The 62,500-nt window shown below is 38.4% G+C and overlaps 5 protein-coding genes across 9 annotated transcripts in view; 4 read left to right on the top strand and 1 right to left on the bottom strand.

The window, feature by feature from the left end:
• Positions 1–20,486: 20,486 nt before the first annotated feature.
• Positions 20,487–34,356, top strand: exoc3l1 (exocyst complex component 3-like 1). 2 transcript variants are annotated; one of them, XM_027136039.2, is made up of 13 exons: positions 20,487–20,720; positions 21,803–21,981; positions 22,543–22,762; positions 26,135–26,553; positions 28,152–28,441; positions 28,800–28,917; positions 29,013–29,138; positions 30,066–30,166; positions 31,231–31,347; positions 31,467–31,674; positions 32,571–32,726; positions 33,056–33,189; positions 33,696–34,356. In XM_027136039.2, exons 1-13 carry the CDS (start codon positions 20,681–20,683, stop codon positions 33,880–33,882), a joined length of 2,295 nt encoding a protein of 764 aa, XP_026991840.1. In that variant the 5' UTR covers positions 20,487–20,680; the 3' UTR covers positions 33,883–34,356. The 2 variants fall into 2 exon arrangements, with proteins under 2 accessions (XP_026991840.1, XP_026991839.1); XM_027136038.2 differs by having other exon boundaries at positions 20,489–20,720; positions 31,467–31,737.
• Positions 34,357–35,174: 818 nt separating this feature from the next.
• On the top strand, positions 35,175–46,011 carry prmt7 (protein arginine methyltransferase 7). 2 transcript variants are annotated; one of them, XM_027136040.2, is made up of 17 exons: positions 35,175–35,399; positions 36,099–36,135; positions 36,331–36,480; positions 36,584–36,692; positions 37,957–38,069; positions 38,645–38,874; positions 39,608–39,788; positions 39,914–40,038; positions 41,055–41,178; positions 41,292–41,375; positions 41,468–41,515; positions 41,692–41,781; positions 42,445–42,606; positions 43,493–43,567; positions 43,765–43,925; positions 45,369–45,465; positions 45,552–46,011. In XM_027136040.2, the coding sequence occupies exons 1-17, from the start codon at positions 35,284–35,286 to the stop codon at positions 45,726–45,728; spliced, it is 2,079 nt and encodes a 692-aa protein (XP_026991841.2). In that variant the 5' UTR covers positions 35,175–35,283; the 3' UTR covers positions 45,729–46,011. The 2 variants fall into 2 exon arrangements, with proteins under 2 accessions (XP_026991841.2, XP_026991843.2); XM_027136042.2 differs by lacking the exon at positions 35,175–35,399 and adding an exon at positions 35,433–35,529.
• A 1,599-nt stretch (positions 46,012–47,610) lies between these two features.
• Positions 47,611–54,793, bottom strand: ciapin1 (cytokine induced apoptosis inhibitor 1). 3 transcript variants are annotated; one of them, XM_027135943.2, is made up of 9 exons: positions 54,649–54,793; positions 52,222–52,387; positions 51,792–51,935; positions 51,525–51,607; positions 49,669–49,819; positions 48,890–48,963; positions 48,475–48,593; positions 48,079–48,166; positions 47,611–47,966 (listed from the first exon to the last, which is right to left on the bottom strand). In XM_027135943.2, exons 2-9 carry the CDS (start codon positions 52,376–52,378, stop codon positions 47,856–47,858), a joined length of 927 nt encoding a protein of 308 aa, XP_026991744.1. In that variant the 5' UTR covers positions 52,379–52,387; positions 54,649–54,793; the 3' UTR covers positions 47,611–47,855. The 3 variants fall into 3 exon arrangements, with proteins under 3 accessions (XP_026991744.1, XP_026991745.1, XP_026991746.1); XM_027135944.2 differs by having other exon boundaries at positions 52,222–52,384; positions 54,649–54,785; XM_027135945.2 differs by having other exon boundaries at positions 52,222–52,397; positions 54,649–54,760.
• A 128-nt stretch (positions 54,794–54,921) lies between these two features.
• coq9 (coenzyme Q9 homolog (S. cerevisiae)) lies at positions 54,922–59,728 on the top strand. Its single transcript, XM_047802550.1, has 9 exons — positions 54,922–55,079; positions 55,724–55,952; positions 56,698–56,833; positions 56,917–57,059; positions 57,909–57,993; positions 58,090–58,194; positions 58,655–58,810; positions 58,896–58,949; positions 59,284–59,728. Exons 1-9 carry the CDS (start codon positions 55,022–55,024, stop codon positions 59,317–59,319), a joined length of 1,002 nt encoding a protein of 333 aa, XP_047658506.1. The 5' UTR covers positions 54,922–55,021; the 3' UTR covers positions 59,320–59,728.
• A 645-nt stretch (positions 59,729–60,373) lies between these two features.
• Positions 60,374–62,500, top strand: part of polr2c (RNA polymerase II subunit C) — a 4,211-nt gene continuing 2,084 nt past the window's right edge. The window contains exons 1-5 of the mRNA XM_027135617.2: positions 60,374–60,590; positions 61,722–61,771; positions 61,855–61,923; positions 62,053–62,105; positions 62,315–62,443. Of these exons, the coding sequence (XP_026991418.1) occupies positions 60,505–60,590; positions 61,722–61,771; positions 61,855–61,923; positions 62,053–62,105; positions 62,315–62,443 (387 nt within the window). The 5' untranslated portion in view covers positions 60,374–60,504. The remainder of the gene's footprint in view (positions 60,591–61,721; positions 61,772–61,854; positions 61,924–62,052; positions 62,106–62,314; positions 62,444–62,500) is intronic.

Here is a 62,500-nt window from a genome sequence, read left to right as displayed (position 1 = left end):
TAGCCAGTGATTTATCATCAGGCAAAAGCCCAGGTTAACCTCTGACCAGCGCGGGCCTCCTTTCACCCTCTCAAAGACTCTATTGTCAGCTCCCCAGGGCTCCTGGCTCCCTGAAAGGAGGAGAAAGATGATCCAGTTAAAGTCACGTTATTCCACTAGCCGTAGCAGAGATAAATGAGGGACGGGCTTTGATGGATCGGCTGGCGGACTTTACTTCACAGAGAACCCCTGCTTTGCTAACTTTTGGGTATATGCATACTGTGCTGTTATTACTCATGACATTAACAAAGCTAAAACATGCCACAGTACATGTCGATGTACAATATGGATTGGGAACACGTTTGAAGCTTAATTTTACTTGCAAATGTTTGTAATGTTTAATCACCATATTCACTATAATGAATGTTTAAACTTTCACTATAATGAATGTTTAAAATTTGAAGAAAAAAAAATGATTCGTGAAATTCTTGTTTGTTATGAAGATCAATAAAACACAAAGGCCTCTTCCACATTACCCACATTTTGCAAACATCCATAGAAACATGAATAAGAGCTTGTGTATACCATCTTGTTAGCTAGCTTCTTCTTAGCTAGCTTTCTCTTGCTAGCATTTTGGCAACTTTAGACAAATCAATTTTTATTAAATTAAGTACTAATTCAAGTTACAGTAAACTTACATAATGTATTGATTATATACAATATAATTATATATTATAGTTAACATGCTAATCTTTGCTAATAATGTAACGAAAGATAGAAAGAGATTGTTGTCCTGTGAGGATTGTACACTGTTTTCTCAACAAAATATCTCTTATAATGTGCCGTAAATGTTAGGAGATGATCCGCAATGCAGCAGAACTACACATGACGAGTTAACAAACACAACATACAGTACGATGGAGATGTGCTACAAGATGGTGCTAAACTAGCTGTCATTGATTTCCACTTAACCAGGCTTGGTTATGACCTTTAGGAAGGTGGATACTGTTGCTTATTAAAAATGAGTATAAAAACAGCTGCGAATGCTTTTTATTTTTTTGGTAGTATTTAGGCTTTAAACCATAAGATTTGACACAGAGTTAGCAGGATAATATATACATATTATATAGATTTATACCTCTGTAGACTTATTGAAACTGATTGGGCAGAGAGGGAGTTGATTAATTCAAGGCAAATCAGTGGTTCAGATTAAGGCACTTGTTCTAATACATTATCGTTCCTATAGTAACAACTCCTTCAACGGTACTTGATTAAATGAAGGTCCACAAAATGAGAAGTCATTAAAAATCTATAAAAAAAATGCTTAAATAAATAAGTTACAAATAGTAATCCTTAGCTAATTACTGTGGTATAAATGGAATAAAACATTATAAAACATTATTAAAATAAAACTTTTGGTATTCGGTAACTCCATCCTGTACTTAATTATTTTATGATACTAAACACAACGTTTTCTTACATATGATAAGATTACATTCTTTCTTTCTTTCTTTCTTTCTTTCTTTCTTTCTTTCTTTCTTTCTTTCTTTCTTTCTTTCTTTCCTACTATGTTGATATCAGCTCATTTACAGTCAGTAAATACTTCATTTATAGCTTACAGTGAGTGGAATTTGGGTTCAGAATGAATTTTTTGATAATGATTCAAGCTCTATTCCGGTAAGTTTAGTGTTTATCTGTCACGGCAGGGTTTTGACGGTCACAGTGTCTGTCTGCATCCTGTGCTGCATTGTACCAGTCTTTATGTGTTAAGCGCTGAATCCTTAAACTGCTGTCTGTCTTTGACAAGTCACACAATGACGATGTTGTGGCTTCCATATGGTCTTCACCCAACCCTCTGCTATGTATAAATCTCACCATAGACCAGCGGGATAATGCATCACCCGTGATTTGTAAACTGTTTTGTTAACCACTGCATTATCAGAAAGCAGGAGAAAGGAGGGGTCGGCGTTGAAAATTCGAACAGTTGGTGTGATGTAAGAGATGCGGTGCTGGGGTTTCATTCCTGCTCACCCTTTTCCCTCCCTTCTGCATACACCCACACCAGCGCAGGCTAACGAGGCATGACTGAGTCGTACCAGCTGCTCGGATCTGTCGCGTACGGGTGGTGCTGCCTCCCTGTCAGACCCAGAGAGCTCCACCCACTGAGAGAGAGAGAGAGAGAGAGAGAGAGAGAGAGAGAGAGAGAGAGAGAGAGAGAGAGAGAGAGAGAGAGAGAGAGAGAGAGAGAGAGCAAGACAGATAGATCCGACTCCAGTCACTGAGCATGCACAAGACACTGCAGTCACAGGAAGGGCATCTGAAGTAAAAAACAGTGCCAAGTCAAATATACAGGCCGCTGTAGTAACTTCTAATGGGAAGAGCTAAAAAGACTAAAGACTAAAAGGAAAATAGTAGGAATTTTGACCATAAGATTTATATCTATCCAGAGTGACATATATTTGTCTTAACTGAGCAACTGAGGTTTAAGTGCCTTGCTCAGGGGCCCAGGAGTGGCAACTTGGTAGCCCTGTGGTTCAAATTCACAACCTTCTGACCAGTAGTCCAACACCGTAACCACTGAGCTACCACCACCCCAGTAAGAGCACTTACTTTACTTGAAGTGAGGGACAGTGTACTGTATTCTAAGGGTTGATATAGATCTGTTTCCAATTTCCAGTTTTAAATTGAAGAGCAGGATCCGTCAACGTCTTAAAAAACGGATTAAAAAACACTTCACTAACACTTAACTCCAAAAAAGAGAGAATACTTTATGGTTGGTCTTCTATCTTATGTCGAGGGAAGTTTATTTCATACGTTTTGGTTCTTCTGAAAACTTCACAAGTAGTGGAAGTCTACTGCTTGAGGAAACGGTGTCTGTCTTACATCTTTCGGTCTGACATTTACATGACGTGTAATATTACATCTATGTTTTGATTTCTATGTTGATTTCTTTTTTATTTCCTACTTACTTTGTTTTTTGTTTATGATGCTTTGCTGGTATAAAAACCAATAAAATTATAATAAAAAAAAATCTTGTATTAATACAGTAGCACACCTTGTATCGTCCTCTGCTCGATACGTCGCTTTGCTCTTATTTCCTTGTGTCTAAGTTGTTTTGAATAGAACGCATCAGATAAATAAAGAAATGTAAAATGAGGAAAAAAGTCTGAGAAATTAATTCAAACAATAAATGTAAAAAAAAAGGGCTTATGTATACAAAGCTCTTTCTGCTCCTCATGTTTCTTCTTTCTGCCAACTTTCTGCATAAAATGTAACTTGACTTGATTACTCAATGTTTATAAAATCATTCGATAGTATTTTAATTTAATAGCTGTTGTGTTTTATGAAAATGAATCGGATAGAAGGGAAATATTATGCTATATTACAACAGAGTAGTTTAATGTGGGATACATTTTAAGGGACCAAAATGCATGATGATTCAGCAGAAATGTTTAGCAAACAAAAAATAAGCAATTGAGAAATTTGAAAATTGTTTTATTATTATTTTTTAAAATTATATTTGTATCATATTATTTTTATCATATATTTTTATTTATATATTAATTTTGATTCGATTTTCTTCTCCTTTTAACATTTTTTTTGTCAAAGAAATGTTACTAAATTTAACTAAAAATAAAGGCCCTCCCAACTAACTGTTTATTATAATCAGATTGTTTGTTAAGAATTATTTAACGAATAGAAGAGAGAAGAAGCCGATAGATCAGTACATAATGTGTGTTTCAATTATTTAAAATTAAACATTTTAATTAAATAATGCAGTTTCAATTTGTATTAAAGCATTTTTTGTCATTTTTACATGAAATGGTGAATTATTTTTGAAAAAAAAAATTTTTAAATAAAATTAAATAATTAGGAATTATATATATATACTGTCAAATCATCTTTTTCTGTGACTTCTGGTGGTTAAAATAATGTCCATCCTGCTCTAGTCTAATCACATTCCACTGTTCTTGAAGGATTTTGCCTCCGTTAAAATGCTGAAAAGGTGTAAATGGTAAATGTATGAACTTTAGGCTGAAAAAATTAAATAGAATTAGAAAATAGTTTAGTACATTTTGGTATTTCCTGAAAAACTTAAACTAGTGCTTGCTTATTTTTTTCCTGTTTGTCTATGTTAAAAAATGCTATAGTTCTTCTCAACAGAGTTTTTAGACTAATGGTTTCTTTAATCTAGGTCCAATATTGATGTATTCATTGATAAAGACTCCAAAGCACTTTTTGGTACGTTGTTATAAACAAATGCATCCACCAAATGCCATAAATGTGAATGTAAATGTAAATGTACTCACTACCCTGGTATTAATCATGTGATGTCATAAATAAACTCTCATCAACTTAGACACACACAAGGAATTTGGTTCCAGCAGTTTGTGACTCTCAAAGGTACAGACATAAATGACACTATACTATACAAGAAAACAATGCAGACGATGAGATACAATATAGACAGAATGAGTATAAAATGTGGATATAGAATGGATAAAATATATAAAATATGGATATGGAATATCGAAATGGAAGTGTGAGAGTGCAAATAACAATATTGTGCAATATTTTGCTTTTTGTGCAATATACAGCAGCAGTAGTGTGTGTAACGTATACGGATGATGTGATGACTGACAGTCCTGATAATGCAGTACTTATGATAAGAAGCAGTGAAAAATATTAATATAATAATATTATTATAGTGAGTTGTTGATCATTGTGATTGTCTGGGGAAAGAAACTGTTCTAGTTTTGTTTCATAACAAATAAATATTTGATAAAGAACAGAATGTGAATTTCTAGGGTTTTATTAAATATACAGTACTATTTAATTTAATATTTAAATGTGGCTAATATACTGATGGACAATTAAATAACTGCAACATGTGTGCAATATTTTAATTTTTCCACCATGGTTGTTTTTTATTTTTTCATTGTATCTGAATATTGGCCTCAGGTTTGATTATACTTCAAAATAAACCTGTGATGAGGATTTGTAGAATTTATTATTATCTTCAGAATCTCCTACCAAAATGTTTTCATGATTTCAGCGGCTTAATTCAGCTCCATATTTTAACAAAAGTGAACCACCGATTCAGCATGAGCTCCAATGCGACAGTTCAATCAGCTGTCCAATGGGTGAAAAAAAAAAGACTTAAAAAAAAAGAAAAGAAAAACCTGCTGTACCCAAAGAAACTATTTAGTTGTAGTATAAGCCTGTCAGTAATCCTCTGACACAATTTCCAACAATTCCATTTGCTCTGAAGGACTTTTTCGGCGTGTTTGATCACGAAAGTGTCGGAATGAGATTCCAGAAATACGAGTGGGCCTTTTCAGAGTGTTTATAGGTTTATAAAAACGGCTCTCTCGTGGAGATCAGAGTTGTGTGGTCTGATCGAGCCATTCTCTTGAGCATCACTTGAAACATCCATCACGGTTTCAGCGAGTCTGTTGTGCTAAGACTTTAAGGCGTTCGCTTTGTAGTGCTTAGTTTGGTTAGCATGCAGATTTCATGAAGATTTGGGACCAAAAAAAAAAATCCCTGATTCTCTCTCTCTCTCTCTCTCTCTCTCTCTCTCTCTCACACACACTCTCTAACAGAAACCCACCCACCCACTCCCACACACCCAAGCGCAGCTCTTTACAAAAGTCCCTCACAGCTCAAAGAGGGACAAAATGGAAGAGTTGTACGTCTGCTAAGCAAACAGACCGATCTAATGGATCCCCTTCTTCTCCGCCCATTGCAATTATGTTGAGAATATGGCTCGATTGGTTCACATAGACAAGACTAGCACTAATCCCTCACATACATGTACATATCACATTCAGCAGCATGACTTCACAGCCACCCAGGCAGCCCGAGAGCAGGCGTTGAGACCTCCAGGAGGGAGAAGCGGCCTCCTTCAGCTCTGAATGAGCTAATGGAGGATATGTTAATGGAGATGGAGATTATGGGATTACCACTCATCTAACAGATATTACAGATGTTGGTAAACGGGAATTAAGGACTCAGCTAATTCTGTCCTATTCACATGACGACGATCCAGCAGCGTTGTAGCTGCGATTGATATAGACGATGGGGGAAACAATGTTTTTGTGCTGTGGTGGGTCCTGGACTGAGCCACACACACACACATACACACACACACACAAACACACACACACACACATACTCACACAAACACACACCAACACATATGCGGTTGAATCAAGGTTTTATATCCAGTGTGTTGACATATTAAGCCTCTGATTGCTCTGATCTAAAGTCTAAATTAATTATTCACACTCACAACGCCATCATTTCAGCGCTACACAAACATCCTTGCTGGAAAACTGAAGCTCTAAAGAGCGACGGCATCTACGCTACAACGTTCACCATGTATAAGAATGCTGTTTCAAAGTAACTAATATCCCCCTTTGTAAGCAGATCTGGTGAGTCAAACAAGTCATTAAGATTATCTCGGCGCGACAAAAGAGAGGTTGGAAACGGCAAATAGAGAAGGCAAATCAAACAGCGCTTTGTCTGAGAGGCTTTGGTGTGTTAGTGAGGTCCATACCAATTTGGAGATTTATGAACGTTTCTTTCTGTTCTTGGAAAATCACAGAGCAATGTCTTCTTTTTTGATGTGTACAAAAGCATTATTTCTGACTGGATCAGCTCAAATCTGCTTTACTAGATACCATATAATTGTGTAACAATAAATGAATGAGGTATACACACACTCACACACACACACACACACACACACACACACACACACACACACATACACACACACACACATTTATGCACTCACTTACGCTGATGCTAACACAACGTAGCGAAGCACAACGGAGTGTCAGCTAATGAGACGTCACCTGATGTCACCAGCTGTCTTATCAGGTCACTTGTATCAGTCGGGTTTCTGTCTAAGGCTCATTGTAGGCGATGAACGGAAGGTGGAATAAAGCATCTAAGAATGTGAACACAAATCGTGCTGGTTTCACGCTCTCAAATTCAGAACAAGTGATAGTGTTCCTGTTAGTTCCTCGGGAGCTCTTGGTTGATTAATTCCACTCGACTACAAACTGTTGTAGAAAGGACATTATTTACATTGACATTATTTCCTGTCCAGTGACACCCAATGAGGATGAGGTTCACCTCTGAGTCTGGTTCCTTTCAAGGTTTCTTCCTCGTATCATCCCATAGAGTTTTTTTCGTCACCTCAGGCTTGATCATTATAGATGTTAGAGATAAATACTAACTTCATTTTAAACTTAAAACTTTAAAATTGTTATTCTGTTTCTATGCTTATGTAAAGCTGCTTTGAGACAATGTGAATTTCTTAAACGTGCTATACAAATAAATTGAATTGAATTGATAACTAAATAGGATTTTCACACCATAATGTCACATACTCTCCATCAGCTTGGTAAAACAAGCAGCTACAGGTTTATTCCCACAAGGAAACTGAAAAGTAAATCAATAAATAAAAAAATAAAAAAAATTGGAGACTTTAGTAGTATTTCTTTTTTGCTGGTCTTCATCAGCGGCTGCTTGACATTCATTGACTTCATTTTTGTCTTTGATTTTTTAGGGGGATGGATCATTTTGTCACATACCATGACGTCCAAAAGTCTGACACCAATTGAAATTTTTTTAATTCATTGAAAATTTGTAATTTTTAATTATTTAAAACAAAAAAAGCAAATGTTCTGTACTATTTTTAGATTCAAATGTAAAGAAAAAAATTGATTTTTCTTTTGAAATTCTTTAGAAAAATTGAAATTGATCTTCTATTCAAGCATGTCTTGGAGTCTTGTAGCTTGTCCATACCAGCTTGAGTGCTTAAATTCTCTGAAACGCAAAGAATTAAAAAAAAAATCCAAGACTCAAAATTCAAGAAAAAAAATTTACTCAAGATTTTGTGAGTAGTATAATTTGTAATGAATATTAATTTAGAAAAGAATGTGAAATAAAAACTTTCACACCCGGTGTTCTCAGATTTATATTTTTATTGAAAACGGGACTGATTATTTTTATTTCTTTTTATTTGAAGGGTGTCAATAATTCTGAAGCTGACGATTATTTAAATCAAATAGAACATGTAATAGAGATGTTAGACATCTAATTGTGAATCATAGAAGCATCAGATGAAAATGTAAATTACATTTTTTCCCATACGTACTGTACAAACTGTATATACATACCTGCAGCATCTGCCTACCATGTGACCACAGTGATATGAACATATCATACAGATACATGTCAAGCCTTTGGGGGGTCATTGTTCATATCAAAAAAAGGAATGCTTATTGGTGCCAGATGTGCTGGTTTAAGTTTCTAATTACATAATAATAAATAATAGTATAATGATAATTATAACTTTTCCAAAAACCTTTTTTTTTTTTTTTTTTTTTTACACACTCATACACTTTTAAATCTCATACAACCACAAGGGTCTTAACAAGTGTGGTCAAAACACATAACAGGTCAAATTTTCAGGTGGATTAACTACAACAGCATGATGATCGCAACAACAGCAAGCACAGACTCTCACAAACTGGACACAAACTAAAAAAACATCACCTGGATGCCTCAAAATAATGACAAATGTTAAAATAAGTATAATAATTGAGCAGTAAACACTAAAATAGCATAAATTATTTTAGTTACCCTTTGTACTAGGGAAACGTGGTAGTGTATTAGTTTATATAGTCCTTTAATTAATGATACTATTATTTTACTATATCTTCCACAGCATTGCTTTTTTAAACAGAATAATATACTGACACTAATGCAGCAGAAGCAGACTGTTCAGGTGTCACTGGATTATCCTCCTGGTTTAACACTCCTTTAACCCTTTAACTTCCTGTTTCTCTGTGGATTTACCTTAATGTTCTCTGGCTTCCTTTAACATCCTTCAGACATCCCTGAAGGTGAATTAGCAACTCTAAATTCTTCCATATACAGAGCAAGTATTTAATAAAACTGTGATGGACCAGCAGCGAATGAATAAATCCATTTGGTGGACCATTTGTTTATGCGTCTATACAAAATCGTTCTACATGAATGGGTTACAAATGATCAGTCACCGAAATTACTTGTCATCTGAAGAAAATATTCATTTTAATCTAAGTCATGAAAATGAAACACCTTGTAATTTCCAACAGATTTGATTTTCAAGAGAATATCCTCAACAATGGAATTTGTTTCATTACTAATATAAATATATTAAAACATAAATGAATCATTCATTAATTCATTTTTCTAACGCTTATCCGAACTTCTCGGGTCACGGGGAGCCTGTGCCTATCTCAGGTGTCATCGGGCATAGAGGCAGGATACACCCTGGACGGAGTGCCAACCAATCGCAGGGCACACACAAACAATCTCATTCACTCACACACTCACACACTACGGACAATTTTCCAGAGATGCCAATCAACCTACCATGCATGTCTTTCGAACGGGGGAGGAAACCGGAGTACCCCGAAGAAACCCCCGAGGCACGGGGAGAACATGCAAACTCCACACACACAAGGCGAAGGCTGGAATCGAACCCCCAACCCTGGAGGTATGTGGCAAACGTGCTAACCACTAAGCCACCATGCCTCCCATAAATGAATCAATGCATGTAATTGATCTGATTTATGCACAAATTTAAATTAAATCCTGTTATCAATGAGCATAATTTGTGTTCTGGTATATAAGAAGTCAATGATGTGTCTATGAAAATTTTTTTCTGTCATAATTCCCTTGAGGAATGTATACCAACTATGTAATACAAACGTCTCCACAATACACCACCTTAAGTCCATTGTGCTGAAACGAATCGACTAAATGTGTGTGAAGCGCTGATGTTTTCAGTCTTTCCTTATGATCTTCTTGTTCCAGGCTCCTTTTCATTATTTCTAGGAAAGAGAAGACAAGACCACTCATTGTAACATTGCTTCACTGTGGCATTAGTGAGAAAGCAAGAGCGATGGGAACCCCAGCGAGTCCAAGGATGTGAGCTTTTCTTTTGTTGGTGGCATCTATTTTGTGCTAATAAAACAATATTTAGGGTGAACTAGCGTGAGGTGAGCGTCGCCTGGATAAATGGACTCTATTCATTTGGGTTTAAGAGTGCAGCGTGGGGCTGCGGGGGGCGGCGTGGGGCAGCGTGAATCTCCGGCTGTGCTCAAATCCCAGCACTTGTGTTCTAACTAGGACACGTAGCTTGTGTGTAGAATCCTGTTTACCACTTGCTAGTTTGTTTTGAACCTTTTACATGCGTTCAACTATAACATGAAGAACTTCAAATAACCTCAAGTAACCTAGCAAAATGTTTTATTCCAGAAATTCCATCTATTATTATCTATTATTTTGAACAATAAGAAAATAACAAAGTGTTTGATTAATAAAACTTACAAAAACATGTTTCTGTACACGGCTAATAAGCTAAGCAGCTCACTAACCAATTCTATAAAGCAGAGAAATCATGATGTTAAACTGTACTGACTAGCAAAAATGCAAGTTTGTACTAGCTCCGCTATACATGGAGGGAACATTCAAGAAAAAGTGCTAACAGCAGCCATTTTGTAGTTTCATTTTTGTAGTGAAATATTAATATCCAGCACCTTTAAAGTTTTCTTTTCACATTTAAAGAATCAACAATTTGCTCACAAGATTCTTCACAATGGTTATGTTTACATAAGTGAACTATTTATTTATTAGCATTCATGTAGCATTCAGAAATATCTATAATCAATATGCTAACAGTAAATATGCTACTGTAGTGAAGTAATTTACAAAATAATCCTGTATTAAATTGACCATAAGTGTGAGTAGGTGTGTGAATGTGTACCTTGTGTCCTATGATGGACACAAAGTAGGATGTAACCATTTAGAGTTCTGCTAAAGTGAGATGTTTTAAATGTTTGCGTTTACATAATTGTCCGTCCTTCGGTTTTGAGAATAACAACATGGAAATTTTTTTTTTAGACCTCCACACTAATTAACCCCCCATGATTTTTTTCACTGTGGAGGATGAAGTAGACTTTGTAGGGAGTAGGGTATAGGCACAAATGCGTCTAAGTAAAACGCCCCGATCACCCCTGTGCTCCAGGGTGGATCCGCCTGTTGTTCACAGGGTTTATAGTAAAGGGACGCGTCTCATCCTCAGGTTTGGGCCGTGCTAATTTAACTGCGTAAAATCGGATTGAAAGTGAGCCAGCAGTGTTTATGTCAGTTCACATCTCATCAGATTGCAAGGGTGTGAACTGAAGTCGACAGTACAGAGGGCTAATCCAGAACTAAAGCCAAAATAATTAGGGGCCCCAGATCTAATCCGTCCTGCTCTTTCTCCTACTCCTGAATCGCATTAAAATAAGACAGGGGCTGGAAGCTAGCACTTTCCCCACAGAGAAAACTATAAATCTGTAAAAAAAAATAATAAAAATGTGACAGCTAAGAAAAGTAAAGGATCATGAAGTTGTTAATAATCAGCATAAAATTCTTCTAAATATGATCAATGGAAGCAATGCTTTATGAAGTAAAAAGGATCCTCTTCTTTAAAAAGGTTCGGCACATATTTTGGATCCTAGACCTTCATAACATATCATTATTTGTCACTTAATACTGAATCACTCGATATTGATTTACACAATACTAAATCACTCAATACTGAATCACACAATACCGAATCACTCAATACTGAATCCCTCAATACATATTCACACAAATACAAATCACTTAATACTGAATCACTCAATACTGAATTACACAACACTGAATCACACAATACTAAATTACATTTTATTTTGATTAAAACCATTTGCACAATATTGAATCACACGATACTGAATGACACAAATACGAATCCCACAAGACTGAATGACCCAATACTAAATCACTCAATACTGAATCACACAATACTGAATCACTCAATACATATTCACACAAATACAAATCACTTAATACTGAATCACTCAATACTGAATCACACAATACTGAATCACTCAATACTGAATCGCACAATACTGAATCACACAATACTGAATCACTCAATACTGAATTACACAACATTGAATCACACAATACTAAATTACAGAATACTAAATCACTCAAATACAAATCACTTAATACTGAATCACTCGATATTGATTTACACAATACTAAATCACTCAATACTGAATCACACAATACTGTATCACTCAATACTGAATCACTCAATACCAAATCACTCAATACCAAATCACTCAAAACTGAATCAACCAATACTGAATCATCCAGTACTAAATCAATTAAAATGCCCAGCATTGAATCAATCAACACCGAATTACACTGTATCACATAACATCACATAGAAACAGCTATCTAACACATTTTACTGAATAGTTCACTGTTCTAAATGTACAATTAAAACATCAACTTTTTGCTACAATAATCAAATATTCAAAGTAGCTTCTATCTTAAACTGCCAGGAAACATATCATTAGATTCTAATCTTTTGTTGTAATATTTCAAAGAACAGGAATTCTGGAAATTTTACAGGTATTTGTGAAGATGATCTTACGTAGATTTAAGAATTAGTTTAGTATTAAAGAGAAGGAGATGGAATACATTTTATAGAATCAGATATTAGTAGTGTTTAAATTATTATGTTTTTTTGGATGTCATTCCATAACTCAAGGATGCACACGTATCACTATATTTTGATATATTCAAGAAAATTCACTTTCTTAGCTACTTCTCTTAGCTACCTTTTCTGTGCTCAGCTGTAGGGTTTGACATAAACCTCCTACACGTTCCCTTAGATTCACAACCAAAAACCCAAAGGTTTTTTCTAAGTATTCATTAGAAATACATTCATTTATACATTTGTATTGTTTGAGAGCATTAGTATAATATAAACTGCTAATTATCCACCGTAGAGTTTTTTACTACAAACCCATTTATACGGGGAGTTTTAAATGACCAAAGAGTTTAAAAGGTGTATTTTATACACCAAATATTCCTGAGCCATGTCCACACATTCTGTAAGTGTGATGATATGAATTCTGTAATTACTGGTTACTTAAGGCTAACATTATTGGCAGTGACTGAAAAGAGAAAGCTACTGTATGTTGAAACTATTGTGTACTGTATATTTTACAGAATAAAACATTTTGTAAAATAATCCTTCATCCTAAGTGAGTGATAGATATAATAAAATGAAAAGGGGGAAACAAAGTACATTTAAACCATCATAGTAGTCACATTTATTTGCATTATTAAGTGTATTGCAGTTAAGTTGTATTGTACAAGTCATTTTTAATTGAGATGATTTTGGATAAAACTTTAACATTTCCCCCCAAAATTAAGTGTTTTTTATCCCAGCTTTTTTTTTTACTGAAGTTATTTATTGTCTTACCGCTTTACTCTTTTTATTGTTTTGTATCCTTTTTTGGGTTCACTATTGCCTGTAGCTCTGTGAAATACTGTTTGTAGTTTAGTAAATTTATCACCAGATGGAGACTTTGAGTAACTAATGTCTTCTAGCATCCTCAACACTCACTCTCACTCTCACTCATTTTCTACCGGTTTATCCAAACTTCTCGGGTCATGGGGAGCCTGTGAGCCAGGCGTCATCGGGCATCAAGGCAGGATACACCCTGGACGGAGTGCCAACCCATCACAGGGCACAGACACACACACTCTCATTCACTCACACATTCACACACTACGGACAATTTTCCAGAGATGCCAATCAACCTACCATGCATGTCTTTGGACCGGGGGAGGAAACATGCAAACTCCGCACACACAAGGCGGAGGCGGGAATCGAACCCCGACCCTGGAGGTGTGAGGCAAACGTGCTAACCACCCTGATTCTGAAATATAATTATAAATAAATACATAGCAAAAGTTATAGTTATATAATTATTGCCACATGTTTTTATTTATTTCTTTTTTTGTTTGTTTGTTTGTTTAGTACAGAACGATTCAGGACAGCTTTCAAAAAAAAGTGTTGTTTTTATGTCTGTAAGAAGCACTGAAGGAGGTGTGGTCTCTGTGTCAGTCAAATGTGAAAAAGGCGTGGCCTTTGTGTCTGCTAATTGTAGTAAAAAAGGTGTGGTGTGTGTGTTGATTGGTTGCAATATAAAGAAAGCACGGCCTCAGTTCTGTTAAGCTGCTATACAGTAGGTTTGGCATTAACCTCCTCAAAGCTAACATTTTATTTTGATTAAAACCATTTGCACAATACTGAATCACACGATACTGAATGACGCAGTGAATGACACAAATACGAATCCCACAAGACTGAATGACCCAATACTGAATTACTCAATACTGAATCACACAATACTGAAACACTCAATAATGAATCACTTAATATTGAATCATTCAATACTGAATTTCTCAGTGCTGAATCACTTAATACTGAAACACTCAATACAAATCACTTAATACTGAATTGCACAATACTGAATCAGCCAATACTGAATTACTAAATGCTGAATTGCCCAATACTGAAACACACAATACTGAATGACTCAAATACGACTCACACAATACTGAATCAGACAATAAAGAATCATTTGATATTGAATTACCCGAATCACATGATACTGAATTAATAAATACTGAATCACACAATACTGAATCACCCATATACTGACTTAATAAATAGTGTACTGTATCAACAAATATTGAATCACCCAATACTGAATCATTAATAATAAATAACCCAATACTGAATCAACCAAAAATCGCTCGACACTGAAGCACACTTCATTACATATCACGTAGAAATGATTAACGGTACCATACTGTACAATTCAATCAGAACCTTTTTCCTCTCATAGGCAAATATTGTAAAGTATTATTTTATACTACCACGATTAGGCTGAAAAAGAAGGAAAAACCGTATCACAATTTAAATACGTTTTGTAACTATTTTTAAAAATCTTTGTCAGACATTAAACTGTTATGTTTTATAATTATACATGAATATCTTTATTCCTATATAACAGTATCGCGAATAGCTTTTTACTGGCACCAGATTTCTGCAGAAAAATCCATGGGTGGATATTTATGTATTTCCTTGTGTGTGTGTGTGTGTGTGTGTGTGTGTGTGTGTGTGTGTGTGAGTGTGAGTGTGAGAGAGAGAGAGAGAGAGAGAGAGAGAGAGAGAGAGATTGTTAGACTGTTTGTGTCTGAAACAGCTTTGGCAAAGCAGGAACTCAGCTCAGGTCAGGAATGTCAGTCAGGAAGTCCTCCGGCTGCTTCAGAAATAGACTTCCTGTTCCCTGCTGCCCCTTTGGGTGTAGGTTGGACTTCTCCTGAGGTGTTGACAGCAGAGGTGGGCCATTTAGAGCTACAGCTGGGGAACCCACCATCTGGCACAGGATCTAGCTTACGTTTGGGACTGAGTGTGTGTGTTTTTATGTTAAGGTTTGTTTAGCATAGTTTGAGGAAGTTTACTGTTGTAATACAGTGAAGTGAAGAATAAGTGACGTGACATACGGTGACCCATAATCAGAATTTGTTCTCTGTGTTTAACCCATCCAAAGTGCACACACACAGCAGTGAACACACATGCACACCTTCAACACACACCCGGAGCAGTTGGGGGTGGGAGTTTTTGTGGGGCTGGTATGGGGGGTTTGGGACTATGGTACTAGGGTCCTGTGCCTTGCTCAAGGGCACCTCAGCCAGCCTGGGACTTGAACCCACAACCTTAGGGTTAGGAGTCAGACTCTCTATCCATTAAGCCACGACTTCCCCATACAGTTGGTCACTTAATGTAATCTCTTACACAATCAAGAATACAGCCATGAGTGTTTTCTTATAAGGTTTTACATTTACATTTACATTTACAGCATGTGACAGACGCCCTTATCCAGAGCGACGTACATAAGTGCTTAAATCTCTAACACTGAATACATTAATGCTGGTTCACTAGGTTACATACTTAAGATACCATGAGTTTAAAACATTTGTTCAAAGTTAATGAAAAAAGTGTCAATTTTTTTTTTGTTTTGTTTTACAACGTTGTCTATACTTGGTTGTGCTTGCAATTACATTTTTTATTTTAGATGGGTTTTTTTTTTTGTTTTTTTTAACTGTAAAACAAATTAGAAGCAACCGAGTTAGACGTGTTCTTTTATTTACAACAAAACAAGATCAATGCCTCCACAAAAAAAAGTGACAATACCATTATACAATTATATGATATCTAATGATGAATTTTAAAGTGGCTTCATAATTTGAGTAAAAACATAAAAACACAAAACACTCCTGATACCCATTCTTTGCTCTTTATTTACTAGAAGTTAGTAAAAGCTATTTACTGTTAGAATAAAAATACATTTAAAAAATTGTTTAAGTTTATTACAAATGATGCCATATTTCACCAAATGACACAAACCAAACAGAGGATAGTTGTAGAAAGACCACTGAAAGCAACAGCTAAGCAATTAAGTGATTAAATACTTAGTAATTGTGACATCAACCACTAGGGAGACGGATGAGAGTCATTTTCATTTGAGAGTCATCTTCAGTATCCACTTCATCCTGGGTCTCAGTGGACCACCGGGTATGAGGAGGATCGGAATCAGTCCATCACAGATCACAATGTTCACATTTAAGGGCATTGTATCATTACCAATCCAATGACCAGCATGTTTTAGGGAGAACCCTTCAGGAACCCCATAATGTTAGAACATACAAACCTTGAAAATACTTTAAAAATGAAAGAATTTCTCACTCTGGTATTTAATAGTCAAGTTTCCCATCAATGATCCTTTAAATCCATGGTACTGCACAATTTATTGACTTTCCTGTTCCAGCAGATATTTCCTTAAAGTACAAAATGGTTAGAATGATTTGGACTCCAGATGGTTCACATGCCCAGATCAGATCCTTAAAAAAAGAAGAAAAAACTTTATAATATAACATTATAACTGTGTATGAAGTATTTCAGAGGCTATACAAAAGCTCTAGAGATATAAATTGACACTAGCATTTTTCCTCTTTAAACTCCAAATAGAAATGCTGCTTTCAACGGAAAAGCTCAGTTATTCTGTCACGCTGCTTTAATTAATGTGGAATTTTGCACCATTAATATACAATTGATTCCTATTTTTGGGACACAATGTGTCCAAACAGGGAAGTTATGCCATGACATTCTCAGCGGGTGTATTCATGAAACACAATTAACTCTGAGCAACATTTTATTCTCAGCAACTTGCGACTTTACAAAACGCACACGCACACTCGACTGTGTAGACTGCACTGATCTCCACCATACACACTCATCTAATACACATTCATGTCTACAGCAACACCCATATCAAACTGTTTATGTGCTGCTTTGCAACCTGTTTTTGCTATCTTTGCACAGACTGTCTTGCACATCTCATTACATTTTGCAGATCTCATTACAACACCTCATATCACTGCTGCTATCTTGTTAAGTCTTCATATTAGTACTTTTGCACATGTAATTTAGAATATACAGTATATACTGTGGTCGGTGTAGCTTTTGTGTATTGTCTTGTAGTGTTTTGTATCGTCTTTTGTCTCACACTGTTTGCATCAGGCTGCACATGTGCACTTTATGTGGCTAGGACTAAGTTACTGTAGTTAAGTCCTTAGCTCTGTTTTGTTCTATGTAGCTCTGTCTTTATTCTATGTAGCACTACGGTCCTGGAGAAACGTTGTCTCATTTCACTACGTACTGCATCAGCTATATATGGTTGAAATGACAATACATTTACATTTACATTTACAGCATTTGGCAGACGCCCTTATCCAGAGCGACGTACATAAGTGCTTAAATCTCTAGCATTGTATACATTAATGCTGGTTTGCTAGGTTACATACTTAAGATACCATGAGTTTAAAACATTTGTTCAAAGTTACAATGGAAAAGTGTCAAAGGTTGTGTTTTTTTTTATATACATATATATATATATAAATACAAAAGATAGGGAAAGAAGTGCTAGTTGAAGTGTTTCCTGAATAAGTAGTTCTTCAACCGCCGCTTGAAAATAGCCAGTGACTCGGCTGTCCGGACCTCTAGGGGAAGTTCATTCCACCACCTTGGTGCCAGAACAGAGAAGAGCCTTGTAGTATACTTGCCTCTTACCCTGAGAGATGGTGGGACCAGTCGAGCAGTGCTGGTAGATCGGAGGGTGCGGGGTGCAGTGCGAGGAGTGATGATAAAAGCTTCTTGACTTGACTTGACTTGACTTGAGGAGAATTTGTACTAACATACCTGCATTACATTCAATACATGCTGAAACTAAACAGTTCTTTATTAATATGTCAGTTTCACCTCTCTGACTATCACACACACTTGTCCTCAAATCTCTGACATCAGCATCTAGGTCACTCGTACAGGCATTGTGTGTGTGTGTGTGTGTGTGTGTGTGTGTGTGTGTGTGTGTGTGTGTGTGTGTGTGTGTGTGTGTGTGTGTGAGAGAGAGAGAGAGAGCGAGAGAGAGAGAGAGAGTTACGCTCTTCTCTGGGAAACTTGCAGTAAACACAGACATGGGGTCGAGGTCAAAGGCCGCATGGATAAACAGCCTCCTGAAGCGGTCTCAGTGTTCAGATCACGATTGTGTTTTACCCAGAGCGTGCAGCTGTGGATCAACTTTTGCACGTTTTCTGACTTGACTATAACACTATACACCCTCAAACAGCTGGGAGCCGAGATGAAATTTTAAATGCTTTGTCTTCAGGGTGACATCACGGTGTGTGCTCCTCTCATTGCCCATGTGATGAGATGCCCATGTGTGTTTATTTACATCGATCAAAACACATGGGCATTTAAAATGTTGTATAATGACAAAATAGAAAATATTGAAGTGTAGTGAAGAAAAAATACAAAGTAAAAATTAAAATATATAACCCAGGAAATAGAAAAATCAAAGATTGATATATTTTTGTTTACATTTAAAATTAAAGTTTCATTTCCAAGATACTTCAAGCAAATCAAGCAAAATTAATGGGCATGTTTTTAAAATACATATATAATTGTTATTGCTGAAGGATTTTGTCATTTTGGTGATTTAATTAAATTTATTAACAATTAGTAATTTGAGCAGTATAAAATGGAACAAAATTTTTCAGTCATTTATTTTTATTGTACTAGAAATAAAATGAAGGATGTCTTTGTTTATGGAAGGTTTTATATATATATAAAGTGATCAATTGACCAACCATTACAAATATAATATATTAAAGAAAGCTGTTTTAAAATAACTCTTTAAAATCAGTTTTAAAGATTTTTACATTTAATATTGTGGTATATTTACATGCCTGATATCATTTACATCACAGCAGGTAATATCAGCTGTTCCTTCACAAGGCATTATGTTGTCTCTCTCTTATGATTATCCTAAATCGGCACATGAACTACATTACCCATCAGTCCCTGCACCTTTCCTTGTCATATGTTACCTATGTTTCACTCAGTTGAGTCTCGTTATTTATGTTTCGGTGTCTTTTTGTCACGTTTCTGTTGATGTATGTTTTGTTTGTTCATAGTCATTCATCAGAATCAGAATACTTCATTAATCTCCAATTGGAAATTGGGTTTGTTACCACAGCTCCAAGTCACCAAAATAAGAATACAAAAATATAGGCTTATATACACTAATATACACATATATACTGTACACTATTGCCTTTATTATCCACTGTACAAACAACTGTCTTTATTATCCACTGTACATACAACTGCCTTTATTATATATGTGTTCATGCCTTATCATTGCCAGTCTGTTTACACTGCGGAGCTCCTGTACTAGAACAAATTCCTCGTATGTGAAAACATACTTGGCAATAAAGATCTTTCTGATTCTAAGATAATATATGCAAAAATATATAAAATTAATAAAGCTAGGATGTAAATAGCTTTACTGGTAAAGGTGTATTGTTGCACAGTGAGATATGTTGTTGTACAGATTTCACTTCTGAGTCAAGCTCATCCTCATTGGGTTTTTTTTATAAGGATTTATATTCGAGTGGGATTAAGCAACCAAGAGCGCCTGAGGAACTAACAGATCAGCGTCATTTCTGAGTTCATTACAGACTTCCAAGACCAAGTTCTTGAGTAATGTGTTGCAATATCAATACGAAATGAAACCCACGAGTTGCCAATTTAGCAAATGAATCAACACCTTCTGACTAATCAAAAGTGCAAATTAAACAGCTCTGTGGTATAAAATAAACACTTCATTTCTACGCATTATAGAAAAGAATTCTGGAATAGTTTACAACCTGGGATGAATTAAAAATGACCTCCCTGAAGCCTTAACATATTGCTCACTCTGTAAGCTCATGTGAATCTGGTGATTTTTCAGAGGCTTTCTGTTTTTGCCTGGGAGATTTGATTAAGACTGGCGTGAGGGCATAGAGTCAGTGTTGGACATGAAGCACACCCCCACCCTAACAAGTCTACATCTGGATCCCTTCGACTAAAACCCCTCCCTTTGTCCCTCTCTCTCGCTCTCTCTCTCTCTCTCTCGCTCTCTCTCCCTCCCTTCCTGTCGACCATGGAGTGGAGGATGTGTCTGGAAGAGGGACAGAGGAAGGCTGGAGGAAGGCAGCAGTGCGACTATGTACCCTCTCTTCTCGTCCCCCTGTTTTCTTTCTCCGCGTGTTCTGCCAGCCCTCAGCGAAGGGCTCTTTCTTCACAACCGAGGAATCAACAGCTGAACTCCAACAAACCTGAACCTAAATGTCACAAGGAAACGAGAATGGCTGTGATAAACGTGAAGGTACCGTTCTATGTTTTTATGCACTTTTATATGTTTGGTGATCCAGTTTGGCAGTTTATGAAAATTAGTATAGCTCATGACGAAAGTAATAGTAGTGAAAGTAGACAAGAGGGAAAGGTTTGACTACCTAACAGCACAATTAAGCTTCAGCATCGTGAGAATAGAAGAGCAGAGAGAAGAGTTAAGACTGAGCTGAGTCATTCCTGACAGCAACAATAATCCGTTCAACAGTAGGGCTGGAGACACTGTTTGAAATGATCTGTCTCATGACCACAGTGAAAGATGACCAGGATTATTCATTTAAAACACTCGTGAGAGTTAGCCAAGGTTTTTTTTTTGCAATGTACACGCTAAACCTCAGTGTCTCAGCTGCACATCTAGATGAGATTCACAGTTCATGGGATACATGTAAGGAATGCAAAACAAACCTTGTGAAATCTTGCTTCACCGGTAGGAAAAGGAGAGGAAAGTTGCAGTATAGATTTCAGTATAGATGCCTAAAAAGTGTCTCTTAAACAAATCTGTTCTCCAATCCTTGTAAAACAGCACAAACACACACACACACACACACACACACACACACACACACACACACACACACACACACACACACACACACACAGACACACAATGAAAGGTACGTAGGTAGTTGTCTGTCTGTTATGATCCACTGGCTTTATGTTATGTTACGCACTGTAAATGGAAAAGCTGAAGGGATAAAAAAAGCAACTCTCTACACTTACAGTTGTGTCCTGAAATTTCATTGAACACTGATCATCTACATGAATCTATAGACTTGAAAAGAAATCGGCTTCATTTAACAGCAAATAATCTGATGTGGATACAAAAAGACATCTACATTGATCTCTGGAAATTGCATTTTCTATACAGGCTACAGGGGTTTTCTCTGGGAGTTCCTATAAAAAAAACAGTAAAATACATACGTAGCATCCCAAAGAACTGCCCGTAAGATGACATAAAGACAAAACGTCCCTCCAACAACCCTCACCATGTGAAAAACTTCCGATTTAAACTATAGTATCTCAGGTAAATAAGCTGAATCAATCACTTTGGAATGCTAGATTTCCCGGCAGCAGGTGAGGAGGTTTGGCCGGAACTGGAGCGGGCAGAGTGCTTGGCACGAGGCGCGGCTCTCAAATGGGCTTCAGGTGTGTTCTGCCGTCCAGAAAACCTCGAGAGGCTTGCATACTACAGGAAGAGAGAGAGTCAAAGGACAACATCCATAAACTCAAGGTTAAAGGTACGGTTCACCTTTCCAACTTTTATTTGCATCAACGTTAAGTGTTTTTTAAAACATTTTTGCTTGTTCTAGATTAAAGAATGCAGTAGGGTCTAAAAATTCTGAGTCCATCAAAAAGAATTCATCAGTTTTTTAAGATACTTGCACAGTGGTGGAGCAGCTAGCATTGTTAGATTACCTACAGCTAGAGTTTCTATCCAGAGTTCTAGTTAGTGTTCGTGTAGAGGTTCGCATGTTCTGTCCTCAGGTTCTCAGGTTCTTTGGATTCCTTCCAGTCTCACAAATACATAGCTGTAAATGTGTGTATTCCCTGTGAGGGACTGGCATCCACACATCATGCACCTTACAGTATTGTAATCATTTTTAACAGATACTGACTTAACTGTGTTGTTTCTCTCAGCCTATATACTGTAGATATATAGTTTAATAGCTTAAAGAAAATTGTGTCTAAATTAGTCCTTGGTTGCTGGACTGTTAATTTTGGACCCTATTGCATATACAAAGATGTAGCACAACAATCATTCTTCATCTTCCTGATGATGTACTGCGGTCGTCTTGCAGTCAGTGGTCCAGTCCTATCTAGAAGGTGTAGACTGGGGGCTGAGACAACTCAGAGAGGCTCGTGCTGAGCTGAGAGAAGTGTCCCATGCCATGAATCTGGTCGAACTCGAATCCAGTAAGAACGCAGAGAGCATCAACGCCCTGGACACATTGAGAGAAACGTCTATCAATCACTCTCAACTGCTGGCTGCTGTTACGAACCTGCCACGCCTCCATTCAGGTTAGTTAGGCTTTACTCTGACATTATTTTACATTACCTCATATGCATGTATTTATTGGGAAGATATGTTTAACCAAGGTTAATTGTGATAGGACAAATTTCAAACATAGAGCTGTAAAACCAGGTTTTCTAGCAAGTCCTAGGGTATAAAACAATTTAGTATACTTAGATTTGCAACCTTAAATTTGGACAGTTCATCTACAGGACTGTAGTCCAGATGTGGTCCCATGTACACTACCATTCAAAAGTTTGGGATCACTTGTAAGCTTCCTTGTTTCTGCTTATAATCATTTTGCAATGAACTATATAGAAATATATAGGGGGCAGTGGTGGCTCAACTGGTTAAGGTTGTTGATCGGAGGATCGGGGTTCAAGGCCCTCAACCTTGAACAAGGCCCTCAACCCTCCCTGCTCCAGGGGTGCTGTATCATACTGTAGCTGCCCCTGCAGTCTGACACCAACCTCCTCAGAGGTATGTGAAGAAAAGAATTCCACTGTGCTGTAATGTATATGTGGCAATAATAAAGGCTTCTATGCCCCGTTCTCCGTTCTATAGGGAATCAAGGGAGTATTTCACAGCATGGTAACAGTTCTTACCATAAAAAGAAAGAAAGTTCTTTTTTCCGGACATGCTGAGATTGTAAACATACCCACAACTCCTGATGCTCCAGATACTAAACGAACCTAAAGAAGGCCACTTTTCTTGCTCCTTTATTAAGTACAGCAGTTTTCAGTTATGCTAGCATGCTTTTAAAATGTATTACTAAAAATCACTTAGCCTTCTAAATCTTGGATTAGCAAACATAACATGAGATTAAAACAGAGGACTGATGGTTGCTGATAATGGGCCTCTTTGTGACAATGTAGATCTTTCTTTAAAATTCGTCCGATTGATTTAATGTTTTTGAAATGGAAAAAAAATTGTTTTTTTGCTTGAGCAAACAGAAATGCCCAAGTGATCCCATACTTTTAAATGGTAGTGTATATTATCATGCTGTGAACTACTCCCTTCAAATAACAACACAAAATGCTTCTAACCAGAAAGACAAGGAAATCTCAAACTTTTGAATGGTAGTGTAAGTAACAGTACTGAGAGTTAATAAATATCCAGGAAAATATGTCTGTATTTCGGTACAGACCTTTTGTACTGAATCAATCAAATGCATGAATTCAGGTCAATTATTTAAGTGACACACTCTGTGCCATGGCCCAAGTTTGGAACCAACTTCACCAAAGTCACTGAAGGGGTTAACTCTCAGTGTCAGTCCCCAGACCCATTGTGTCAGGAAGGGTATCCAGTGTAAGACCTGTGCCAAAATCGAATACGGAATGAATGATGAAGGATAACAACAACAACAACAACAACAACAGCATTTAAATGACTGTATTAGAGCAGATACTAGCTACTGGACTCCAGACATTTACTGGATTTCTTATTTTATTTAACTGCTCCGGTCCGATTAGCAAACTGACAAGTTGAATTGTTTAAAAAGGTTTCAAAAATAAAAACAGATCAATGGACGAGCAGGTTTACTTCTCGGCATCAAATTTTAATTTCCCGTTTTTTCAGAGTGTGCAGTAGTCAAAGGTGGAAACATTGCTAACAAACATAGTAATTGCTTATATGGACCTTCATAAGAATGAAGTTCATGTAACTGGATGTTCAGTTCTTTTTTTGAAGTTATCCTACATAACCTTAAATGCCCTTAATAACAGAATTGAGATCTGTAAATTCTAATCTAAGAGATATCACTTACAGTATATATATATATATATAGGTATATGTATGTATATCTATATATGTATGTATATATATATATATATATATATATATATATATATATATATATATATATATATATATATATATATATTTAATATTACTTTAACTGACAGAGCTTTTGATTTCTACATACTAACATTTACACTATGGAACCAGCACATGACCTCATCTACCATTCATGTTGTCATTACATGTATTAATAGTATCTTCAGATATTAGTCTACATTATTCAGCATCTTATTTCTGTGTACTGCCGATGGCCATCTTGCTAATTTCCCATTTTAGTGCTACTCAGGGAACCACTGACAGAATTTTAGCTGTGGTGACTGCTGGAAATTAGCAATATGCATGTCGTAAAACTGGTTGTTCATTTTCCTGAATATCAGACTCCCACTCCATTGAGCACAGCCAGAAGTGTAAAGCAATTGACTGCGTTTTAATGTTCTAATAAAGAAAAGTGCCTCATAAAAACATCTGGAGCTCTACTGAAGCGGTTTCTGTGCTTATGTTAAACGAAGCCAAGGAAATTTAGAATTGTTATACCATCTCTATGTATATTCTTGCAATGTAAAATTAAATATAAAGCCTTAAGGAGTCATCAAGTGTAAGTTCATATCAATGAGACATCAAATGCCATTGAAACTACTGGGATAAGATGCAAGAAATCCAAGGCAGCATAACTAGCATAACCAGCATAACTGCCATTTGAACCTTTCTGGGAAATAATGCTTAAGAAAATAATAATAATAATAATAATAATAATAATAATAATAATAATAATAATAATAATAATAATAATAATGGGGGCACGGTGGCTTAGTGGTTAGCACGTTTGCCTTACACCTCCAGGGTTGGTGGTTCGATTCCTGCCTCTGCCTTGTGTGTGTGGAGTTTGCATGTTCTCCCCGTGCCTCGGGGGTTTCCTCCGGGTACTCTGGTTTCCTCCCCCCTGGTCCCCCTGCATGGTAGGTTGATTGGCATCTCTGGAAAATTGTCCGTAGTGTGTGAGTGTGTGAGTGAATGAGAGTGTGTGTGTGCCCTGCGATGGGTTGGCACTCCGTCCAGAGTGTATCCTGCCTCGATGCCCGATGATGCCTGAGGCACAGGCTCCCCATGACCCGAGGTAGTTCGGATCAGTGGTAGAAAATGAATGAATGAATGAATGAATAATAATAATAATAATAATAATAATAATAATAATAATAATAATAATAATAATAATAATAATAATAATAATAATAATAATAAATATTGAATAGTGAGAGCACAACTAAGAGCTACTAAGAGCCCATATGTGTATTGTTTAAATTGGGGATGATCCAAGAAAGTATGTTTGCTGCTTGTACTTTAGCAAATTGGTAGATTTATTCCATCGGCATGAGTTTTTATTCAAAGTGACTAACTTAGAGGCAGAATCCAAGTATAGAGCTGAGCTGATGATCCTTAAGGGTATTGCTCATGGGCTTAACAGTGACTCAATTCTGGGAACTGATCTCTTGCTGACAGTTTTGCATGAGATGTATAAGTTCATGACATGTCCACCATGTTTTTAATAATATGTGCATCTTTATTTGTTTTGATTGAACCAGTGAAGAGCATGGTGATGGAAACAGAGCGCCTTGTGGAGTCACGCCGTTTACTGGAAGCCCACTCTCGGCTCATGGAGCTGGAACACTGGCAGGATGAGGTTCTCCTTCAGCTCCATGGACTCAGAGGCTCATCCCGAACCTTGTTGAACCCCGAAGATGAGGCACTGGTGCACAACTACTTTTCAGGAGTAGGGCGGCTGGTGGAGGCCCTGGCGAAAGAGCTGTGGGCGGTGGTGGGTAGCGGACTGACTCTCTCCCTGCAGAACCCCACACCGTTTGTTTCAGCAGTACGCATCGTGGAGCGAGAAGAAGCACTTGATCAGTACTTCCTAGAGGAGAGGCAGTGTGCGTCAGGTGAGAGGTATGGCAGGCCCATGCCTCCAGGAAGACCACGCTGCTGGAGAGAACGCTTCTTTAAGGTATGATGTACAATAAATAATGATGAAATTATTAATAAGTGCAAGAAAGCATTAAAGACCATTTTCCTAATTAAATTGTAATGTGAATTCAAAAATTAATCACAATAATAATAAGATATGGTCTTTGTCAATGTTACCACGCATTTACCACACAATTTCTCAGTTCGTTCTGTGTATTAAGATGTACAAATAATGAGTCTGTAATGAATCTAGTGCAGCAGTTCAATGTTTCGGTTGCCTGGAAGCATAATTGAATAAACATAAATTTATTTAATGATATATGGCAAGCTAGTTTGCTAGTTGCTTGTGCATTTGGACACAAGGGAAACAAATGAGTAGATTATTATTGTCCTCTTTTCCTCTAATGGAGCTTCAAATGGAGCACAACATGCTGCGGCCTCGACAAAAAGTCAGCAAATCTTTGGCCAGTGTTTTGTATGTGACTCACTGTAGAAAGGCGTATAGTGGCCTTTATTTCTCTCTTTTTCATCAGAATCACAAACCTTTATGTTCCTCATTCTCAAAGATCATCTGCTGTTTATGCAGATAAATAATCTGATAGATAGATAGATAGATAGATAGATAGATAGATAGATAGATAGATAGATAGATAGATAGATAGATAGATAGATAGTCCTTTCTTTGTTTGTTAGCTGTTGGTTAGCAGAGGTTTAGGTGTAGGTTAGCAGTAGTTTAGCTGTATGGTTGCTACACGTTAGCAGTAATTTCGCTATCAGTTAGCTTTAAATTACCAGTAGTTTACCTGAAGGTTACCTGTAGGTTAGCAGCGGTTTAGCTGTAGGTTAGCAGCGGTTTAGCTGTAGGTTAGCTTTGAGTTACCAGTAGTTTAGCTGTAGGTTAGCTTTTAGTCAGCAGTAGTTTAGCTGTAGGTTACCTTTAGGTTAGCAGTAGTTTATCTGAAGGATAAAGTAAATAAATACTCAAAGTTTAATCAAAATAACTTTGAGTGTTGTATGTGTTATAAGCCACCATTTTCTTTTTGGTTAATATTGGCATATCTGGCACAGTCCCAGAGATAAACACCAACATACCAGTAAGCAGAATGGAGAATGGTGATGGAGATAGAGTACCTGATACATTTGTTGTAGTTTATCATTTTAATGTGGTTAAGTAAAAAAACTAAGTTCAGATAAAGTGCTTAAAGGCCTTAAAGCAACACCTAGATAAGAAGCTGTGGATAAAGGGCCTTGCTGATGGACAGAACGGTGTCTCTCTAGACTTTCTCGGATTTAAAGCTTTTCAGTGATGCACTGTGATCACAATAAACCAAATATGTGATCACAATAAACCAAATAAAACAAATATGTATATTAAGAAGATATTTTCAAGTAATTAAAAGCTTAAAATCAATTGTTCTATTAGCTGGTAATTCTTACTATAGCATTTATTTCTAGATAAAAGATTTAAAGCTTGATGTGATGTAAAACTGCTTTTAAACAGGTTGAATAATATTAGATTAGATTTCTAATAATATTATAATAACAAATATTACATTTTAATGATTTGCAAATATGCAGGATAGTTTCTTTTGATAAGATTATTTTCTCGTGAGTGAGTCAGAGTCTTGTGTTCCTCAGGTGTTGGAGGAGGCCGTTGCATCTCGTTTCCGCAGCGCATCCTATTTACACACTCGAGGCCCCGGACTTGCTGGACACCTTTCAGCCCTACAGCACAGCATCATAGGAGACTTGGCTACAGTGCGCAACCTGCTGGAGCAATGTGTTCCTCCACATTACCACCTCACCAAAGCGTATCTACGTGCATGCCATCGCTGCCTGCAGGTCCATTTAGGCCAAATCATTGGCTGGGAGCTGCAAAGTGGTGAGATCTTCGCTGTCCTTAACTGGGTTCTTCATATCTACAGCAGGTAAGGCTGGGTCTGGGTCAGGGTCTAGGTGTGGATCTGTGTCTATCCTTATCTGGACAGCACAGGGACTATAATTTTAAGTTGTTATTTGTTTGTTTTTTTATATGCAAATTCATATTTTCAGTGAACTAGAGATGTCATAATTATATAATTTCCCATAGTGGCTTCAAAATACATAAGAATTATTACAAAAAGTACAAAAAGTTTAACATTATACAAAGATTCAAGATCAAAACATTTTACTTTTGAGAAAAGTCTCATTTTTTAGATAAATTATTGTGTTCCTATAACTTTTTTTTTACTTATTGACAAAATATCTGCTGCAGTCAAAAGATTCTCAAAAGTTTTTCTCCTTTAGCTCAGAAATGATGGGTGACCCTGCCCTTGCTGCACATCTGGACTTGGTAGAGATGGGTCCTCTGATATCTCAGGACGGTTTGGAACAACTGCAGAACAAATATGTTCAATGTGTTCGGGTGAGACTGCCATTTGTTGTGGATGGGAAATACTAAGTCATTGCAGAGCAGTGTAGGAATCCAGGGCTGATGTCTGTCTGTGAATCGTCTTGTAGAAAAGCCTTTCAGAATGGATGCAGAAGGCGCTGGAGGTGGAACGTACAGACTGGCAAAGGGATCAGGAGCCTGATATTGACCACGAGGGCTATTACCACACCAGCCTTCCGACTATCATCACTCAGGTTAGTGCAGAGCTTCATTTAACAGCGTATACTGACCATGAATATTAAAAGTAATCAGCTGAACTGACATCCTGAATTTATGAAATCTAGAGGAATATATTTCTAATGTGCATGTGCAGGATCTTCAATTCATACCACATTTTTGTAGACTTCTCAAATCTGATTGGTCAGAGGGGGTAAATTCAAATCACAGCATTATATCAATGTGTTTGTTCTAATATATTTTTAGTTTATTTGTTTTAATGTGTTATTTTTTTATTTTTTTTGCTTTTTTTTTTTTTGTTGCTTTTTTTGGCTGTCCAGGTAATAAAAATAGAATTAAAATGAAAGTAAAATTAGATTATATAAAATATAATACAGAAAATGTAAGAAAAAAAATCAAAATAGAAAAAAAATAGAGATTATATAAAATAAAAATAAAATAGTATTTAGCAATTAATTTAAATGTACATGTGAAAAAGTGGAAGAAATATAGAATTTTTTTAAGTAAACAAATAAATAAAAATAAAAGTAGGAAATATAAAATTATAAAAATATAAAAGAAATTTAATACATGTAAAAATAATTACAAATAAAAACAGACCATGATATGAGTTGACATCAGTTTAGTTTTTTTTTGTTTTGTTTTTTGTTATAATGTGTCAGCGCTTTGTAACTGTTAAAGGTTAAGCCATAACCACTGGAAAGGGATTTTGATTCTTGTAGTGATTTTTACACTACAAGTGTAAGATTTTTGTATTTTCTAAAAGAAAGGCTATAGTGAGGGAATCAATTGGTATTGTTGCTCTAACATAAGTGCTAAAAAAGGATCTGTCTTGCTTTTAGTGGCTGTTTTCCCAAAAGGTAATGTAACTATATGTATGAAATGTTCTTGTTGTCTTTATTGAATAAATAAAATCATTAAATTTTTTGTCTCTGGCCGGTTAGATGTTAGAGGAGAATGCACGTGTGGCTCTGATGATCAGTGAAAGTCTGCGGGACCAGACAATCCAGATGGGTCTGTACGAAATGGAGATCCTCCTAACCAGGTTTGTTCTTTAATTATAGACAACGATACAGGGTCAGAATGCCGATGTATTGCTGTGGAAATGTTCTGTTGTGGTCCAGAAATCCACTCTGAGTAATTATGATACAAAACTGTACCTGTTTTTGCTGTTGTAGTACCATCAAGAGTATATCTGTATATGGCTGTAGAAAGGATATTATTCATAATACCACTCTCTGGTATTTAATATATATAACAATTTATAATATAATATAATATAATATAATATAATATAATATAATATAATATAATATAATATAATATAATATAATATAATATAATATGGGGGCATGGTGGCTTAGTGGTTACCACGTTTGCCTCACACCTCCAGGGTTGGGGGCTTGATTACCACCTCCGCTTTGTGTGTGTGGAGTTCGCATGTTCTCCCCGTGCCTCGGGGGGTTTCCTCCGAGTACTCCGGTTTCCTCCCCCGGTCCAAAGACATGCATGGTAGGTTGATTGGCATCTCTGGAAAATTGTCTGAAGTGTGTGAATGCGTGAGTGAATGAGAGTGTGTGTGTGCCCTGTGATGGGTTGGCACTCCGTCCAGGGTGTATCCTGCCTTGATGCCTGAGATAGGCACAGGCTCCCCGTGACCCGAGAAGTTCGGATAAGCGGTAGAAAGTGAATGAATGAATATTAATCTTGAACTTTTGTATAATATTAATCTTTGTATAATATTAACTTTTTGTTATATGATTCTTATATTTTGTAAAGCTGCTTTGAGACTATGCCCATTGTTAAAAGTGCTATACAAATAGAATCGAATCGAATTGAATTGAATCTTTACTGTAGTGACTTCAGTATGTATCTTTGCATGTAGGTGCATGTAGTGTATCAGTTTTCCTTCAGGTCTTGTGAATTTATTTGTAATGTTATTTAATAAAAAATACAAACCCTTTCTAGTATCACCACAGTGATTAATTTGAGCTTGGCATCTTTATTTCTGAGAGTGTTTATTGGTCTCTCCTCTTTCATGTAAATGTGTAAATGTGAAATATCAGACTAATCCCTCGCTGTTTCACTGTCCATGTAAATCCCACTCAGATTTCGAGACGCTATCATAGAACACGGCAAAGAGCATCGAAAGGATCCGACGGCAAACAACACCAAATTCTACCTCCATTACCTCCTGGCCTGCATCAGCAACTGCACCATCCTCAAGTGAGATCCCACAGTATGTCTGTGTTTGTGCTGCTGAAATAACACGCTTTATGCTGTGCCCAGGTAACGGGGTTCTGCATGGACTCAGTTCTCACCACACACTTTAAATGTCACTTCAGGATGTCCACAGAGACCCTTCATCAGCAGGTTACATCTCGTCAATCGGTGCGGTTCTCCCGGATTCCTCCCGGGCCGCTGGCTGCTCTGGACCGGGCCGTAAGGAAAGCATGTCGCCTCATGATGGACCAGCTGCTCCTAGATCTTCAACCTCACTTGCAGGGGCTCCTGTCACGTTCCTGGCTGGTCCAGGGAGACGTCGTCTCTAAGGTGTGTGGCGTTCTGGAGCGCCACTGTGAACTGTACGGCAGGGTGCGCTCGCCTTGCAGAGAGGTTGGTGTTTACGCTGAGTTACAACCATCAAACAAAATATCAGCAGTCTTTATCAGTATATCAGTATCAGTTAAATTATATTTGTGGTGGTCTGGGAAAACCCATCAGATAGTGCTGGGTCTGAATTCTGACAAACGGCCAATAGTGTGGCCACAATTGTGGTGTTTTTTTGCTAATGTCAACAACCATCATTGGATAAATGCAGCAAGCTTTAAATACCAGCTGGTATCATGCTTTCACATCAGTGAGAAAAAATGTCGCCACTTAAATCCAACTTGGCTGTTTTAACACAAAAGACAAACAAATCAAACATCGTAATTACTGTTTTGACAGCACATAGGGTTTCTGTGACTGTATAAAGCATGTAATATGAAATGTGATACATTTCTGCCATTCAGGGCATCTCATATTCTCATTTTATACAACTAAGCAATTGAGGATTAAGGGCCTTACTCAGGGGCCCAGCAGTGGCAGATCGGTGGACCTAGGATTCAAACTCACAACCTTCTAGTTGGTAGTCCAACACCTTAACCACTAAGCTACATCATCCCATCGCATTGTGCAGTTAGCAATGCAAAAGTTGTGTTATTCCTGCTTCTAAATTATAAGTGTGAAACGTTCCTTTACCCGGGATAAAAAGCAGGGTTTAGAATGATGCTAGCCCGTTTTTTTTTGTTTGAAAATCTCTTTAGAGTGAGATTAATACTACAACACATTGGTGTGCGTGTGTGTGTGCGTGTGTGTGTGTGTGTGTGTGTGTGTGCGTGCGTGTGTGTGTGTGTGTGTGTGTGTGTGTGTGTGTGTGTGTGTGTGTGTGTGTGTGTGCTGTACAGCGACTGCAGGAGGAGTGCCAATGGCTGACGGTGGTGGAGTACGTACGAGCGCTGATGCAGAAGAAGCTGATCTGCCGGAACGATGAGGAGAGGCAGCTGTTAGCGCAGCAGATGGTCCAGGATGCTCAGCAGCTGAGGGAGCACTTCCAGAGCATGGTGAGGAAGACTGATGCATACTTCATCTACATAAAACTAGAAAAATGTCTCATCACCATCTACGTCAAAGAGTAGTGTGCAGTGCATATCACCTCCATGAGGTTTTATGAGTCTAAAATCAATATTTTTGTGGTTAATTGATTAAATAAGACTGAAAATGAAATTTGCACCTCATGTCCAACCGAGACAGTTATTCAACAGTAATGACAATTTATTCTGAGTAAAAGCACAATATTATTTGTTTTATTTACATTATTAGCCATGTTAGCATTTATAATATGAAAATGTTAGCAAATACAATCTATTTAAAGACATCTGTTTATTTTTAGGAAGTTGATGGGACTGTCAGCAAGGTGAATCCCACAGCTCTGATCCCTGTGCTGGCTGATTTAATCAAGCTAAAAGATCCTGGCATGCTAACACTCGAGGTGTCCGGACTGATATCCAAGTACCCTGACATCAGGTATGATAGGTTATTCATTGCTAGCCATTATAGGTTAACATTTTTTTTTAAGTTTCTAAAATGTTGTTGAAACATTTTAGTTGTTGGAGCGTTGTCTTTTGTATAAACCGATGCAGAAAATCCACATATGACTATGATTTTTTCTTCTAAGCTTTCATACAAAATCTCTTTTGGGTGAGGAGAAGAATTTCCTAGTCTCACTAGATGTTGTGCTTCAGTTCAACTCCTTTTGGCTCCTCTGTTTTTCTGGTTTTACCTTTTGTATTAAATACAGAAGGAATCACTGGAATCTTCTTTGAAAGAAGATTGGAGAATCCAGCAAACTCTTCTTCGAAATCTCTTTTGTGAAACAAAATTGTACTACAAATTTTAGTACTAGAAAAAATATTGCTGAATGTTACAAATCTAGGAAAATCCACCCATATTTGGTCTAAGAGCAAAGAAACACACAGTTTAATTTTTTTTTTTTCAAGTTTAACAACCTTCAAATGTTTCTGTGTTTAAAGTGAGGAACATGTCTCAGTTCTGCTGGATGTACGTGGAGACGTTCCCCGCGACGTGAGAGGGACAATACTCTGTTTACTAGAACAGAGCTCACCGCCGCTGCCACCGGGATACCGTCCAATCTTCCCAGACATCCTCGTGCCTCCTTCCAGCATGCCTTTCTGCTTACCTACAGCCAAGTGTGCTTGATGAGCGCTCTCAATGGAATAGCCATAGACGCACCATCCTGTCGAGCCGGAGCAAACAGGAATCAACAAAATTTAGTAACTTCCTTTCCTCACAGACCTCTGACTGCTGGAAGCTTATTAGTTTAGTTTGCTTAAACTTAGTGTTCTATGCTAGTTTAGAGCCATAGTTCAACCAAATCAACCTTTGACTAATCTCCTTGGTGTTATTTAAGTATAAAACGTCTCTGAATATATACATGGATATTTGGAGACTTGGTGAAATTATACAATATTTCTGAAATTTAATATATCACATGTAATACCAGAACAGGAGGTCAAGAAGCCAAAAATTAAGTGCTGTGGGTTATTTGAACAGTGTACACTTGCGGATTAACAATAATACACTGTGACGTGATGAAATCGTTGTTATATTGTGGTTTACAAAAAATGTGTATATCATGGCTTAATGTGTACAATAAAGTCTTTCTACATTATACATGATGTTAAGTAGAGTTGGTCAATACCAAGCTGGTGCTCTGAAAAAACGAATCATCTAAACGGCAAATTATTATCATATCATATTACACAGTGTGGAATTATTGCTATATTGCAATGAAATATAACTTTTTTTGGCAGAGTCATTACATTTAGACGAAAGACTGATATGCATAGTTACAGATATGCTAACTGATAACCACCAGGTTCAGTATTCATATTTTATTTCAGCCGTGGACACCTAGCATACCATTTTAGCCGTGAACGATCAGCTTTAATTAGAAATTTTTCTACGGCATGGGTCACACATTTTATAGCGAATATTACGCTTATTTTGAGTAACAATTTGAATTAGCACATGTTTGTTAAACTCATCGAAACTGGACACAAGCTTGAATAGATCGAGAGCACTTCAGAAATAGCGAGCTAAGCTACATTAGTGACAGTCTGAATGTTATGACTGCTATTTTATTTATTTATTTTTAAAGCATATTTTCTAATATTTAACACTTATATATATTTGAATATTGGACATATTTTTTAGAAACAATTCCCTGGGTCATGGACTGTAATTATGTCCATGACCACAAGGGGTCTCTGTTTATGAAACGTAACATTTTAGTGTAAAAATCCCACAAATTATAATCTTAAATTTGCAAATATTTTCAGATAAACTTTTAGCTTGCCAAATATTGAATATCTCACTGAGGGTTTATGGACTAAAAGTGGTTTTAGTAATATATAACTGTTATTCTGCCCTGAGACCAAACTGTACAGTACACATACGGCTGAGGAGGCAGATTTGATCACGTGATCCGAGAGGGCGTGGTCTCCAGAAACAATATGGCGGCGCCCATCTTATGCACACTGGATTAGTACAAAATCCGTTCTAGGTCTTTCGTTATTTGTCGTATCGGTAGCATTTGTGATGATTAGTAATAGTGGGGCAATGAAGACGTTTTGCGGTCGTGCTAACCCCACCACGGGAGCGCTGGACTGGGTGGAGGAGGGAGAGGAGTATGATTATCATCAGGAGATCGCCAGGTGGGTGAGAGACACGTGGTCTCGGATCAGAGATGAAAACACAGCTGTGGTGTGAAAAACACTACAAACACAACACAAAAAGAGCGAAAAGCCGTCGTCAGGTTTAACTACATAAAGATTGAAATAATATGTAAGCTTGTGTACTCCTGCACGATGATAGAAACAGGGAGACAGTAGGTTTGAAGGCTGAGTGTATTATAATCTGTATTAAAAAGCTATTCAAATTTGTTTTCCTGATATACAAGCATTACAAAGATGAGACCACTTGCAAAGTGGTTTTTATGTTTTGTTTTCCTTCAGGATCCCTGTGTGGAAACATTTATTTAGCATTGATGGAAGGATAGTTGAGTGTCAGGGCTTCGTAAAGGTCTAAAACCTCTGACATTTACATTTACAGTATTAAGCAGACGCTCTTATCCAGATATACTTACATTTTTATCTCCCTGAGCAATTGAGGGTTAAGGGCCTTGCTCAGGGGCCCAACAGTGGCAACCTGGTGGACGTAGAAATCGAACTCACAACCTTCCACCACCAGTAGCAGGTTAAACTGCATTTAAGAGAGCAAAAAATATGAGGATGAGGTGAGATGTTTTGTGTGGGAACGACTAGGAACTGGCTTGTTTTGTGGATGTACCAGAACAATAAATGTAAGTTTATCACTATGAACTCACTCCTATGCTTTATGTGCTTGTTAATCAGGTCCTGTTATGCTGATATGCTGCATGACAGAGACAGGGTGAGTTTTATTTGTGTACCTCTTCATCCTCATTCATACTGCTTATCTTCTTTACACCAGGTTTTACAAATAGTCTTGTTAGACTGATCCACAACAGTCAGAATTCAGTCCAGGTCTGACCTGGGGTTGGTCAGGTATACAAAATGGTTATTAATGTGTATTCTGATTAGAAAAACTCTGCATTGTATCTATTAGAATGAGAAATATTACCTGGGCATTCGAGCAGCAGTTAGCCGGGTGAAGGCTCGAGGCGAGCGAGTCGTCGTTCTGGATATCGGCACAGGAACCGGTCTTCTCTCCATGATGGCTGTTACAGCAGGAGCGGACTTCTGCTACGCCGTAGAGGTGATCTCAAAACTCTAGACTGACATCTGAAGTGCTTTTACGGGAGGAAAAAACTTGCCATGGATAATAAACTCTTACGCTCTTTGCTTTGTTTGTAATATAGGTGTTTAAGCCCATGGCTGAAGCTGCAGTTTGCATCTCAAAGAAAAATGGCTTCTCAGACAAGATCAAAATCATCAATAAGCACTCAACAGAGGTTACAGTGGGTCCAGGTTAGATCAGTGTCACTTCCTCAAAGTTTATTTGTGCTTGAATACACATGTTGATTTTTTTCCCCCTCAATATATACAGGCTGTTGATAAAATTAGGACACTATTTATATATTTTATTTTATTAATTAATTAATTAATTAATTTATTTTCTGAACTCTTGAAGCTTCTCTCAAAAATATATACAGTACCGACCAAAAGTTTGGACACACCTTCTCATTCAAAGAGTTTTCTTTATTATCATGACTATGAAAATTGTAGATTCACACTGAAGGCATCAAAACTATGAATTAACACGTGTGGAATTATATACGTACATAACAAAAAAGTGTGAAACGACTGAAAATATATCATATTCTAGGTTCTTCAAAGTAGCCACCTTTTGCTTTGATTACTGCTTTGCACACTCTTGGCATTCTCTTGATGAGCTTCAAGAGGTCGTCACCTGAAATGGTCTTCCAACAGTCTTGAAGGAGTTCCCAGAGATGCTTAGCACTTGTTGGCCCTTTTGCCTTCACTCTGCGGTCCAGCTCACCCCAAACCTTCTCGATTGGGTTCAGGTCCAGTGACTGTGGAGGCCAGGTCATCTGGTGCAGCACCCCATCACTCTCCTTCATGGTCAAATAGCCCTTACACAGCCTGGAGGTGTGTTTGGGGTCATTGTCCTGTTGAAAAGGTGGTGTGTCCAAACTTTTGGTCTGTACTGTAAAGCTAGACAAAAGGGAAGTCTGTGTGTGTGTGTGTGTGTGTGTGTGTGTATGTGTATATATATATATATAAGTAAAGTTTTTCTTTTCTTTAGAAAGTAAAGAACTATTTACAGTTTCTTATAAAACTTTAATTCTTCTCACAGTTAATTCAGATTTGTCTAATTTTATACAGATAAAAAAAGCTTGGCTAGAAGACATCCAACACAGCAAGTTAAACAAAAAGGGAAAAAAAAGTTTCAGTGTCTAACTTGCAGTGAAATGAAACCTGGCCAAATCCTCAGTAGACTAAATAGAACTAAAACAAATAGGAAACTGAGAAGAAATTTAATTTGTCCTATTGCTTATGTACATTTTTTTAATTTTTATTTATTTATTTAAATTTATTTTGCTAAATAAAACCATGGAAATGTATCGTGTAAATTTATCCCACGCTGTGTCTTTATCTTTGTTTCCTTGTAAAGTCTCAGTGATGTTTTTTAGAGTGAATTCGGGAAGATCATCAATTTAATGTCATTTATTATTTGTTTGTTTGTTTGATTTTATTTATTTTTCTTCAGATGGAGACATGCAGGAGAAGGCAAACATCTTGGTGACAGAACTGTTTGATACAGAGCTGATAGGAGAGGGAGCTTTACCCAGCTATGAACACGCACACTTACACTTGGTACAGGTACGAGCCATGTCTGTGAATATCTTTGGTCGTGTCTACTAATAAACCGTTCTTTTTCCTCATTCCATAATTATTATTATTCTTTTTTTTTTTTTTGTACTTAAACGACTTAATCATGTCTAAAGATCATTTCTCTAAATATTTATTTATTTATTTATCTACCTATCTATCTATCTTTCTATCTATTTATTTATTTTTACGATATTAAAAAAAAAAAGAATGGGAATCATACGTTTTTATCATGTGTTAAACAGAATAATTAGATTATATTCATCTGAAAAAAGTATTATTAATAATTATTATTATTATTATTATTATTATTATTATGTTTCTAAGAGAAAAGGAAGAGCAGAACAACTCATATGAAGCTATCGATGAATTAAAAAAAGGAGTTTTTTTTAGAGATAATATTTATAGAATTTATTTTAGGACTATCGGTTCCTTCGGGCTGTACGGAGGAGAGTCATTATCATTACAAACGTTCTGCGCTTCAGGATTTTCACACACTCTGCGAGAGCTGGCTTGGTTTTTCTGGATTAAAAGCCCCCTCGTGAGTTCTCGTGTCCTTCCTGCAGGAGTTCTGTGAAGCCGTACCTCACCGTGCCAAGGTTTATGCCCGGGTGGTGGAGTCGGAGCGGCTGTGGAGCTGGGCACAGATTCAGCCCATGCAGGTGGAGGAGCACACGCTGCTGCCCCCTGCTGCTGTGACACGGTGCTCTGGAGCGCCCTCTGTCTGTGATGTGCAGCTCAGTCAGGTCTCTACGAGCTCCTTCACCAACCTCGGACCCCTGTGTACCATGTTCAGGTGAAGGGAAAGTGCACTGTTTATTCTTCGTCTTTGTCCAACTTGTGGATGAATTTTCTACTGAAATATTGATGAAACCTTAGCAATTAAATAATAATAAACGTTTTAATATTTTATTAAATACATTGTATTTGTGTGTGATTTCCTCCCAGTAAACTCCTGTCTCTCTCTCCATCTCTCCTCTTTCTATCACTCTCTGTCTTTTACTCTGTCTTCTACTCTCTCCCTCTTGTTCCGTCTCTTTTTCACTCTCTTGCTTTTTCTGTTTCTCTTTCTTTCTTTCTTTCTTTCTTTCTTTCTTTCTTTCTTTCTTTCTTTCTTGCATTTTTTTGTCCTTTTGTTTGTTTGTTGTTTTTATCATTTTATCTTTCTTTTCTCATCTTTTTTCTTTATCTTTCTTTCTTCCTTCATTCCTTTCTTTCTTTCTTTCTTTCTTTCTTTCTATCTTTTGTTCGTTTGTTCCTTTTTTATCTTTGTTATATTTCTTTTTTCGTTATCTTCCTTCCTTCCTTCCTTCCTTCCTTCCTTTTGTTCGTTCTTTATATTTTTTCCATTCGTCCTTTTGCTTTCTTTCGTCCTTTCTTTTGTCCCTTCTTTCTTCTGTTTCTTTCTTTCACTAATGCTTTATTGGTATTTTCCCAAAGATGTGTGATCTGAGTTTGGTGTTTGGTACACACAAGTGAAAACATCACACATCAGTGTGTGTGTGTGTGTGTGTGTGTGTGTGTATTAGTGTGGACTTCAGCAGACCGGTCAGCAGCGCTTCTCAGTCACACTCGTGCAGGTTTGTGGTGGAAGCCAGCGGTCGAGCTCAGGTAGTTTTGTCCTGGTGGGATTTGGACATGGACCCGAGCGGCAGCATCGTCTGCTCCATGGCCCCCAGCTGGACTTACTCTGACCCACGAGATTATCCTGTACGCCAGACACAACATGACACACACGTACAACTGTAACCTGTACAGAAAACCTCTCCTAATCCTAATGAGTCTACAAGATGCAGAGGTTTACCGTGATTTGTGTTGTGTTGTGTTGTGCTCAGTGGAGGGATCACTGGATGCAGAGTGTGTACTTCCTGCCTGCTGAGAGGAGTGTGTGTGAGGGAGAAGAGCTCAGCCTAACAGTCTCACATGATGACTACAGCTTGTGGTACAGCCTCTCTGACCGGTAAATACAGCTTTTTTTTTATATATACATTTTTAACAGTGAGCCTCACTCAGACAACAGGAAATGGTAAAGTGGAGGAAATCCAGACGCCACTGGGACCATCATCACTCGTTCCTCTGGAGACGTCCTAAATTTGATGGTGTACCTCAGACTCAAAGGACACATGACCTCATTTCCTGTTGTTACAGAATATACCAAATCAACAAAATCATTATATCACACACACACTCAGGAACAAATTTCATCACCAGTGTGACACAACAGTGTGATTTTTTTTTATTTTATTTTTTATTTTTCTTCTTTCTTTTGATTCCCTGGAAGCTGCTAAATGTCCCAGAAAATTGTTCCATATTATATAATATATATAGAATATAATTATATATAATGTATTTATTTATGGTATAGGAAATATTAAAGGGTGGGGGGTTATTTGACTACTGGTGTTGTGGGTTCGAATCCCAGGTCCACCAAACTGCCACTGCTGTGGCCCCTGAGCAAGGCCCTTAACTATCAGTTGTATTAAATGTAAGTCACTCTTGACATCTTTCAAATGACATAAATTGTAAATATAAATATGGCAATAAATCATTCATTCATTTTCTACCGCTTATCCGAACTACCTCGGGTCACGGGGAGCCTGTGCCTATCTCAGGCGTCATCGGGCATCAAGGCAGGATACACCCTGGACGGAGTGCCAACCCATCACAGGGCACACACACTCATTCACACACACACACACACTACGGACAATTTTCCAGAGATGCCAATCAACCTACCATGCATGTCTTTGGACTGGGGGAGGAAACCGGAGCACCTGGAGGAAACCCCCGAGGCACGGGGAGAACATGCAAACTCCACACACACAAGGCGGAGGCGGGAATAAATCAAATACAGCGAAACCTATTTTGTTCAGTTACGAACATTTGACTGGATCAAACGAGCAAAAGTGCTGAAGATGTTTGTACATGTTATCAGTGCGATGGCCGAGTGATCTGTATTCTTTTTTTCTTGTACAGTGACCAATCAGACGTGACCACACCGTGTTGTACCTGTCAGGCTCACCTGCTGTGGACGCGGCCGCGCTTTGGGGAGCTTAACGACCGGCGGAGACGAGAGTGTTACCTCAGCGCTCTCCGCAGTGTAAGCACACAAACTCTTTAACTTGAATATTTTGTGTGCATTAAGTGTACACGGTGTGATTTGTGTAATGCAGTAATAAAAATCTCGTACACGTGTGTTTGTGTTGTCTGTAGGTCCTCAGACCGGACAGCGTGTGTTTGTCCGTCAGCGACGGGAGTCTCCTGCCCATCTTCACACATCTGCTTGGAGCTAAAAAGGTCTTAGTTTATCTTTCTGTTATTTATGTACACCGTCTCAAACTGTCAGGACCAGAAATAAACATCTTTTCCTCTAATTTCTGCCGTCTCAGGTGTTCAGTTTGGAAAATTCCGGAACATCGAAGCAGGTGATCGAGCAGGTGAGAACGAGACGGTCGTGAACGTCTAAAGCGACAAATACAGAAACTTTTTTGTTGTTGTTGTTAAACATTTTGTTTTGTCTTGTTTTTTTATCTATTGATTGATTTTTTTTATTTCTATTTATGTGTTTGTTTATTTATTTATTTATCTATCTATCTATTTATTTATTTTTCAGTTTTTGGAGGCAAACTCACTAAAACACGGCGTTCAACTGCTACAGATTCGTCCAGACCAGCTGACGTCAGCTGACCTACAGGGAGAACAGGTAGAACACCGGAGATTTATCAGATATAGTCCTATATAGGTAGAAGTCCTACCTACATTATAATTTAGAATGTTATTACTTCTTATATTGTTAATATCTATTATTATTAATATATTACTAATACAATTCGAATCTTTTGTGTTTATCTATGTATTTCAATTTATTTTGTTTATTTTTAGATTAACTATTTATAATTCTTCCTTTTTCTTCTAAATAAAACACCATTGCTTGTTATTACGTCTTAAATGATAAATTCTAATAATTTTTTTGTTTATATTGTACCATTTATTTATATTTCATATTACTATTTTAATTTATTTTGTTTATTTTTAGATGAATTATTTATAATTCTATTTTTTTTTTAATAAATCACAGTTACTTCTGTTATTACTTTATATATTATACATTCTTGTAATATTCTATGCCTTTTGTTTTTATTCTATGCATTTATTTATATTTTATTAAACTAATCGATTTATTTAGTTTATTTTTAGATGAATATATTTCTTCTTCTTCTTCTTCTTCTTCTCATTATTATTATTATTATTATTATTATTATTATTATTATTATTATTATTATTCTCATGTGAATGTGGGATGTAAGTGTTAGCTGAACCAGTTGTATACAGGAACCCGAGCTTGGTCTGTATGTCCCGCTGTTAGATCTCTGTGCTGATCGGTGAGCCGTATTTCAGTACCAACCTGTTACCCTGGCACTCTCTGTTCTTCTGGTACTGTCGTACCGCACTGAGCTGCCTCCTCCGTCCCAATGCCACCATCCTGCCTTCCTCGGCTGCGCTGTACCTGATCGTCGTGGAGTTCCAGGTAGATATTAGATATAGGGATGTGTATGTAGATATGTACACAAACATAAGATTAGACACAATGTAATCAGATTAAACTTAAAGCACTTTTTCTAGTGCAAGAACAGACTGAAACTGTCAACCTGCTATCATTTCTCCTCTCTCTCTCTCTCTCTCTCTCTCTCTCTCTCTCTCTCTCACACCCACTTTCCCACTCCTTCTCTCTCTCTCTCTCTCTCTCTCTCTCTCTCTCTCTCTGTCTCTCTCTCTCTCTCTCTAACACCCACACTTCCACTCTCTCTCTCTCTCACTTTCTCTCGCCCACTTTCCCACTCCTTCTCTCTCTCTCTCTCTCTCTCTCTCTCTCTCTCTCTCTCTCTCTCTCTAACACCCACACTTCCACTCTCTCTCTCTCGAACCAACTGTCCCACCCCCCCACACACACCCACTTTCCCACTCCTCTCTCTCTCTCTCTCTCTCTCTCTCACCCACACTTCCACTCTCTCTCACCCACTTTCCCACTCCTTCTCTCTCTCTCTTACCCACACTTCCACTCTCTCTCTCTCTCGAACCAACTGTCCCACCTCCCCTTCACTCATCATCTCTCATCTCTCTCTTACCCACACTTCCACTCTCTCTCTCTCTCTCTCACCCACACTTCCACTCTCTCTCTCACCCACTTTCCCACTCCTTCTCTCTCTCTCTCTCTCTCTCTCTCTCTCTCTCTCTCTCTCTCTCTTTCTCTCTCTCAATCTCCCTTTTTCTCTATCTGTCTCTCTCTCTCTCTTTCTCTCTCACCCACACTCCCACTCTCCCTCTCTCTCTCACCCACTTTCCCACTCTCTCTCTCTCTCTCTCTCTCCCTCCCTCCATCTCTCTCCCCGTCTCTCTCTCTTTCTCTCTCTCAGGACTTGTGGAGAATCCGAGCCCCGTGCGGAACCTGTGAAGGATTTGACGTCAGCCCGATGGATGAAATGGTGCAGGTACACACTCATTCTTTTCCCTCAGGTTCAGTGTAACTGTAAACATTCTCTGAAACGGACGTAAAATGACCATCAGCCGGATGCCCAAAGAAGCTCAGCATTGTCCATTGGTTCTGATTTTTACAGTGTTTAAGTCTGTGTGTAAAACTGTGTAAAAAAAAAAATTGTGAGTCTTGCTTGACTCTTCTCTTCCTCAGCGCTCTCTGGACTTCCGGGAGTCTCGCGAGGCAGAACCTCACCCCCTGTGGGAATACCCGTGCCGAGCCTTGTCGGCGTCACGCTCCGTGATGACCTTTGACTTCCAGCAGTGTGTCCCTGAGCAGCCAATCAGAAGCCAGGGAACGTTGCCTCTTACTGGGTAAAAAAAAAGCTTTAAAAAGAATTAGGTGTTGAAATTTAATACAGCTAAGTATCAGATAATGATGATGATGATTATAAAGAGAACTGATCCAATAATTCTTGAACATAAACTCACCCTCTGGTAACGACGAACGATTGTTATATTCAGGAACGGGTTTCTGTACGGCTGTGTCGTGTTTGTTGCAAAAAGTGTAGGAGTTTTTGAACAGATTATGGCAGCAGAGGCGGGAGTAAGTCACACATGTGCAAGTCACAAGTAAGTCTCATGTCATGAATGTCAAGTCAAAGTCAAGTCGAGTCTTTTTTAATATTTGTCAAGGAAGTCTCAAATTTACGACTTAAGTCTGACTCGAGTCAAGTCATATGACTCGAGTCCCCTGCCTGTGCATTATGGGAAACACAAGACATTTGACACATTGTAAACTGTACTTTGACTGTCCGAGGAGTCAAATATTATAGATATTATTATAGATATTCCTAAAATATTAATACAAACTGAAAAGTATGGTTTAAAAAAAAAAAGGTAGAAAACCTTTTTTTCCCTTTTTTTACTGATTAAAGTTAATTGTTTGTATTAGTTTGTAAAGTATATCTTAATATTTTAAGAATCAATATTCTTACTTGTTACTAAAAATGATATGCTATATATTATAAGTGTATAGAAAATACTGGAAAATGTCTCAAACTTTCTAAACTGATTAGTTTTCATTATTAATCACTAACGGTCAGTTTCTAGTTATTAAACCTTCAAGTCTAAGAGGCTCATAATAGTTAAAGGAAAAGAAATCTGGAAAAACGCTGAAAATAAAATCATAATTGTAAACATGAAGGCTCCCTTCTTCCGTGAAGAGGAACACGACGGCCTTGTTTCCGGAGGACCGTTAAAAAAACGTAACACACACTCATTTTCTACCGCTTATCCGAACTTCTCGGGTCACGGGGAGCCTGTGCCTATCTCAGGCGTCATCGGGCATCAAGGCAGGATACACCCTGGACGGAGTGCCAACCCATCACAGGGCACACACACACTCTCATTCACTCACACACTACGGACAATTTTCCAGAGATGCCAATCAACCTACCATGCATGTCTTTGGACCGGGGGAGGAAACCGGAGTACCCGGAGGAAACCCCAGAGGCACGGGGAGAACATGCAAACTCCACACACACAAGGTGGAGGTGGGAATCGAAGCCTCACACCTCCAGGCTAACCTCTAAGCCACCGTGCCCCCAACATAACACACCTGTCTCTTATATGCAAATCATATACAATCCAAACAATCAGATGATGACTTTGAAACTAATGACGTGTTTCCTGGTTTGTGTGACAGACGTATCAGACGTTCGGCCAACCGAGGCTGAGGCTGACACTATCTGACATCTAGCAGGAAAAAACCTACAAGGAAAATTCCTCATGCTATAAAATGATTTTTATTTCCAGGAGAGGGCGCTGTCACGGCGTGGCCTTGTGGATGGAGTACAGCCTGACCGATGACATCACCATCAGCATGGGTCTGACTGAACCCGTCAACGAGGAGGTGAACCTTCTTACGTGTTCCTTCTCCATGAGATGTTAAGTGTACGATGAGCTGCGATGTCCATGAACATGTTCCTTTATACACAGGGTGTGTGTGTGTGGAGTCCGCATCGAAAGCAGGGAGTGTATTTCTTACCGGATCCATGGGACAGCCCAGGAGACGGACAGACAAGCATGTCCTACAACCTGACCTTCGACCCCAGTATTGGTGACATCAGAATGGACTTTTCACTCACTCAGTCTGGACCCAGTGAAATGTACTGATTCACTCAGCAGGATTTTCCCCCCTGTATCACAGATTGTTGTGATGTAAAGACGTTCTTGCAGCAGATGCTGTGTAAAGTTGATGTGAATATTAATCCGGTTTTATCTGAGTTCTGAGAGTTCTCTGGTTTTACTTCTCTGCTTGTTGTTTTTCTGGGGCTCTGAGGTTAATGTAAGTAAGAACTGATCATTGATCTCAAGTAAATCTGTAAATCTCAGCTCTAAAATGTATCCAGTGATGCTGTGTTTTATAAACTCTATAAACAACAGTGTTTTTTCTTTATGTGCACCCTCAATCGCTCTCTCCCTCTCACTCATGCTCTCCTTTCTGCCCTCTCTTCCTCCTCTCACTCATGCACACTCTCTTTCTGCCCTCTCTCTTGCTTTCTCTCTCATGCTCTCTCTTCCTCTCCTCACTCATGCACACTCTCTTTCTGCCCTCTCTCGTGCTTTCTCTCTCTCTCATGCTCTCTCTTCCTCTCCTCACTCATGCACTCTCTCTTTCTGCCCTCTCTCGTGCTTTCTCTCTCTCTCATGCTCTCTCTTCCTCTCCTCACTCATGCACTCTCTCTTTCTGCCCTCTCTCGTGCTTTCTCTCTCTCTCATGCTCTCTCCTTTCTGCCCTCTCACTCATGCACTCTGTCTTTCTGCCCTCTCTCATGCTCTCTCTTCCTCTCCTCACTCATGCACTCTCTCCTTTCTGCCCTCTCATTCATGCACTCTGTCTTTCTGCCCTCTCTCATGCTCTCTCTTCCTCTCCTCACTCATGCACTCTCTCTTTCTGCCCTCTCTCGTGCTTTCTCTCTCTCTCATGCTCTCTTTTCCTCTCCTCACTCATGCACTCTCTCCTTTCTGCCCTCTCACTCATGCACTCTGTCTTTCTGCCCTCTCTCTTGCTTTCTCTCTCTTCCTCCCCACTCATGCACTCTCTTTCTGCCCTCTCTCTTGCTTTCTCTCTCTCTCTGCCTTCTCTTGCTAAGTTTTGTAGCTTAATGTAACTATGGCTAACTTATTCTTCAATATCTACAAATGTGTTTATTTAACAAGGACATACAGCTTAACGATAGCATTTAAATCGACCGCTAAACGATTTCTTTCTTTACTTCCCAAGATCCTATTTTGGAAGAAACTTTTATTTCTTGTTAGCTACATTAAGTTTAGCACAAGACTAAAGAACCGAACTCCAGGCATCAGATTGTCAAAACTCGACTTTTTTCGGTATCGAACACGAGTTAAATTCACTGAAGTTAGTTTGGTGTTTGTGCAGGAGGTAATGTTACAGTCTCAGCTCCATCCTCAGCGTAGGTTATTGTCCGTGTGGAGTTTCATGATCCTCTGGCGTGTGTGTGTGTGTGTGTGTGTGTGTGGGGTTCTCACATTTCTTCTTACACACTCAAAAACCTGATCTAAACTACCTCTAGGTGTGAATAAGAAGACTTTGGACATCAGTTTTACTCTCAAGTCTCCATCCGTGGCATCCACAAGATAAACTTCCTGTTATAATTCGAATAAAATTAGTTATGCAGTTAAAATCTTTGTGCATATAATACACAATAAACGTACATTGTGAGCATTTGGTTCCTCTTCAGGTTTCTTCCTCATATCTTCTCAGGAAGTTTTTCCCCACCTCACCTCTGGTTTTGTCATTAGGAAAAATTTCTATCCCATGTTTAGATATTTCTGTAAAGCTGCTTTGCGAAAGTGTCAGGTTGGCACAGAGCAGAAATGTTCCTGTGATCGTCTCCGAGCTCCACCGTGATTCTGACCACCATCGAGCCCTCGGTGAAGGTGAACAATCCATAAATCGGTTGACTGACTTTCTCTCTTACTGGATGCTTCGTCGATGTCTTTGACACATCATTGCATCATTTCGGAAGTGAAACAGTGTCGATTTCTTTATTGCATCAAATGCAATTTTATAATACATAGAGCACAAGATACATGTAGTCATGAGAACAGTTTGGGTAAAAAAAAAAAAACAAACAAAAAAAAAACAGTATTTCAGGTTTCTTAAGGTTTATTTGTACTCATTTAGTGAATGAGTTTGATATGTGAAGCTTTCAAAACCCTTCATGTTGATACTGAATGGAATGACTCTTTGGGGACGCTTTGGGGAATCGGCATGGTTTATGTATCTGCGAGCTGTGTGTTGGCCAGAACGACCTTCTCTCCTGGTTTAAATGCAGGCATGCCGAGATACGGACAGCTGGCACAGCGGAAAGCGTCTCCTAAATAGCACTGAGACAAAAAAGAACAATTACTGACGTGAATAACGAAAGAAGGAACGGAACAATTTAGTGGATTAAGGAGGGAAAGAGACTGAACGTGACTCGACCGAGCCGACACTTACGTTTCCGCAGGCTGATTTCGCCTGACTTGCTTTCTGAGCCGCTTTGCTCTCCTGCTCCTGCTCCAGCTCCTCGGCGAGGCCGCACGTGCTACGCGTACAGACACGACCGGCAAATTACAGTAATTACAGGATGGCAGATGATTTCCAAGTTCATAAACAATCATTTGGGTGCATTAACTTGAAGCTTGAGTGTTTGAGTCAGAGACAGAGAGAGAGAGAAAGAGACAGACAGAGAGGGGGTTGGAGAGAGACAGACAGAGAGAGCTACAGACAGATAGAGAGGAGAGAGCAGACAGAGAGCGAGACAGACAGACAGAGAAAGAAAAAGAGAGAGAGGAGACAGACAGAGAGAGAGAGAGAGAGAGAGATTTGCTAATCATCTTCAAGTGTTCTCACCAGTTCTTGCAGGCTTTCTTCTTCGTTCCTGTTTCTCCACATGAGGACGCTCTGAGTGAAGCCGGGTCAGGTTTCTTCAGGTCTTCGGCATCCAGGAGTGTGTCAGAGTCCACCAAGTCCTATTCAAACCATATTTTATGTGTATATGTTTTACAATTTTATGCAGTGTAAGAATTCACACTTAATTTCATTCTACCCTGTGCAATGACAATAAAGACCCTATCCATATAACCACCCACCTATTCATCCTACTATCTATCCATCTACCCATCCATCTATCCTCCCATCCATCCATCACATGACCCTTATTCTCTCTGCTTTATTTTACTGATATTTCTCTTCTGTATTGTATTCACTAGACTACTGCAGCAGTATCCCATAACACAGAGCCTGTTATTGTGTAACCTGTACTTACGACGTCATCGTCGTCTATGTCGTTAGCTGAAAGAGTCCACAGTTTGGCGGCACCTGGATCGAGAGCCGGCTTTTCTGTAAAACGAGTGAGATCATGTTTAACGCTCAGCTCTGTGGTACAGTGACACTGTCGAGCTTTGGGTGTGAGATTATTTGTACTGCTGAAGTATAAACCCAGACACTGTCCTACATGTTGACCGCCAACTCGTGACAGACAAGGGACAAACCCCGGGCGGGTCACTGGATACATTTTTCACCTACAGATTAGCACGAGATGAGTCTGGATACTGTTTGTTGATTTCTGGTTGCCATGACAACCAGGCTGTGTATTATTTCCATTACAAATATATTCAGTCATTCATGTGTAAGTATCGGGCATGTAGTCTTTCCGGAGCTGATCCGCTCGGAAACTATCACAGCTTGATTGCATAAGTATAGACACCCCTCCTAACTAATATTTTGTGGAAGCAGCTTTTGCCTTTATTACAGCGACGAGTCTTTATGAATAAGTCTATTTCGATTCATATCACACATCTAGACTTCAAATTGCGAGGGAATATCCTGCTCATGGCTCTTTTTAGAGGTGTGGCAGGATTTATTTATTTATTTAAAATATTCCCGATAATTACATTTTTTTTTCTCTGGACTAATGTTTGTTGGAATATTGCGTTAAAGATGCAGTATTTGTTGCTGCGAGTCTGTGTGTGTGTGTGTGTGTGTGTGTGTGAATGTATTATAGTGTATATATAAGTCGCGAGTGTTGCATTTGTAAAGACTGACCTGTTTTTTTGGCGAAGGACAGTTTGATCTGAGATGACGATCCGACCTCATAGTTAGGTTTGCAAGCTGTTATCCGCACCCTAGACAGAGATTTGCCCTGGACATCTGTGAGCTGCTTCAGAGCCTCAGAGCTCAGGGCTTCACTCTTCACCTACAGAATTCACCACAAAGTACTTAAAGGTGCGATGTACGATGTTTGAAATCCAATGTTGACATCTGAAATCAGCAAAACAAACACACCCCTAACCCAAATGGGTGTCACCTCTGTTTTGATAGCTCCGCCCCACACATACATACATAACCCAGGCAACTATTATGGCGGAACCTGTTGGGGCAGCTGGCCGAGGGGATATTTTTATCAGTAAATGAACTCGATGAGTAATACTATGGTAATACAAATGTGTTTTTGTAGTACTGTGTGTTGTACCGTGAAATGTTTTGCTCCGTTTCACGCGGAAGACGACGTTCGACACCTAGAACCCGAGGCAGAGGTAAAGGCAGATATCCGCCATGTCAATCTTTCAATCACTTTCTGCTAATGTCAGACATGTGCACTGAACTCTCTCTCCGCCGCATATTGAGAAGACACGCCCCTTTTTGCTCATTGGCTACACGTTTGTTTTGTTAGTCGGCCCGACTCGGTTTTCTGAAGCAGTTCTTAAACGTCATGCACCCCACCTTTAACCACAATTCTCATAACGATATGGATGTAACAGATACGTTTAAAGCAGCCAAAGATTCAATATAATCTATAGTGCGTTATCATTAGTGCAAAATATGGGAGACACTTTTATCACAGCAATTTGATAACAAATACAATTTAACTATGACTGAATACAATGGGATTGGAACCATTTATAGATGGGGAACATCCACAAAACGTGTTAATTCCTTCCCGTGCTACTGGTGGAGAATATTAATCAACATGATCTGACCTTATATGAGCTATAGTATAGTGCTGAGGTATTAAGAACAACAACAACAACCATAAATATAGCTGCAAGCAGCGATTCTGGGGTAAAGCCGATCAGATGTGCTCAGAATATGTCGCTGATGAACCATACCAAGTTTCGTAGTGATATGGCATCGCATTCGCAAAATACTGGACTTAACGTGAAAATCTCGTGGCCACTAGGTGGCGCTGTCACGAAACGTTGCAAAATGTCTATGTGTGTCTGTGTGTGTCTGAAAGTGTGTGAGTTTGAGTGTGTGTGTGTGTGTGTGTCTGTGTGTGTGAGTGTGTGTGTGTGAGAGTTTGAGTGTGTGTGTGTGTGCGTGTGTGAGAGTTTGAGTGTGTGTGTGTGTGTGAGTTTGAGTGTGTGTCACTGTGGTGCTGATTCTGATATTAGCACCCAATATTTGCAGCCATATTGAAGATACAGCCTCACGATGAACATAATTGGACATTTGGACTGTTGGTGGCGCTAGAGGGTTTGAGCTAGACACACCAAAGTTGCTATAGTAACTTATAAGACTGGCCTCTACATGCGTGCCAAATTACATAACTTTCCTACGTACGGTTCTATGGGCTGCCATTGAAGTCAATGGCAGCCCATAGACCCGTACGTAGGAAAGTTATGTGATTGAATTCAATGGCAGAAGAGGAAGAATAATAATAAGAAGAAAACCGACAATAACAATAGGTGTCTACACCCCTTTGGGGCTTGACCCCCAATAATAATAATAATAATAATAATAATAATAATCATCATCATCATCATAATAACAATCATCCTTAAAATCAATTCTGTATTAAACAGGAAGGCAGAGATGGAATGTGGACAAATTTGTCCCTTACGTCCCTAGTCGAGGCATCAGGCACACAGTAAACTAGAATTAATGAACAGGGTTCTCACCTCTGTGACGGAAACAAGGCCAGATAGTTTGAGTGCTGACATGAGCTTCACGGTCGTCCTGAATCCGTTCACCTCCTCAGAACCTGCGGATACGTTTTAATGAAGTTTGTTTATTATTTAATGTTTATTCTTTCATTCTAAAGAAGATGGAGATGCAATGGTCTTTTTTTTTACTTTTAAAAAAAAAAAAAAAAAAACAGGCCAGGTCAGGAGGTCAAGTGTTATTGTTAAATAAATACACACATCACTCAGGAAACACAGTCGAACCTGATACAGGCTCCTCCAGCACCAGCTTCCCGTCGGGTTTCAGGACACGGGCCATCTCGACCAGCATCTCCGAGCTGTGGACCAAAGCAGTGTCAGGTAGAAGCTGGGACAAAACCCAGTCGTAAGTCGAAGCCGAACGGGATGCTGGAACAGGAAGGAAAGATGTTTAACCCTCAGGGTCTGTAGGGTTCAGCGATATAACGTTAAGCTCCTTACAAATGACTTTGGTTTTCGGAGATATCAAAATTCCCTCTTTTTTTTAAACATAAACAAAGTCTGATTGAACGGAGCTGAAACGATGTGTTGAATTTTAAAATGGTAATTAAAACTTTGTGGAGATTTTCCCTCGTTCTTTGTTAAATAAATGAAGTTTATTGTAAAACACTATAAACCGTGAAGCTACCAACATAAATCGGACGTAGTAACTCACCCATCTGGAGCCTTTGTATGTTCTCAAGGGACACCAGGTCCTGACCACCAACCACAGAGCCGACAGCCTCAACATATTCCTTCAAAGCTGCAGGAGAGGACGGGTGGGTCCATACCACCAACACTTTATCTCCCTGTTTCAGTCCCAGATCTGCCATGACCACCTGCTGACAAAACCAGTTATTATATTACTGATTAATACAACACAGCGATAGAGAATGAGTCATTCAGTCAGCTACATAGAAACATTCTTTTTTTAAGTAGTATATACAGTGTGTCCCAAAAGTCTCCGTACACAAAGGACTATGGAAACCAGCACCAAGTCGATGATGCCTGAGATGCTTTTTTTTTTCTTTTCTCTCGACGTCCACCTCTCGGTTGGTGCAGGACACTTTCAGTCGATATGAATTTATTAATAAGGTGTCATATGTACTTGCTATGTTTCTTTAAGTTCACTAAAACCTTGCTTCAGCTTCTCCCCCATGTACTGAGACTTTTCTGACATCCCGTATATTTCATACTCTTTCAAAAGTATTTGAAAAGTTTGAGTCAAATTATAGAAAAAAAAAACATGGAGAAGTTCAATAAACAGTGGATATAAAGTCTACAGTCTCCTGTTAAAAAAACAGGGTTTTGTGACCGATCATAGCAGTTTCTGTTTCCACCTTTAATTCCTTCCTACTTTAAAACAGCAACCGAAATAATTTAAAGTGAAATAAAAATAAGAAATGTTTTAGGAAGAAATACAAGAAAAAAAATCATACAATAGCCTGGCTGTTATCCTTTTTTTTTTTTTTTTTTTTTTGCCCAATCCTATCTAAAATCCCACTCCCCATATCATGATGCTGCCACCACCAATCTTCACTGTGGGCATGTGCCATGTTCTCTGGGTGATAAGCTAGTGTTTTTGTAATTTGTAAAATCCTGTCTTCGTCCCATCAGACCATAACTCATTTTACCACATGGTTTGAGAGATTTAAATGTTCTTGTTTGGTTCTTTTTTTTCCTGAAAAAGAGGTTCCACCTAGCTGCCCTACCCCATAACCCAGACATGTGAAGAATATGCAAGAATCTTGTCACAGGTATAGTGACTACTACTTTTTGTAAATTTCTTGGTAATGTCACTGTGGTACCCCATTTTCTCCACTTGTTGATGATGGCCTTCACAGTGTTCCAGGGTGCATCTAATGTTTTAGAAATTTGTTAATACCCCTCTCCAAATTGATACCTTTCAACAAGGAGATCTCTTAAATGCTTTGGAAGCTCTTTGTGCCCCATGGTTTAAGCATTCGGATGAAACCAAGAAGATGGGGACGTGTGGTAGACTAGTGGTTAAGGTGTCGGGTTACCAATCGGAAGGTTGTGAGTTTGATCCAAGTCCACCAAGCTGCCACTGTTGGGCCCCTCAACAAGGCCCTTAACCCTCAATTGTAATATATATTAGACAACGTAAGTCGCTCTCCCTCTTATTTTCTTTATCTGCGCTCTCTCTCTCTCTCTCTCTCTCTCTCTCTCTCACATTTCTTGCGCTCACTGAAATTGAGGACCGTCGTCCTTTTTAATGAAAGTATTTTCTGATCCAGAGCCGTCCTCGTCCCCACTGAGACGTGCCATCCATTCTGCTGCCATCCTCAGATTTACCGATGACACTAAAGTTCACCAGAACACACGGCCTCCGTCCGACTACGAACGCCAGCAGACCCAGAATTCAGGAACGAGACATGCCTATTGCTCCACAGAGAAAACCGGTTCATCTGATGCTCAGCATAATGAACCGCAGTCTAACACCAGGGTAGAAAGTCCACTCACTACGCAGCAAGTCTCCTGAACTGTACATCACACCTCATACTATAACATGTTGTACAACTCAGTGTAGGTTTATGCCTGCATCTCACAATTAAGTTAAATCGGATATAAAGGCGTCTGTCAAATGCTGGAAATGTAAATGTAAGAGCTGAAAAAAATCCTGCACCAACAGCTGATCTTTATTATGAGTTCTTCATCAGTAACAGCAACTATAATTACTTTTAAACATTTGTACAGTCACATGTCCTATTTCCTAAAGGGCTGTAAACACTTTCACTGTCAGGTTACTGTATCGTTTGTCTCTACTTTTAACATAAATTGTGTGATTTTCCACATCATAAAATCTTACAAGCACAAGGTTGAGTAGTCTTTTGATATCCACTGTACATTCAGTCTTTATTTACTCACTCGACTTCCTTTAACATCTCTCTGTGTTTATAAAGTTGTCTCTTTAATTCAGAGTCTAATTGGAGTGATCGGATCTTTGTGTCGAAAACAAAACAATAACAAAAAGACTCGTTAAAACGACGTTTTAAAACATGACATTTATATCAATGCGATTACTTCTTAAATATATAAATATATATAAGTATATAAATAAAAACAGAGCTGAAATACTTACTAATATACTGAAGTCTCCGGACGTGAGATTCAACTTTGTCGTCGCTGCTATCCACTTACTCGGGCGTCGCCATATGATGACGTTTCCTTCGCTAGCATTAGCACGCTAGTCGGTTTCAGAATAAATTTTCAGCTTTTTTTTAAAAATGCTGATTTAATTAAGCGGCATTTTAACTAACCGTTTAAAACACAATACGCAAATATATATATGTGTGTGTATATACAATATATTCTGATATTTCCAACGAATGTTTAACTTCATTTTTAATTTCTGTCGATGCTAGTGTTCGGTTAGCATTCGGAGTCGCGTGGTAATGACGTCACCGATGCTAACGTTGTTATGCTAACGGAACAGCTCCCAGTCCACTAGCGATATGGCGGCATTGGTTCGAGGCCTACGCGCTGGAAGAGGCTTGCTGGGTCTCGGCAGCGGTAAGCTGGGCCTAGTGAGCTGCTCTCTGTGTTGCTGTTTGGTATTTTAATACTTTATGCCTACTTTAATGTTTATCTTCTGCATGTTTCATGTGATATCTTTGTCCTGTTACACATTACAAGGTGACCCTAAAGTCTGAGTCAATAAAGTAAATAAAGTTAAACTAGTTCTTACATCAGCAGCTATAAAGTAATCTGGCATGCAACTGCAATACTTTTATCTTTTATTTATATATGTATGTATGTATGTGTGTGTGTGTGTGTGTGTGTGTGTGTGTGTGTGTGTGTGTGTGTGTGTGTAAAGAAAGTAATGTGCATTGGAGATCTCTTGAAGTTAATCTTGAGAAAGTTTCTATTGGAAACATAAAGTGTCTTTTGTACAATGTGAACCTTTTAGTTGGAAACATTGAAACATTTTCTTTATCTGTGCTCTCTCTCTCTCTCTCTCTCTCTCTCTCTCTCTCTCCTTATTTTCTTTATCTGCACACTCTCTCAGCTTTCTCTCTCTCTCTCCCCCTTTATTTTCTTCATCTGCACACACTCTCCGCTTTCATGCTCTCTCTCTCCTCTCTATAATTTTTTACACTCACTGAAATTGAGAACTGTCATCCTTTTTAATGAGAGTATTTTCTATGTATTTGCAGCAGTGGTCCAGAGCCGTCCTCGTCCCCAGTACAGCGCACTGAGACGCGCCATCCATTCTGCTGCCGTCCTCAGATTTACAGATGACGCTAAAGTTCACCAGAACACACGGCCTCCATCCGACTACGAACGCCAGCAGACCCAGAATTCAGGAACGAGTCAGGCGTATTGCTCCACAGAGAAAACCGGTTCATCTGATGCTCAGCAGGAAGAACCGCAGTCTAACACCAGGTTAGAAAGTCCACTCACTACGCAGCAAGTCTCCTGAACTGTACATCACACCTCATACTATAACACGGTGATGTATAACTCGGTGTAGGTTTACGGCTATATCTCACAATTAAGTTAAAAATAATTGAATAAAATTAAACCATATCTACTGTATTGCTGTCTGTATTTAAGTATACGTGCATTCATGCATGTTAATAATTAAATTAAAACAATTATGCACATTTGCCAGTACCTAAATAAGGCAACACACACACTTCATGCTGAAAAATAAATGTCTATCCAGCAAATAAATAAAATAACACATCTACAAATAAATTAATTAAATAAAATGTCAATAAACAAACAGGATACATTTACAGAAACAAACCAGCCAATAAATTAATTAAATTTCATCACACACCTAAAAATAAATAAATAAATAAATAAAACAAATAAAGCGGTTTAGAAAATAAATCAAACCTACCAGTAAATAAAATAAAAAATTGCACACCTGTAAATAACCAAATTAAAAAGAAAGTGTTTTTTGTGCTCATATATAAAGTGTAAATCACAATATCTTTGTAATTATTATTATATAATAATCCATTAATATTTAAATGGATAAAGCGTGTCATTGTTTGTGAAAGTCATACATCAGCGTGATCACAGGCTCAGTAGGAGATGCAGATTTTTTAGGCTTTGTTACTGGTTTGTTCATTTGCATATGAGGTTAATGTCCGTGTTCCTGTTGTCCTCGCTGTGTCAGTTATCAGGATCAGGGTGGTGAGCAGGCAGAGGATTATGAGACTGAGGAGCAGCTGCAGTCTCGTATCCTGACCGCTGCGCTGGAGTTCGTCCCTGAACACGGCTGGACTCTGGAGGCCATCGCTGCTGGAGCAGAGGTGTGGAGAATCGAGGATGTAATGATGTAATTGGTGTAAAGAGGGTTCTCGTGTAACCTTTTGTCATTTTTGCTGTCATTCAGACTCTCGGCCTGTCGGCTGCCTCAGCTGGGATGTTTAATAACGGCGCAGGAGACTTGGTGCTACATTTCATCAGCCAGTGCAACGCTCAGCTCGTGGACATTCTGGCAGAGCAGAATAATCAGGTCCAGCTCGGACATGCAGAGTAAGCGTCCCTGAGCAATTCTAGCATTTGTTGTAGACTCTGATTTTAACAGGACTAATCAGGAATATATTATATAGCAACTATGAGGTTCCTGCAAAGACTTGCCATGGCAGCCTATCGGAATCAGACCTAGTAGAATAGAATGGGGCCACATATACATTACAGCACAGTGGAATTCTTTTCTTCACATACTCCAACTGAGGAGGTTGGGCTCAGAGTGCATGGGCAGCTATGATACCTCCCTGGAGCAGGGAGGGTTGAGGGCCTTGCTCAAGGGCCCAGCAGTGGCAGCTTGGCTGTGCTGGGGCTTGAACCCCGATTCTCTGATCAACAACCTAGAGCCTTAACCAGTTGTGCCACCCTAGTACAATATTCTGCTATATGATCAGCATTAAATGAACAAAGCTGTTTGTTAGTTTTGTGGACGACGAGGCCAGGAAGCATCGCTTACCAGGAAATTACCAGCAGACTTCTGAGAAAGTGACATGCGAGTGTAGCACAGACATTGTTTTGTCAGTGAGCCTCATTTATCAGTTATTTATTAGTTTGGAAATTGAGGCAGAATTTTTTTTTACCAGCTTTCTGTTTGTTTTATTTAAGTCAAGTCCACCTGCAAATTAAGAACCAAGTGACGCACACGATGCTCCGTAAAGGGCAAAACTCAGTTGAGTAAACCTGCTAACACTAATATAACAACTGAATAGTGAAAGAGAGCGTTCTAAATGCTGTTCCAGTTGGGGTGCCAATACTTTTGTATATTTTAGTAAATAAATTATTTTCATTAAATCATTTGTGTGCATGTGTGTGTGAGAGATCTTTTTTTTTAACGAGGTACTGATTTCTTTTCAGAAAGAAGACGACGGCAGAGTTTCTGAGGGACGCAGTCGAGACACGCCTCCGGATGCTGATTCCGTACATCGACACTTGGCCACAGGTGATAGAGCCGTGTAGCCATACACGTGTATAAATATTGTAATAAGAATGAGGTGAGTAAAACGAGAGCCTGTCTGTTTCATGTGCGACTCTGTAGGCCATGAGTACACTGCTGCTTCCTCACAACATCCCAGACAGTCTGAAGCACCTCTCTACCATGGTGGATGACATCTGGTACTACGCAGGAGATCGCTCCACAGACGTGAGTGTCTCCTGATAACTCTCATCTATCCTCCCTCCCTCCCTCTGTGGCTCTTTCTTTCATTCTTTAATTCTCCTGCTCTTTTCTCTCTCTCTCTCTCTCTCTCTCTCTCTCTCTCTCTCTCTCTCTCTCTCTCTCTCTCTCTCTCTATTTCTTTCTCTTTATTTTCTCCCCCTCCTTATTTTCTCTTATTTTCTCACTCTCTTATTTCTCTCTCTCTCTCTCTCTCTTCCCCTTTATGTTCTCTCTCTCCTCTCTATCACTTCTTGTGCACTCTGTCTCTCGCCTTATTTTCTTTATCTGCACACTCTCCTTTCTCTCACTTTATTCCCCCATCTCTTCCTATTCTCTCTCTCTCTCTCTCTCTCTCTCTCTCTCTCTCTCTCTCTCTCTCTCTCTCCACTGTTAATAAATGTTTGAGAACATTAGTCTTATGGCTTTTCTCCTCCTGGTCTTGTAGCTAAACTGGTACACGCGACGTGCAGCATTAACAGGAATCTTCAACACCACAGAGCTTGTGATGCTACAGGACTCATCCCCTGACTTCGAGCAGACTTGGACTTTCCTCAGCAACCGTATCCAGGATGTGGTGAACGTAGCCAACACGGCTAAACAGGTACAGAGGACGTTACGGCCTGAGGATGTTGAACTCGGTTTCTCTAATCAGACTGTTTTTTCTCACTCAGGCTGTGTTGTTGCAGGTGCAGATGACAGGAGAGGCAGTAGTCCAGGGGCTGATGGGTGCTGCAGTCACGGTTAGTGCACTCAATTACATTCACAGCTACTTAAGGTCTTATGCTAAATTGCATAATTGCACCCCTAGTCAAATTGCTGGTATAGTTGCTGTAACTTTTCTCATTTAAAAATAATGTGTGTAATATGACCAAACTATTCCATAACACTCCTATGACATAAGGGACACTTTACATATTAAATAGCTCATTTGCTCACGTTTTGGTAATCAACTAACTTCTCTGTACTGTATGTCGGTTCCAAAATCTCACAAAAATGAATTAATCTGATGAGTAGAGAGATGAATAAAATCAACACGCCAAGACTGACCGAGATGATGTTTTTTTTTCACTGCAGCTGAAGAACCTCACAGGGTTGAACCAGAGACGATAAACCAGCCTCCGGTCCTGCATTTCATCTGGTGTCACGCTCTGTAACCACCATCAGAGTCTGAACGTTCAACACTCTGCTCATTCTCCATTGTGAGGATCGCTTAAGACACTTTGCTGTTATTTTGAATGTAGTTTAGTCGAGGAGATTAAATCATGCGCTTCAGTCACATTTAAACAGTGCTCAAGCTCTCATGTCTGACTGATCTGTACAGTTATCTGTAAAGTTAACAGCTTTACACTGCTTTGAGAAACGGTGCTTCAGAACACAACGATGGGCTTTTGATTCAGTGTTGTATATTAAGGTTATTCAGCTCTGAATCAGACCACTACCTTTGTTTTTGCTCCCTGTATAAATGTTTAAAGCAAAATAAAAATATATTGTACTTGAAATTAAAAGTTTTCATGAAAAATTGCGGCTCATTCGGGTTTCTTGACATCTGCGATTTTTTTTATTTCACAGCGTCTTTGTGGAAGTTGTAAACAGAGTAAATTTGGTTTGTCAGTAGCCATAAAATCTTGTAAGGGAAAATATAAATAAATGAAAACCATTTATTCCCTTATAGTGCTTTTTAATGATCTTTGCCTAATGCCTTTTCTCATTTTATACTGAATGTGAAAGAAGTCCCTCTCTGGTTCAGATGGTTTGTAGTAGTAAAGAGTGGATTCTTAGTAAAAAAAAAAAAAAAAAAAAACATTTAATAAATAAATAAATGGGGAAGAAAATTAAGTAAAAAAAAAAAATACATTTAAAAAATAATAATAATAAATATATATTTCTCTTAATAGATATTTTGTTCAATATTAATAAAATATGAATAAAAGAATTCCCTGAAGGTGACGTTTAAAATTAACCATAAAATGAATCATAAAAATCTCTAATCAGATGGAAACCGCTAAATATTTTGTATCTTGATATTGAATTTTTAAAACATTATATAAATAAAAATAATGTTAAATTTGATTGATTATTTATTTATATCACATCGTATAAGACACCTGTCCGTATTTATCCACAGCACGCTTTTAGCCTTTTATGCTAACAGGAAATTCTCTGTAGTATTAACCCGGAAATGATCCTATCGTGCCATCATTTGGCAGAAAAGCGGCGGTGATTGTTGTTGTGTGGAATTTAAACTGCGTTTATTTTGTTTTTAGCTCCTAAATAGATGTTTAATTATTGCTGAAGATGCCGTACGCCAACCAGCCGACAGTGAAAATCACAGAGTTGACGGACGAAAATGTGAAGTTTGTAATTGAGAACACGGACCTAGCGTGAGTGCTAAAGCTAAAGCTGCTAGCATAATGACAACAATAACAATAATAAATAAATGTTTAAACTACCGAATATTTAACTTTTCACACGTTATGGATAATATTATGGATAATATTTTTGGATCAGTGTACAAATTATTAGCCCGAAATTTCACCAAAACTGAAGGAGAGAATTTATTCCTAATGGTAGAATCTGATTGGCCAGAAGGTCCTGGTTAATTTTTTTTAATTAACATTATTATATGTTAATTAACAGCAAGTCTGAAGGTAGTTTCGACTCCAAGCGTTTTACTCTTATTAGCTTCAAGACAGAGTAAAAATAAGCGAACGAGATGCTGTAGGGATGTGGTAGACTATTGTTTAATGTGTTTTACTACTGACCAGAAGGTCATGAGCTCGAATCACAGGTCCACCAGGCTATAGGAATGTGGTAGCTCTGTGTTATGGTTTTGGACTACTGACCAGAAGGTCATGAGTTCAAATCCCAGGTCCATCAGGCTATAGGGATGTGGTAGACTAGTCGTTAAGGTGTTGGACTACTGACCAGAAGGTCATGAGTTCAAATCCCAGGTCCACCAAGGTGCCACTTCTGGGCCCTCGACCTTCAATTACTCAGTTGTATAAACTGAAATAAATTGTAAGTCACTATGGATAAGGGTGTCTGCTAAAAGGCGTAAATGTTAGTCTTTTGCTTCACTGAATTTTTTTCGTTTAATTGCTTTAAAGTAGGGTTTGGTGGTAGTGTAGTGGTTAATGCTTTGGAACAATGATCGGAAAGGTTCGAATCCCAGGTCCACAAAGCTGCCACTGCTCGGCTCCTAAGCAACGCCCTTGACCTTCTATTGCTCAGGAGTATAAAATGAGGGTAATTGTAATTCGCTTTAGATAAGGGCATCTGCCAAATAACAAAGTGAATGTACTGTTGCTAATATGGTCTAATGTAATGTTTAGAGGAACTTGTGGATGTTCAACACTAAATGTAGCTACATATAAAAATGGTACATTAGTTTCAGATTAATTTCCTAAAACTGCAAGTCCTTTATTCCTTTACACATGTAATACTTTATGAGGGGATGTTAATTATCTTTTTTTTTCCCCAGTTCTAATAAAACTGCATTTCTTTTTAAACAGAGTTGCCAACTCTATCAGGCGAGTGTTTATGTCCGAGGTTCCAACTATCGGTGAGTGTCTTCACGTTACTTTATAAACCTAAACGTTATTTAAAAAAGGACTCTAACACGTTTCACTGTTTTCATGTCTGTAGCAATCGACTGGGTTCAGATCGACGCCAATTCTTCAGTTCTTCATGATGAGTTCATCGCACACAGAGTGGGTGTGTGTCTGTCTGCGCTTCAAGTCTTTTCCTCGTCCTGAAGCTTTCATCGTGATCCTGTGCACCATGTGTATGAGACTGAATGATGTCATGCTGTGTTTTTTTTATTGTTTTTTTTATTTTATTTAGGGCTCATACCGCTGACCAGTGATGACATTGTAGACAAAATGCAGTATTCAAGGGTGAGTTTATTAGATGGTTTAATCGTATTCGGATTAACTTGATGGCTAGATGTGATTAGATTCAGGAAGTAGTAATAAAAATAACAGATGTCCTGTTTCTCTGGATACGTTGTGTACATTTCTGACCAACATATTTAGCAGCTGTAGAAACGTCTACTGTGTCAGTGTAGTGCAGACTTTATACATCTTTACTACCGTTTCTCTGTTAGGACTGCACGTGTGATGATTTCTGTCCAGAGTGCTCAGTGGAACTCACACTGGACGTGAGATGTACGGAAGATCAGACACGTCACGTGACTTCACGGGATTTACTGTCTAATAACCCTCGAGTTATCCCTGTGAGTCACACTAACCTGTATATCACACACACACACACACACACACACACACACACA

The sequence above is a fragment of the Tachysurus fulvidraco genome, chromosome 17, assembly GCF_022655615.1.
Source record: "Tachysurus fulvidraco isolate hzauxx_2018 chromosome 17, HZAU_PFXX_2.0, whole genome shotgun sequence".
In the NCBI taxonomy this organism is placed as follows: Eukaryota; Metazoa; Chordata; class Actinopteri; order Siluriformes; family Bagridae; genus Tachysurus; species Tachysurus fulvidraco.
Note: the sequence above shows the minus strand (reverse complement) of the source record. Positions and strands in the feature narration are given on the sequence as shown.

What these genes read in the sequence shown, in the direction of transcription:
- prmt7 (XM_027136040.2), top strand. Translation starts at nt 35,284, where the DNA reads ATGATTAGTAATAGTGGGGCAATGAAGACGTTTTGCGGTCGTGCTAAC. An exon ending in TGCTGCATGACAGAGACAGG is followed by an intron (nt 36,136 to 36,330) that starts GTGAGTTTTATT and finishes TGTATCTATTAG; the next exon opens with AATGAGAAATATTACCTGGG. An exon ending in TGATCGTCGTGGAGTTCCAG is followed by an intron (nt 42,607 to 43,492) that starts GTAGATATTAGA and finishes TCTCTCTCTCAG; the next exon opens with GACTTGTGGAGAATCCGAGC.
- ciapin1 (XM_027135943.2), bottom strand. Translation starts at nt 52,378, where the DNA reads ATGGCAGATCTGGGACTGAAACAGGGAGATAAAGTGTTGGTGGTATGG. An exon ending in CATACAAAGGCTCCAGATGG is followed by an intron (nt 51,936 to 52,221) that starts GTGAGTTACTAC and finishes TTCCTGTTCCAG; the next exon opens with CATCCCGTTCGGCTTCGACT. An exon ending in CGAAATCAGCCTGCGGAAAC is followed by an intron (nt 47,967 to 48,078) that starts GTAAGTGTCGGC and finishes TTTTTGTCTCAG; the next exon opens with TGCTATTTAGGAGACGCTTT.
- coq9 (XM_047802550.1), top strand. Translation starts at nt 55,022, where the DNA reads ATGGCGGCATTGGTTCGAGGCCTACGCGCTGGAAGAGGCTTGCTGGGT. An exon ending in GAACCGCAGTCTAACACCAG is followed by an intron (nt 55,953 to 56,697) that starts GTTAGAAAGTCC and finishes TCGCTGTGTCAG; the next exon opens with TTATCAGGATCAGGGTGGTG. An exon ending in TGATGGGTGCTGCAGTCACG is followed by an intron (nt 58,950 to 59,283) that starts GTTAGTGCACTC and finishes TTTTCACTGCAG; the next exon opens with CTGAAGAACCTCACAGGGTT.
- exoc3l1 (XM_027136038.2), top strand. Translation starts at nt 20,681, where the DNA reads ATGTCACAAGGAAACGAGAATGGCTGTGATAAACGTGAAG. An exon ending in CCATAAACTCAAGGTTAAAG is followed by an intron (nt 21,982 to 22,542) that starts GTACGGTTCACC and finishes GTCGTCTTGCAG; the next exon opens with TCAGTGGTCCAGTCCTATCT. An exon ending in AATATGTTCAATGTGTTCGG is followed by an intron (nt 28,918 to 29,012) that starts GTGAGACTGCCA and finishes ATCGTCTTGTAG; the next exon opens with AAAAGCCTTTCAGAATGGAT.